The sequence below is a fragment of the Lutjanus erythropterus genome, chromosome 12 (assembly GCF_056507025.1).
Source record: "Lutjanus erythropterus isolate fLutEry1 chromosome 12, fLutEry1.hap2, whole genome shotgun sequence".
NCBI lineage: Eukaryota > Metazoa > Chordata > Actinopteri > Lutjaniformes > Lutjanidae > Lutjanus > Lutjanus erythropterus.
Window position 1 is genome coordinate 1,564,660 of NC_139328.1, and position 60,948 is coordinate 1,625,607.

The following is a 60,948-nucleotide window of genomic DNA, read 5'->3' on the forward strand; positions in this document are numbered from 1 at the left end:
CCAGCAGCCTGAGACAACAAGGTATCTGCACATCCAGTAAATCTGATAAGGTCGATGATTCCTCTTTACAAAAAGTGTCAACTGCAGGACACTGCCAGTACATCTGTAAAAATGAAGCCATGAAACCAAGGAAACATCAGCGACAAATCTGAGAGAGTACAAGTTTCATGAGGTAACGTTTTCCAGGAGTGAGGTAGAGTCTATGTATAAAATTAAAATGAATACATTTGTGATCAGGATTTTTGGATGTACAGTCCAAGTTGTCCAAGACAGCAAATCAATCCACATTACCAAGGTCTCTTTCACACAGCTGATGGACAGATTTTGAAGATTTACGATGGAGATGCATCCGTTCACCTTCACTCTCTGTGTTGAGTTTGTTCTAAAATCCAGGATCCAGTCGACTAAATTCAAATCTAAACCAAAGTTATTGATAAGCTTGTCTATGAAGATGTGGGGTTGGATGGTGTTGAAAGCAGAACAGAAATCCACAAATAGCAGCTTGGCCTGAGTTTTGTTCCCTTCAGGATGTTTAAAAACGAGCTTTAACAGGGCGGCAGCAGCATCTTCTACTCCACCACCAGCCCTGTACGCCAACTGAAGCGGATCAAGCAGCTGCTCAGTCTGATTACAAGTTCTCTTTTTATCAGTTTGTCAAAGGACTTCATGACAAGACAAGTCAGAGCAACAGGTCTGAAATCATTCAAAACCTTGGCCTGATTGTTTTTGGCCACAGGGATTACTATGGACTGCTCCCAGCTCATCGGCTCCCTCTGTTGGTGAAGTGACAACTGAAAGGTATGGTGGGAAATGGAGGCTAATTGTTGTGCACAGGAGGAGAGCAGGTGACCACTTATTTTGTCAGGACCAGGACCTTTCTGAGCTTTAGACTGTTTCAAAGATTTGACCACAGAGCGTTTCATCAAAGCAGCTGAATCCAGAGCAAGATAGTTTGTTTTTCACATCTAAAATGTCATTACTGAAATCAAAGGTGTCAAATCTAAGATCAAACTTATTGAACTCCTGAGTCTGTTGTTTCTCAGAATTAAAACCATCGAGAGAAACTTTTTTGTTGCTTTTGTTTTTTTAAATCCAACAATAGTTTTTAAATCATCCCAAGACGACCACAAATTATTTTTGGCGTCTTCTCTTTCCAACTTCTCCTTGTAATTTTGTTTGTGTCTCCTGATTTCACTCTTTATCTCCTTTTGAAGCAGCTTCTTCTCTGTGAGGTTACCCTCTCCACATCTCACTTCTCTTCACAGCTGTTAAACAACAGATAACAGTCTGTGTTACTAAATTCACCACCAACCTCAATGTGTTTGTGCTAACATGAATGTTTTTTTCTATTTCTGCATCATGGTGACCCAGATTTTTCATCTGCTGTCAGATTCAAATCAAGACCAACAAACTTCAGCAGCAGCAGCAGCAGCCTTATCTGTGGGCAGCAGGGGCTGATGGGAGGTCTGAGGACCTGTTAGAAAGCACGTGGCCCTCGTCTGATCTCACAGCTCGTCCTTGTTTGGCCTCAGCTGCATCAGAGCGCCACTTCTCCCCAGGTTCACCAGAGGAAACACCACTGCACAAAATGCTTTTCCTCCCAGCTGCTGCTCTGTGCTGTCTGTGTTCAGGTGAGTGTTTCCAGCCAATCAGGAGCCAACAAAGTCAACCTTTAACAAACACTGTCACACTAACCTTCATCTACCTGTCTGTTTCTCTACAGCGCTGGTTGCCATGGCAGCAGAGCTGATTCAGGAGGATTTAACATTGACCAGGAGAGTTGGTGGAAAAGTCTCCTTCAGCTGTGGAAACACTAACCAGTGTAGCGATAATTATATATTCTGGTACCAGAAGAAAAAAACATTCAGAGTGATTCTGTATATTCGTAGCAGTAATGGTGATGTTTATCGTTACAGTCATCCTCAGAAAAATGATTTCTCAGCTGTGAGTAAACAGAACGGCTATGAGTTGCAGATCCAGACAGTTAAACTCGGTCATTCAGCCACCTACTACTGTAGCTGTCGGAAATCAGCTTCCCACAGTGAGAAATGATGCCTGCAGCCTGTACAAAAACCTCCAGATGAACAGATGTCAAACAGTGTTTGTGACAGGAAGAGAGCAGTAAACCACAGCCCAGGTTCACATATTTCACCTCCATCTCAGCCAGAGTCACAAACACACTGAACTGAGGGACTGATTTTCTTTCCTGCTGTCAGGATTGATTTCATATGATATTGATTGATATTTTGATCAGATATTCCAGCAGCTTTATTGTTGTTCCACACAGTGAGGACAAACTAACAACACAGAAGCACAATGAGGAAACAACAACAACTAAATAGAAAGAGAATCCAGATGAAAGGATCAAATAACAAACATATGTCATGTTTGAAAGTCATTTTGTTGAATCAAAGAAGAAATTGCAAAGAAAATCTTTGAGATAAAGATGAAACTGGTCTCTTTGTTGTGCTGCTGGAATAAAGTCCATTCCTCCCTCACAATACTAATCTGCTCTGAATGAAAACTCTTCCAGCAGCACTTGTTGTTTAACACCTTTCAGTAGATTTCAGCAGATCATTTCACTTGATGACATTTTCAAAGACAAATCTTGGACACATGTCAGCTCAGGATTTTGTCCTTCTAGCAGCGGCTTATTAGGACGCTGATTTTGTTGGACACATTTCCATCAGTTTCCTGTGGATGTTTGTGGTTCCCAGAGGATGAATCCTAACATTTATGGTGACCTCCTGACCTTTCCTCTAGCGCCACCATCAGGACAAAAGTGTCTGTAGACCAACACTTCAGCATCTAGAAAGTTAATGCTTTGATTTTTAATAAAGTGACTGAAAACTTTCAAGAATTCAAGACTTTGTAACATTTAAAGCTGCACAAATCAATATTTTGATCTGAACAAAGGGTGAAATGACTTTGTGTAATCGAGGGTGGACTGGTCATTGGGAGGACCAGGAGGTTTCCCAGTGGCTGTTACACAAACTGATGCAACAAACAAACAAACAAACAAACAAACATGTCCACAAAGGTAACATGTTAATACAGGTATAGTGTTAACCATGTTGAACATCTTAATTTGCCTAAGATGTTAGTAGTTAGCCTGTTAACAAGCTAATGTTACCCACTCACTCTGTGCTAAGGATTAATATTTTTCCTGTAAATGATATATTTTGGGGGATTTGGGAAACAAAGTTGTTTTTAATGTATTAATTCAGCTACTGAATAGGTCAGAACAACTTAGAGCCTATCACTGGTGGACAGGCTTACCAGACCTTCAAGCTGCAGTCTGTGGAAAGCCAAAAAACGGTTGATTGTTATGTCACATCTGAGTTAGGTTTTGTTTCCTCCATCCTCAGACCCTTCTATCAGACGAGCCGCACATAGTTCATGCATGCACGCATCAGTTTACCGAGGCAATTGTGAGCGAGCACAAACCAACAGACATCAACTGTGTGTAATAAAGCAGATATCTGAGAGTACAAACAACACCAGAGGAGAGAAACTACATTTCAAAACACAGACGTTTAGTTAGAAGCTACAGCAGAACTGAGAGCTGAACATGAAGAGACTTTCAGCCCAGTTGAGGCTGGTCAGACTGGCTTTATCCACACTCCAGAGCCAGTCCATCTCAGGCATGGCTCGGAGCAATTAAAGTGGTAATGGAAATACAAATCAGCGCAACACAGTTTGACTCAGTGTTGCCAAAAATGCCAGTGGAAAATCCTTGTGTGTGTTTTATGTCAGTACAGACAGTACTCACCAGAGAAGTCAATTATTTCCTTTAACACTACATCCCTCCTGTCTTTACTCTCACTCATTGACTTTCAAATACATTTCTCCTCTGGTCAGCAGTCAACATGGACAGACAGAGATTATCTTACTATAAACAGCGCGGTCAGCTCCTCTGTGGTCTCTGCTGCACACAGGTTTACAAGCAAACGTGAAGATAAATCCACTTTTTAATTCCAAAAGTTTAAAAAACAAACACTGTGTTCTCATTTGGCTGGTCTGCTGATTTGTGATTTTGAGACAGAATAGTGAAAATAAATCTGCTTTTTAATCCCAAAACATTCGCTCTGAGACAATAAAGTGGCTGGCATCAGACTATTAGTGTTTCTTCCTCCAGAAGCTCCAGTCTGCCACCGACCCTCTCCTGCAGAGCACCAGAGTCTATGTCTCAGCTCCACCCAGTCCTCTCAGCCCTCAGCAAAGCGTCACGCCAAATGTGAATGAATTCAACTGAAGGTGAAGATAAAAAGTAACTGACAAACTCCTGGGTTGAGCATGTTGCTCATTAGCCGGACTCTTTCTAAGATTCTCAGTCTGATAATTCAGTTTTATGGCACCTTTTCCTGTAGGAGGTTCCTCCACTGATTCAAGGTCTCACCAAAGGAACGTGCACGCTTAGCTGCACTTTTAGAACAGCCAGTAGGAGCCCCAGACCTGTGGATGGTTTAAGTCTACCATCATGGGCCAGATTCTCTAAATGCTGAAAACAGCCAAAGTTACGGCCATTATCCTGAAAACAAAAGCCCACTGTTCTGAAAATACACATTCTGGAGTTGGAGTTCAGTGGTTGCCAAACTCCATTTACATTTTGTTCAATTTAACCATTACAAACATCTACATCTTATACAAGATTTATTAATGATTCTTATGACTCATAAACAGACACTCATTCTGTGGACATTCAGCATTAATTTGAATTCTAATTACCATGAAACAGGCAAATAAATACAGCATAGAAATAGAAATTTGTAAGAAGGACACCATGGCCATAGTGATGTTATTGGAGAAGCAAGTATGTCAAATTAGCATGTTTCCTTGTTTTCTGGTGACATGCCATGTTCATTTTATAATTTATTACAGTATATATATTACAGATTACTCCTTTAACTTAAGGATGATTTCATTTGAAATGAACAAATTAAATCAATTTTATTTTAAAGGTGCCTAACCAAATTTTAAAAATGTGTATTTCAAAAAAGAATTATTATTATTATTTACAAATGACCAATATTTATTCAAACTTTTGGGTCAAAAGTTCATACACACTTAACCCTGGACTAGTCAGAGTCAATGGACCTGTCTGAAGATGGACACTGACCATCTGCCTTTTTAATAACTCTGCAGTCTTTGCTGTTACATAAATGATTTTATCATCAGCATACATTTGGTACTAAACATTTGCAGCTGTCAGGCAGCTCATGAATGTATAATCAAAAGAGCCATGGCCCCAGTATGGACTCTTGGGGTCCTTCCTTTTTGAAGATACGGAAGTTGCTTTTGTTTAAGTGCTGCGTGACTCCTAACAGCCTTGTGTCTCCTATGATGAAAGTCAGCACTGACATGTTGCTGCATGTCTTAGATGGTATCCATAGGAGATAAATTCCTGTTATCCATCTTTTTCTGCTAAGTTGGTAATTGTTTCTGACTCCTTGGGTGGACCAAGGTGAAGCTGTTTTACAGTCCTGATCACGGTTTCCATCTCCGTTGTCAAGAGTGGATAACTGACAGTCTGTCCATTCGATGTTTGACTTATGAGATCTGGGACTGGATCTGATCTCCTCTCAGCAGAAGTAAAATATTAGCATGTTAGAGAAGTGACATGAGTCTTTTCCTTTATGATGTCAGATTTTACGTGTTGCATCATGCTGCAAGATTACAACAGGTTGAGTAAGTCACAAAGTATCCATGGACGGAAGAGTTCAGTCTTGCTCTGTCCACTAAGACTGCAGTTGTGACGCAGGTGTTTCCTCTCCTGTGCTGATACTTCATCCAAGTGGAAAAATCAAAAACCAAACACAAAATAGCCAAAAGCAGGCAGTCTCCTTTTCTCTGTGCCTCTAACTCTTTCCAAGATTATTGAGTGGGTTGTTTGGGTTTTACTTCGGATCAGGATGAGGTGTTTGAAAAACACTCCCGACAAGACACATCCAGGTACATGAAGTGGACAAAAATGACAAGAAAATGTGGAGCCTAACAAAGCAGCCCTGCTGCTGGGAGCCATCTTGATCTTGAGTGAATGAGTATCCAGTCATTCTGTTGAGACAGGATCATGTTTCCCACCATGATACATCGCTTTTTCTTTGAACAACACCTTGTCAGTGTTTGTGAACTGAGGACATTAATTGTTGAAGTTTTAAAGTGAAATTCTTTTTCATTCTTGCTTGATATTTGACTTCAGCTGCTCAACAGTCCAGGTTTCTAGTTGTTGTATTTTGTGCTTCATAATGCACCACATGTTTTCAATGGGAGACAGGTCTGGACTGCAGGCAGGTCAGTTTAGTACCTGAACTCTTTTACTACAAAGACACGCTGTTGGAACATGTGGACAGTGTGTCTTGGCATCGACTCATTGAAATAAGCAGGGACATCTCTGATGATGCTGTCTCCACAGCCCTTCACACTGCTCTGTTCCACCTGGAACACCCAGGGTCCTCTAAGGATTCTCTTCGTGGACTACAGTTCCACTTTCACTACCATCATTCCCAACATCCTTGTGGACAAGATAACTGCCCTGGACTTCCCCCCTGCCACCTGTGGCTGGATTACAGACTTTTTAACAAACCGTCCACAGACTGTTAATTTAGGCCCCTGCAGCTCCTCCACCCTCACGCTCAGCTCTGGCTCTCCACAAGGCTGCATGCTGGGCCCACTCCTGTATACCATCTACATGCATTACTGCTCTCCCACCCACCCCACCAATACCATGATCAAGTATGCGGACGACACCACCATGGTGGGCCTCATAACCATCAGGGACGAGTGGGCGTACAATGACGAGGTGCAGCAGCTGGCAGAGTGGTGTGCCAGGAACAACCTGACCCTCAACACCATGAAAACCAAGGAGGTGGTCATAGACTTCAGGAGGCACAGAGCTGATCCTGCCCCTCTCCACATCAACAGTGACAGTGTGGTGAGGGTCCCCACCTTCAAAGTCCTGGGGTCACATATATCAGAAAACCTCTCATGGTCAGCCAACACAACATCGCTGATGAGGAAGGCCCAGCAACAAATCCACTTCTTCAGAGTCCTAAGAAGGAATAGACTTGAGAAAAGGCTACTAACTTCATAGAGAGTGTGTGACATACTCCATCACGGTGTGGTACGTTGTCTGCACAGCAGCAAAAAAAGACTACAGAGGGTGATCAAGACTGCAGAAAGAACCATCAGCTGCCTCCTGCCCTCCCTGGACGATATTGTCGGCTCTCGTTGCCTCTCCAGAACAAAAAAGATCATCTATGACCACCTCCATCCTGCTCACCTGCTCAGCCTGATGCTCTCTGAGAAGCGGTACAGGAGCATAAAGAGCAGGACAAACAGACTGAGAAACAGTTTCTTTCCATGGGCTGTCAGGACATTCAATATCCACATGATCTCAACTCTGAACTGACAATACTGTGCAATACTCACCGTTACATGAGCTAATTATAACAAGTGCAATATCTCACTTTCTGTATTATTTATTTCAAATCTAAATTATTTTATTTTTTATACATGCTCTGACTGAATGGTGTGTGTATGTGTGCTCTCCTTGTTTTTATATGTTTCATGTTATTTTTTGTTTTTACTCCAATGCCCCTTACTGATGTAGCAAGAACAATTTGGTTGTGTAGGTGTCTGTACAATGATAATAAAGACTATCTTATCTTATCTTGAAAAGACGTCGTCTGGATGGCAGCATATGTCTCTCCAAAACCTGTATGTACCTTTCAGCATTAATGAGGCCTCCACAGATGTGACAGTTACCCATGATGCCATGGGCACTAATACACCTCCATACCATCACAGCTGCTGTCTGTTGAAGTCAGTGCTGGGAACAATCTGGATGGTCCTTTTCCTCTTTAGCCCGGAGGACACGACGTCCATGATTAGTGAAAACAGTCTGAAATGTGGACTCGTCAGACCACAGGACACTTTTCCTCTTTGCGTCCGTCCATCTCAGATGAGCTCTGGTCCAGAGAAGTCTGCAGTGTTTCTGGATGTTGTTGATATCTGTCTTTGTCTTTGCATGGTAGAGTCTGAACTTACATTTGTAGATGCAGAGACAAACTGTGTTTACTGACAACGGTTTTCCAAAGTGTTCCTGAGTCCATGTAGTGTCCTTTATACAATGATGAGGGTTTTTAATGCAGTTTGTAATGCAGTGCTGCCTGAGGGGTCAAAGGTCACAGACATTCAGTGTTGGTTTTCAGTCTTGCTCCTTACATGCAGAGATTTCTCTGGATTCTCTGAATCTTTTCATGATATTATGGATTGTAGATGGTGAAATCTAATTGTATGGAAGTAATATTTGCAGTATTTCCAGGTATTTCAGTTGATATTTGCAGTAATGCAGTAAGTGAATGATTTGAAATGTGTAAAAATGTCATTAGTGTTCATTGGTAATGGTTGGGATCAGGTAAGTGTTTGTTGCTTCCTAGTAAGTGCAGCCCTCTAATGTCATGAAGTGATGCTCCTGTGAGGAGGGAGTTTTGGGGTTAACCTCAGATCAGTTAGTCAGGCGAGCAGAGAGTGGAGCCACACGCTTTGTTGACTTCTCCCTCTTTTCCTCTCATCAACGTTTCTCTCTTGGATTTAATGGCATCATTTGATTCTTTTGGACACTTTGGACACTTTTGGAGACTTTTTGTCAAGCATCTTTTTTTGTGCTGAAGTAAAGAGTTGAAGTTTACAGAGTGGTCCTGTGGATGTTTTCCATGTGGATTAGGGCGAGGGGAATCATCAGAGCATCAAGCTAAGGCTTCATTCAGTGGAAAGATACACTATTTGTTCATTTGAATTCATTTCCTCTTGGTAATGATGACATGTTGTGAGCTTTTGAAGCAGAAAAGCCTCAGCAGGGACAGGAGTCACAAAAAGTGCAGCGACAGACATTAGCATCCATAGAGCAACACTGCTAGTGTGTCTAAAAAGACAATAAAAGAAGAGACAGTCATGTTGATATGAACATTAGAGAAACACATCATGGAGCTGAAATATGATCCTGCTTCATTATTTGGACTCGTTCACCTCAGCTGACACATTCAGCAGCACACAGGTTTTTGTATCACCACTTTTCACTGTGGGAGGATACGGGTTCTACATCTTTGGTTCAGGAACTAAACTGTTTGTAACAGGTAAGAATAAAGCTTCATTTTCCTTCAGTTGTTTTCTTGAACAAGTTGAAAATGTGTTTTTAATGAGTTTCTGCTGCTTCAGTCTTTACATGTTAGTTTTTTCATCATTAGTAGAGAATTCTTGCAGCCGTGCAGCTTGTTACATCAAAAAGCTTCATAATTCCTGAAAAGATGTTTAAATCTCACTGCACAACTGAAGTTATTCTTTATTTCTGCATCACATCAAACTGATTTATATAGAAAAAGTCTGATATTGTCAAAGTTACAAATATACAGTATTTGATCATGTCAGTAATTCAGCACCATCTCTGGTTTTTATCAAACAAAATAATATATGATATTAAACATCAGTTAATATCTGTCAGTGAATGGAGCTGAAATGTCCATAACTTTAATAAATGAATATGTTGTATAGGATAATTCATCATTTTTGAAAAGGTCAAATTTACTTCATGACAATAGTATTATATATGATGGTACGTGTGTCTTTTAGTGGAATATATATTTATACATGAAGACAAAAAGATATTGAATATGACAGTAAAATAAATGTATATAATAAATGTAAATGTCTGTACATGATACAGGATGATATATAACACATACACACATATATTTATTGATTTAACTTCATACACTGAATATAAAAGATATATTACACTGAACATAACTGCAAATATATGACAGTAAACATGTTGCTGAAAGTATGTAAATACAATAATATAATATAATATAATATAATATAGTATAATATAATATAATATAATACAGGGTGTCCATAAAGTCTCTTTACAATTTAACAAATTTATTACAAAAGCAAATGAACAGACAAATGTGTGGAAATTATTAGAAAATTAAAGGTAGATGCTGAAGTTTTTTGTCTCATTTAATCCTCCTCTATATGGACACCATTAGTTGCATGAAGCTCATCAAGACGATACTCGATTTCTTGCCGTGTTCTTGGTCGTCCACTCCTCCCTTTATCCAACACTGTCCCTGTCTCCATAAATGTCTTGTTTCATGCACAAATTGACGGACGTGACGGTGGACGTCTTCCACACTTAATCCTGTAGTTTCACTGAGTCTGCGTATCCGATTTTGTTTCAATAAACCACGATACACGTTGTGCCTTTTCTTGAGGAGCAGACAATTTTAAAGGTTTATTTAACAGAAACTATTTCATCAACAGGTACCTGAAATACATAAATGCAATGTGATTAAAAACTTTGATAACCTCTGAGTACATAGAACAAATCTGATTAACAGATCTCATCAATTGATTTTGTCATAAATTTTTTAAATTGTAAAGACACTTTGTGGACACCCTGAATAATATAATATAATATAATATAATATAATATAATATAATATAATATAATATAATATAAATTATTGAACAGTAGTCGAGTGTCAATAGTTAATTTCCTGTACTGCATTATGTATCAGTCTTTATTCATTTTTTAAATACCTAAACATAACATCTGAATTGCGAATAAAAAATTAAATTATTGTGAAAAAAGTTCTGAAACCATTTATGTATTGATTTGTTTCTTTATTGATTACAGGAATGTTTCAGCTGATAAATCAATAATTATGTTATAGATATTGGAAATTATTAAAATGGCAGCGATATTTAATGTGACAGTAAACATCCTTTATCATAAAATGAATATTACCATAATACAGAAAAATGATTTTCTATCATTATATCATAATATTAACATTTTAATCATATCACAGTAACTGTATTAATTGTGTATAAGTTTAAAATTGTTATGATGAATTTTATTTATATTGATAATAATAAAATTATGTGATTAAACTGACAGGACAGATTTTAAGGTTATATTATATTATATTATATTATATTATATTATATTATATTATATTTATCCGACATCCAAATATATTATTTTCACAGATGCACTAAATATAAACGGGATATGATGCAACATAAATTCTAATATATGACAGTAAATATATTGTTTAAAGTGTTTGCATCTTTACATTTTAAAATATGTTATATTATATTAATAAATAGTTGTCTTGTGTCAACAGTGAATTTCTGTCACAGATCAATAATGTTTTGTCTTTATTCACATTTTAAATACCTGAACATCATCAATCATCTTAATAATGGATCAATATTTAAATTATAGTAAAAAAAAAACAGTTTTGAAATCACTGATGAATTGATTTGTTTATTTATTGATTATATTGGTAAATTAATCATATTTTATATATTTTGTTATCAATAAAATGGCAAGAGAAACATGTTCTTTATTGTAATATGTATGTTAGAATATATCCTTTAATACCAAACATCAGGGTTATATTATATTATATTATATTATATTATATTATATTATATTATATTATATTATATTATATTATATTATATTATATTGTTTAATAAGATAAGATAAGCTGGCTGTAGTAAAACTTGTTCTGGACTCGTCCTGCAGATTCACAGAAGATTAAATCAAAGTGAATTATACTTAATGGATGTTGTACATTGAAATAATAATAATAATAATAATAATAATAATAATAATAATAATAATAATAATAATAATAAAACTTTATTTATATAGCACTTTTCTTAACAAGGTTACAAAGTGCTGTACAGAAAAAATAAAAAAATATGAGCAGGCAAAACAAAGAAACAAAGAGAGAAACAGCAAGTAAAACACACCATAAAAGCAAAAGGAGGAAAAAACGCATAAGTTAAAAGTCACCAAATAGAGAAATCACAAGTACAGAGATAAAAATTGACTTTGATTAGTAGTTTGTAAAAGCCTTTCTATAACGGAAGGTTTTCAGCGAAGATTTAAAAGAAGCTAATGAAGTAGCCTGTCTAATTTCAATAGGGATGCTGTTCCAAAGCCGAGGGGCTCTGACAGCAAATGCCCGGTCATCTTTGGACACAAACCAGGATCTGGGGACAACTAGAGCAGCATCCATAGATCTCAGTCCCCGCTGAGGCACATAAGGGATCAAAAGGTCCTTTAAATAATTTGGAGCAAGGCCGTTTAAAGCTTTAAATATTAACAGAAGAATTTTAAAATCAATACAAAATAAAACTGTGTAGGTTGGCTAGCACCGGAGTAATGTGTCCAAAATTGTTGTTAAAATTCCAAATTAAATTGTGTTAAAATTCCAGCAGCTGTGTTTTGAATTAGTTGGAGACGATGGATGGAGCTCAGGTTGATCCCAGCATAAAGTGCATTGCAGTAATCTAATCTAGAAAAAATAAAAGTGTGAATAATTTTGTGCAAATCAATAGAGGACAAGAAAGACCGTATCTTTGAGATTTTTTTAAGCTGATAAAAGCAAGACTGGACCTCACTTTTAACTGGTTTAAAGAAAGAGTTGTCAAATGTCTACTTGTCTTTATTTTCCATCTATCATGTGGTGCCATGAGGTGCTGAGTGTGTTTGATGTGAAGGTGAATCCAGTATATGTAGTGAACTTTGTGCTGTATTGATGAGTAGTTTAGTGATCAGAGTCCATGTAGTTTCCAGGATCAGACTGAATGCAGTGCAGTGCTGTAAGCTGCTGTTGACTGTGTGAATGTGTGTCTGTGCTGCTTGTTGCTGCTGTCAAACTTCAGATGAGCAGGTAGTGAAGCCCGTGGTGAGCGTGTACCCAGCAGCATCCAGAGCCCACCTGGAGGGGAAGAGCTCCCTGCTGTGTCTGGCCTCACACATGTTTCCTCCTCTGGTCCGCTTCTCCTGGAAAAGACGAAAGGAGGACGGTTCTCTGGAGGAGCTGCCCCCTGCTGAGGGAGAGCAGCTGGGGTTCAGAGAGTTGGGATGTACAGCCGCCATCAGAGTGATCGATCAGGACGCTTTCAACACGTATAAATACGTCTGCTCCGTCCAGCACGAGGGGGACACAGTGGAAACAGAACAAGGTAATGAAGGCTTGGTGACTGTGTTCAGCAGTGATTCAGCTTCATGTGGAGTCCAGAGTTCTAGACTTTTTCACCACTGTCCCAGAACTGTTCTAAAAAAACAGTTTGAACCGTCCCAAACTAAATGTAAACTATCCCGATGTCAACATGTTTATTTACTTTATTATCATCTATATTTGTTAGTTGTTAGTGTCATAATAAAAACAGCAGACAGAACGGGGCGGTCCTCTGTCTGTACTGAGTTTACTACATCGATTCAGATTTTAACATCTGAACCAAAACATCACAGAATCAGAGTAGAGTCTGGATAAAGTTGTTGAGTTAGTAGCAAGCAGCTCCATAGACTGTTTCAATCTAATTACTAATAAAAAATACATCCATTTAAATTCAACAATCTTCATATTTTTTGTTGGTCTCACGCTGAGGAGCCGCCCAGTGACAGTAACTATAGTAACAGCATGAGAAGACACACTCTGTTGTAGTGAGCGCTCAGTTCAGTTTGACATTTATTAAGTGATAGTTATAAATACATAAATAATATTAAACACAGACTTTTGAGCTCTGAGCTCCTCCCTGGTGGAGACGCTGTCAAGGAGAACAGACGAGAACTGACATTTGTGTTTGACTCTTTTTCTGTTTCAGAGGTTTCTGCTCTTCTAACATCACCTTCACCATCACCTTCACCATCACCTTCACCATCACCTTCACCATCACCTTCACCTTCACCATCACCTTCATCATCACCATCACCTTCATCACCAACTTCATCATCACCTTCATCTTCACCTCCAGCATCCCCTTCCTTCCAGTCTGAGTGCAGGGTGAAGCTGCTCTGTGTTCTGTACACAGTGCTGATAGTGAAGAGTCTGGTGTTCTGCTGTGGACTCTCTCTGCTGAAGATCCTCAGAAACAAGGGACCGTCCACCAACTGCACACATGCTGACTGACTGTTTTCTGATGGCCTTTTCTCACCATCAGATCTCATCAATTCATCTCATTGATCACTTTGATCAGCAGTCACAAATGTCCATTTTCATGTTTTCTTCTTGCTTGTAAAATGTCTCTTTTTATGCACAGCTTAGATACAGTCATCCTAACAATATAAATACATATATACACATATATATTTGCAGTTACTGAGTGTAAATTCTGTGCTCTAGTCTTATTTTCATCCTCCACTTTATTTGCACTTTGAATTGTGACTGGTATAATCATAGAAAATGAAGCTGAATCATTAGCTGTCTGCTAGATATTTGATTGTTTCTAGTATTTTTCTCTTCTTGTCTTTCTTTTTAATACATTATGCAGAGTGTGGCAGCTTTGTCAAATTCTTTCAGTGGAACATTCTCAATAAAGTGAAAAATCACAGTGTGTGTGTTTTACAAACATCCTTGTTTTGATGGATTTCACTTTGGCTTCAGAGCAAATCATCACAAACACAATCCACTTCATTGGCCGTGTATGTTGACGCCTACAAGTCATGTGACTCTGCTTGTAAGTAGCTCTCAATATACTTTGACACAGCAGCAAGAAGAAATGTACAGGAAGATCTGAATATAAGCATACAGCTAAACAAGGACAACAAAGCTAAAGAAAGAGAAGCAAACACAAACATATAGCTGTTATATACAAGTCAGTAGGTGTGTCTGTGCCAGCAGGTTCAGTGCTGAGCCCCTTTTATAATTGTGTCACTTCATGACATTAATAATGACATGAAATCACATGAATAACACAGATGAAAGCTGAGACAGTGAGTACTGAGCGCTGAAATCAAACTGAAGTTCCTGCAATGATTCTTGAAGCAGAGTCGACGCTTGTAACTGTCATTGTGTTATTAATGTGAAAAAGAGCAGCTAACGGTGAGGAGGCTGCAGAGCAGAAACCCACACAGCCCGTCTGCTGCAGGAAAGGAAGTGTTGATTGGCTGTCAACAGTTTTTTATGAGTCCTAATAACCACTGAGAACAGATTCATATCTGCTGCTGTACACACTCATCAACTCCTCTCCCCAATGGTGCCGGAAGTAGGGGGACCAAGGCGCCATCGGCCCCTCCGCTTTACTTTACGTTCACACCTTGTTTTTTGAAGCCACAACCATAAATGTGTGAACAGTGAACGGATGCAGCTGCACCCCCACTATTATATTTGGGGGAGCAAACGTGTGCTTTTGCATCTCCACTTTTTCATCATAGACACACCTCACTTTGTACAGAAACACAGTTTATCTTTATTGATTATATTGATGCTGAATTGACAAGAAGACTGTGGACATTTGATGCTGTTTAGAGTTTAGTGTCTTTATGGACACATGAGAAATTCCTCTTCCTCTCTGTAGCTGTTTGTCTTTTCTCTTGTTGTCTGGGAGCCTTTTTTTCCTCTGAACCCTCCACCCACACAGAGTTGAACTGAGCCCAGAGAGCAACAATGACGACCCACCATCTCCAGATACAGTTTTTTAGTTGCTTTTCCTTCTTTGAATTCACAATATAAAGACAAACAGCAGCGTATTTGCTTATTTAATGCTCAGTGAAAATGTTTTCCTCACATCTCCTTTAAATGGAATAACTCTGTCAAACCAAAGCAGACAAATGTCAGTCCGATCCTTTAAGAAGCTTCAGGAACAGTTATAACACATTTCATATTATTTGAAGGGATGTGTGACACATGTGAAACTAAAGTTTATCAGATGCTGGATTTCTGTTTGCTGCTGCTGCTGACATTAAACATCAAAAAGAAATGCCACCATCTTGTGGTTAGTCACAGGAAGTGCAAGGATATCCAGAGGATGCTGATGATGGTCGCCATGACAACATGATGATGCTCTTATCTCTTATTTAGGAGGGCCCCGCCCGAGGATCTAAGGCTGCATACTGGCTCATAAGGGCTGAACAGTTCAATTCTGTAAGTTGGGGCCAGACCCAGACAGGCTTTCAAAGTGATCAGTAAAATCAAGAGGGACCTGACTGCAGATCTCCAACCGCCACGGTTGATAGGAAACCTGTGACCTCCGCAGGTGACAGGAAATCACGTGACCTCAGTAGTGGAAGTTGGTCCTTATTGTTTCTTGAATAAGTGTGTGTGTTGATTTTATTGTGAAAAACAAAAGACAAACTGCTGCTTTTGCCACAACTGTTTGCAATAAAATTATCCTAATATAAAGTGTAAGACATTTTAAGACACTGACACACAAGATGACGGCGCATGATGTTACATCTCATCATGTAGTTGTTTTATTCTATTATCTGTAGATCTCTATACATAACATTACAAAATTAGCATACCACTTCAGGTATTTTCCCTGATTAATCCATAAAAAGTTGTGTATACTGTATACTGTATAATGTGTGTATACTTTCACATTATCTAGGACAGCAAAAGGAACAATTTAATCATTTTCTATCTGATTTTCAGATTACCAACAAAGTACTGGAGGCCCAAGGACTAAGCCGGTACTATGCAGAGATCGCCATGGGCAGAGGGAAAAAGTTTTGATTTGTTTGTTAAAATAAATAATAAAAATGACAGTGAACTGTAGTGATGTGTCTTGTTTCTTTCTCTTTGTTTTGGCAGATAACAGGGACATGTCCCATCCAATTTTTGATCTTTTTTTTTTATTATTACTTTTTGAAAGACATACAAGAACACAGGGCACAATTGTTCATAATCTGGAGGTGGACTCCAATACATAAATAAAAATTAACAAATAAGTCTTGAAGGAAAAAGAAAACAAACAAGCAAGCAAAGAAAAAATATGTCACACATATATCCTCATACATCAGTACACAGGGTCACATAATCACAGCAATTTTTGATTAAAGAAAATTTCTGTGATGTGCTGTCAAAACTTGTTTTTTTTTTTTTTCATAGGTCAATTGATCCTAAACAAAAGATGTGTGTTTATTTTAACATTATTAACATTTTAAGAACCAAACCTGTCACCTGTGGAGGCTGGAGGTCTACAGTCAGGTTCTCTTGGTAAAATCTTCAAATCAATTCTAAAACACACAGGGAGCCAATGGAGGGAAACCAGGACTGGAGTGATGTGAAGTGGTCTGTTAAAACCAGTAAGAAGCCTCGCTGCTGTGTTTTGAACCAGTTGGAGGAGGGAGAGTGATTTTTGATTAAGGCCACAGAGGAGTGAATTACAATAGTGGAGTCTGAAGAATATGAATGTGTTGATGACTGTTTCCAGGTCAGAGTGTGGGAGCAGTGGTTTGATTCTAGAAATGGTTCACAGATGGAGAAAACAGGACTGGACTAATTTTTTGATGTGTGTTTGGAAGCTGAGATCTCAGTTGAATAATACTCCTAGATTTCTGGAGGTGGACGTGACATTTGTGGACAGGGGACCAAGACTTTTTGATGGGATTAATGGAATTTGGTGGAGTGAAGAGGATGATTTCTGATGATGAGTTGTTGAGTTGGAGAAAGTTCTGGGCCGTCCAACAGTTACACATCGTGAGGACAGTCTGACACAGCAGCGAGGCTTCTTGTCTCATCTGGTCTCAGTGGCAGGTACATCTGTGTGTCGTCTGCAGAGCAATGGAAGGACACATTGTGGTGCTGGATAATCTGGCTGAGCAGAAGCATAAGAATAGAAAATAAACTTGATGGGCTTGTAGATTGTCAGAAGAAGTACAGTATTATGGTAGGATACTCCAAAGTAGTTTGTAGTTTTGTATTTTCATCACAGCTGTTAAACAACAGATAACAGTCTGTGTTACTAAATTCACCACCGACCTGAATGTGTTTGTGCTAACATGAATGTTTTTTTCTATTTCTGCATCATGGTGACCCAGATTTTTCATCTGCTGTCAGATTCAAATCAACACCAACAAACTTCAGCAGCAGCAGCAGCAGCAGCAGCAGCAGCAGCAGCCTTATCTGTCCACCACAGGGGCTGATGGGAGGTCTGAGGACCTGTTAGAAAGCACGTGTCCCTCGTCTGATCTCACAGCTCGTCCTTGTTTGGCCTCAGCTGCATCAGAGTGCCACTTCTCCCCAGGTTCACCAGAGGAAACACCACTGCACAAAATGCTTTTCCTCCCAGCTGCTGCTCTGTGCTGTCTGTGTTCAGGTGAGTGTTTCCAGCCAATCAGGAGCCAACAAAGTCAACCTTTAACAAACACTGTCACACTAACCTTCATCTACCTGTCTGTTTCTCTACAGCGCTGGTTGCCACGGCAGCACAGCTGATTCAGGATCAGTTATCTTTGACCAGGAGAGTTGGTGGAAACGTCTCCTTCAGCTGTGGAAACACTGACCAGTGTGACTACAACTGGGTATACTGGTTCCAGAAGAAAGACACAGAAATATTCAGAGTGATTCTTGATATTGATGTGAGTAATGGTCAATTAGATTACAGATACAATCATCCTCAGAAAGATGATTTCTCAGCTGTGAGAAAACAGAACAGCTGTGAGTTGCAGATCCAGACAGTTAAACTCAATCATTCAGCCACTTACTACTGCCTCTGTTCGAAGAAAGTTCCCCACAGTGAGAAATGATGCCTGCAGCCTGTACAAAAACCTCCAGATGAACAGATGTCAAACAGTGTTTGTGACAGGAAGAGAGCAGTAAACCACAGCCCAGGTTCACATATTTCACCTCCATCTCAGCCAGAGTCACAAACACACTGAACTGAGGGATTGATTTTCTTTCCTGCTGTCAGGATTGATTTCATATGATATTGATTGATATTTTGATCAGATATTCCAGCAGCTTTATTGTTGTTCCACACAGTGAGGACAAACTAACAACACAGAAGCACAATGAGGAAACAACAACAACTAAATAGAAAGAGAATCCAGATGAAAGGATCAAATAACAAACATATGTCATGTTTGAAAGTCATTTTGTTGAATCAAAGAAGAAATTGCAAAGAAAATCTTTGAGATAAAGATGAAACTGGTCTCTTTGTTGTGCTGCTGGAATAAAGTCCATTCCTCCCTCACAATACTAATCTGCTCTGAATGAAAACTCTTCCAGCAGCACTTGTTGTTTAACACCTTTCAGTAGATTTCAGCAGATCATTTCACTTGATGACATTTTCAAAGACAAATCTTGGACACATGTCAGCTCAGGATTTTGTCCTTCTAGCAGCGGCTTATTAGGACGCTGATTTTGTTGGACACATTTCCATCAGTTTCCTGTGGATGTTTGTGGTTCCCAGAGGATGAATCCTAACATTTATGGTGACCTCCTGACCTTTCCTCTAGCGCCACCATCAGGACAAAAGTGTCTGTAGACCAACACTTCAGCATCTTGAAAGTTAATGCTTTGATTTTTAATAAAGTGACTGAAAACTTTCAAGAATTCAAGACTTTGTAACATTTAAAGCTGCACAAATCAATATTTTGATCTGAACAAAGGGTGAAATGACTTTGTGTAATCGAGGGTGGACTGGTCATTGGGAGGACCAGGAGGTTTCCCAGTGGCTGTTACACAAACTGATGCCATCAACAAACAAACAAACAAACAAACAAACAAACAAACAAACAAACAAACAAACAAACATAAAACAAAGGTAAGTATACCTTCCTATCACTGGTGGACCAGCAGCGACAGACTGACCAGACCTTAACTACATTACGTAAGGAAACGTAAAACTGTTGCAGTTTGGTTCAGTTTATGTACAAAAACTACTTGGTGAGGTTTAGGAAACCATCATGGTTTGGGTTAAAATACAGGCTCAAAATAAATGAGTAATGGGTAAAAATAAAGTTCAAACTTTAAATAAGTCAAAGTTGACTTCTGGTTTCAGAATGGATGGTTCAAACAAACACAGGACTTTCACCCAGGAGACCAGGGTTCAACACCTGTGTTTGTTTGAGCCGTCCATCCACCACACCTCCTCCATACATGGACTTTGTGGCTCTTTTTACTTCACCTTTCATAATTACTACGCCCACAAGAGTTTACCACCTCACAATAAATATAAATATGGATTTAGAAAAGGAGGTTGCACTTCAACTATGTGGTTCTCAGTGGAGCGTTAGACTCAAAATTTAGTGAGCGTATTCCAGAAAATTGAAAAGGCAGCACATGTCAAGTCTTCAAGTCAAAGAGGACAAAATATTGATTTGGGTCATATCAATAAACAAACACTTACATGTTTCAACACAAAACCTTCATCAGAGCGGTTGCAGCGCTGCACAGGTTCAATTTAGTGATGGACACAAAGGCAGAGAAAACACACAGCTGAGGGACCCAAATATTTAGGAACCAATCACTTTTTCCCCCTCGCTTCAAGATACAGGAACTAATCACAGAAAAGCCCATTACATACAACATGAAGCTTCATAAAACACAATTACTGGCCATCATTCACTATTGAGACCAAATACTACATGAAAATAAAGATACACAAATGATAATCCTGACCCAAAAAGCATTTTAAGATGAAATCATCATTAAGTCCAAGGATATTGACACATTGTGTGGCTTTCTGAAGAGAGCTGGAGGTCTAACCTCTTTCCATGAACCATTTAAAGCCACGTCACCATCTGACCCCAGCAGACCGACGCCATCAGGCTATGAAAGCTTTGTATATTTATTAATTATTGTTAAGACTCTTATTGGACCTTATTAGAGGGTAATTATATTATTTTGTTTTGTCTAATATGATACAAAGTACAGCTTGTTACATCTTATTAGTGTAAAGTAAAGTGTGACCAGGATGAGAGTGAATCTGTCACCATGTTTGTCGCAGCACTACATTAGTCAGCTGAGCACAGTGAATTTAAGGATGCTTTATATGACACTTTGAGAGACAGGCCTGTGTGTGGATTACAGAATGAAGCAGCACAGAAGAAATTACTCACAGAAAGTGACTTGACTCTTGAAAAAGACATTAATATCAGTGTAACAATAAAACTGGTATCAAACGTCCATCAGACACAGTTGTTAGGATGTACACAGGACATCCAGTACACATGAAGAGGATGACTGATGTGACTGTTCAGTCTAAGGCTCAAACTGCAAGGCTTCCAGTGTTTGTTACCAAAGGAAATGATCCTGCCATCCAGCTCAACTGGCAAACTGTAAGGAAGCTGTCACATGGTGCCGCTCACCTGAAGGCAATATTGGAGAAACATGAAGAGGTTTTCCATAATGAACGAGGCAGAATGAAAGATATTACAGTGAAGCTGCTTGTCAAACCTGGTAGCAAACCTGTGTTTATGAAAGCTAGACCAGTTCTCTACACTATCAGCCCCAAAGTGGAGGCTGACCTGGACACTTTGGTCAAGACTGGAGTTTTGGAACCGATGATGATCAGTGAGGATCATGCCCAGTGTTCCAGTACCCAAGAAGGATGGAGGAACCTGGACCTGTTGAGACTTTAAGGTGACACTGAACCCTGAGCTCAATCAATCTCTGTCAGGTTTACCTACAAATGCATGTGGATGAAAAGTCACTGCTGACCATCAAAACACACAAAAGACTTTTCAGATACTGTAGGCTGCGTTTTGGCATCACTTCAGCCCCAGAACTGTTTCAGAGAGCTATGGATCAAATCTTAAGCGGGCTGTCACAGCTCCAGTCTTCCAGTTTCCCTCCTGTTCCTCTGACTCAGTAATTTTCCACTCTCCCTGCCTCTGCTCCACTCTACCTGCCAGCCACTCCCACCTCATCAGCCCAACTCCACTCACCTGCAAGTTCACCTGCAGCTCATTCTCAATCAGTCCTGCATATAAGACTCTTCAGGACTCTCAGTCCTTGACAGATTGTTCTTCAGCATACATGTGAGACTTTCCAGCACTCCTTACCTGCCTGATCTCCTGTTGCTGACCCTGCCTGCCTCTGACCTGCCTGCATCACCTGTCTCCTGGTAAACTCACCAGCCTTCTGTCCCTGACCAAGAGTTCTGCCTCAGCGTCTGGTTTCTGTCTGCTCACCTGGTCCCGACTTCTCCACCTGATCCTGACTTCCCTGCTGCTTCTTCAGCCTACTCTTTTGGTTCTGGACTCAGCGCCTCGTTGACCTCGCCTCCTGTAAGCCCCTCTGTCACGGGAGTGAATAGAACTCTGCGGGTCCGAGGGCTCACGTCCTCACCCTGGGTCCCGCTTCCAGGTTTGTCTCAACCCATTCCTCGAGCCTGACACCCAGAGACTGTGTGGGTTCTGAGCCTGAAGAACAAACTGTTACCTCTTTTTTCATCTGGTCAAGTTCCTCTTTTGCCTGTTTATTATAAAAGGTCATTACCAACTGTCACAGATTTCCAGAGTGCTGCATTTGGTTCCTAAACACACCCATCACAGAGGCCATCACAGTGCTATCTGGATTATATCCGGTGCACTGGAGCAAGTGACAAAGAACATATCCCAAACTTCTGCAGCAGTCCTCGTGCCACCACACCATCTCTTCCAGCCTAATGCTGAATAGAGACCTGTGCAACAGCATTGATTTCTTAAAGCCCTTGGCGGCGAAGGACATTGTTCAGTATCAACAGGGGAAATGGATTATGCACAGAGAACAGGCCAAGACAGAGTTTTCACCTCAGGAGAATCTGTGCTGACAAGGAACTAACATGGCGTCCGTGCCACTGTTGTTGCCCAAACTGGATCTGCGTCCTATTCAGTCCAAATTGTGGACAGTGGCTGGAGAAGACATGCAGACCAACTCCTCGACTCTCCTGCTGTGTCTGCAGAGCTGTCTCTGGAAGAGTCTTAAGATGCACACACACCAAAACACCAACCTGTTGGAGTGCAGAACTCCACATCCAAGGTTAACGTTCCAGCTGCAGATCTGCCTACAAAAGGGACAGAGACACGTCCCTGCACATCAGCACCTGTAACAAGTTCACCATTTTAAGGTCACTAACGTTACCTCAGATCACAGATATCCTGGGAGAGAGCAGCTGCCTCCAGCCCACCTGAACTTATAGACTGAACTGCACTGACCCACGTCAGAGAATTACTCATAATATTGTTCAGGATGTTTCAGGGTCTTTTTTCCTTCTGTTCTTTCTTTATACAGAGCTGATTGTAAACATGAGTTTCTGCAGTTATGATTATTACTGCTGTATGTTGTCATGCCTGGGAGATAAAAGGGGAAAACCTACAAATCCCAGAATGCCAGTGACTCAGGTGTCCAGGTGAGAGGTCACATCCTGCCATTTGTTTGGCAGTGTGGTTGGTTTAATAATTGAACGCAGCCGGTCAGGACCCTGAGTGTTTTTTTAAAGACTACAGAACACACACTCCGAGGAAGGAACAGTGTTTTCTCTTTACATTGTACTGATGCTGTTCTTGATGAAACCGCAGCCGTTGGACTCCAGCTGACCTCAAACAACGGACATTCAAATGCACCTCTGTCCACCACAGACATCACCTGAACGCCACCTTCAACGGCTGGGTTTGCCGCTCATCGAAGCCAGGATTGGACCCTTTGTACCACCAAGAGACGACAGCGTCACAGGGAACTTGAACTGGCTCACCACAGCAGTAACCATCAGCACAGCTGCCAGCTCACCTGCCTTTGAAAAAAGAAAGACAGAAAGAGAGAAACCTAAACCACATAATCAATAATCTATGAAAGAGTTACAGACACAGAAAAGGAGACTGTCTGCTTATGGCTGTTTTGTGTTTGTCTGTTGATTTTTCCAGTTGGACAATGTTATGTTTTAATTATTACTGTTACTTATATAACATAAATGACTTGGATTACAAAGTCAGATAAACTCTTTATTCTCCAACAGCAGTGTCAGCAGATTACACATAATACCTTTGTGTTCCTCCTGCAGGAACATGCAGGAACATGACAGCAGGAACATCTTGATCTTGAGTGAATGAGTATCCAGTCATTGTGTTGTTTCAGGATCATGTTTCTCTCTGTGATCCATCATCTTTTCTTCTAACACTCAGTCAGTGTTTGTGAACTGAGACACTAACTGTTAAAGTTTTAAGGTAAATTCTGTCTCATTCTTTCTTGATATTCTTCAGCTGCTCAACAGTCCACAGTCTGTTGTCGTATTTTGTGCTTCATAATGCACCACACATTTTCAGTGGGAGACACGTCTGGACTGCAGGTCCAGGTCAGTCTAGTACCTGAACTCTTTTACTACGAAGACACTGTGTTGGAACACGTCCACAATGTGTCTCTGCATCGTCTCTCTGAAATAATCAGGGATGTCTCTGAAAAGACGTCGTCTGGATGGCAGCATATGTCTCTCCAAAACCTGTATGTTCCTTTCAGCATTAATGTGGCCTTTACAGATGTGACAGTTACCCATGATGCCATGGGCACTAACACACCTCCATACCATCACAGCTGCTGTCTGTTGAAGTCAGTGCTGGGAACAATCTGGATGGTCCTTTTCCTCTTTAGCCCGGAGGACACGACGTCCATGATTAGTGAAAACAGTCTGAAATGTGGACTCGTCAGACCACAGGACACTTTTCCTCTTTGCGTCCGTCCATCTCAGATGAGCTCTGGTCCAGAGAAGTCTGCAGTGTTTCTGGATGTTGTTGATATATGTCTTTGTCTTTGCATGGTAGAGTCTGAACTTACATTTGTAGATGCAGAGACAAACTGTGTTTACTGACAACGGTTTTCCAAAGTGTTCCTGAGTCCATGTAGTGTCCTTTATACAATGATGAGGGTTTTTAATGCAGTTTGTAATGCAGTGCTGCCTGAGGGGTCAAAGGTCACAGACATTCAGTGTTGGTTTTCAGTCTTGCTCCTTACATGCAGAGATTTCTCTGGATTCTCTGAATCTTTTCATGATATTATGGATTGTAGATGGTGAAATCTAATTGTATGGAAGTAATATTTGCAGTATTTCCAGGTATTTCAGTTGATATTTGCAGTAATGCAGTAAGTGAATGATTTGAAATGTGTAAAAATGTCATTAGTGTTCATTGGTAATGGTTGGGATCAGGTAAGTGTTTGTTGCTTCCTAGTAAGTGCAGCCCTCTAATGTCATGAAGTGATGCTCCTGTGAGGAGGGAGTTTTGGGGTTAACCTCAGATCAGTTAGTCAGGCGAGCAGAGAGTGGAGCCACACGCTTTGTTGACTTCTCCCTCTTTTCCTCTCATCAACGTTTCTCTCTTGGATTTAATGGCATCATTTGATTCTTTTGGACACTTTGGACACTTTTGGAGACTTTTTGTCAAGCATCTTTTTTTGTGCTGAAGTAAAGAGTTGAAGTTTACAGAGTGGTCCTGTGGATGTTTTCCATGTGGATTAGGACGAGGGGAATCATTAGAGCATCAAGCTAAGGCTTCATTCAGTGGAAAGATGCACTATTTGTTCATTTGAATTCATTTCCTCTTGGTAATGATGACATGTTGTGAGCTTTTGAAGCAGAAAAGCCTCAGCAGGGACAGGAGTCACAAAAAGTGCAGCGACAGACATTAGCATCCATAGAGCAACACTGCTAGTGTGTCTAAAAAGACAATAAAAGAAGAGACAGTCATGTTGATATGAACATTAGAGAAACACATCATGGAGCTGAAATATGATCCTGCTTCATTATTTGGACTCGTTCACCTCAGCTGACACATTCGGCAGCACACAGGTTTTTGTATCACCACTTTTCACTGTGTCACACTGAGGAAGAACTCTGGTACGACATCGTTGGTTTAGGAACTAAACTGTTTGTAACAGGTAAGAATAAAGCTTCATTTTCCTTCAGTTGTTTTCTTGAACAAGTTGAAAATGTGTTTTTAATGATTTTCTGCTGCTTCAGTCTTTACATGTTAGTTTTTTCATCATTAATAGAGAATTCTTGCAGCCGTGCAGCTTGTTACATCAAAAAGCTTCATAATTCCTGAAAAGATGTTTAAATCTCACTGCACAACTGAAGTTATTCTTTATTTCTGCATCACATCAAACTGATTTATATAGAAAAAGTCTGATATTGTCAAAGTTACAAATATACAGTATTTGATCATGTCAGTAATTCAGCACCATCTCTGGTTTTTATCAAACAAAATAATATATGATATTAAACATCAGTTAATATCTGTCAGTGAATGGAGCTGAAATGCCCATAACTTTAATAAATGAATATGTTGTATAGGATAATTCATCATTTTTGAAAAGGTCAAATTTACTTCATGACAATAGTATTATATATGATGGTACGTGTGTCTTTTAGTGGAATATATATTTATACATGAAGACAAAAAGATATTGAATATGACAGTAAAATAAATGTATATAATAAATGTAAATGTCTGTACATGATACAGGATGATATATAACACATACACACATATATTTATTTATTTAACTTCATACACTGAATATAAAAGATATATTACACTGAACATAACTGCAAATATATGACAGTAAACATGTTGCTGAAAGTATGTAAATACAATAATATAATATAATATAATATAATATAATACAGGGTGTCCATAAAGTCTCTTTACAATTTAACAAATTAATTACAAAAGCAAATGAACAGACAAATGTGTGGAAATTATTAGAAAATTAAAGGTAGATGCTGAAGTTTTTTGTCTCATTTAATCCTCCTCTATATGGACACCATTAGTTGCATGAAGCTCATCAAGACGATACTCGATTTCTTGCCGTGTTCTTGGTCGTCCACTCCTCCCTTTATCCAACACTGTCCCTGTCTCCATAAATGTCTTGTTTCATGCACAAATTGACGGACGTGACGGTGGACGTCTTCCACACTTAATCCTGTAGTTTCACTGAGTCTGCGTATCCGATTTTGTTTCAATAAACCACGATACACATTGTGCCTTTTCTTGAGGAGCAGACAATTTTAAAGGTTTATTTAACAGAAACTATTTCATCAACAGGTACCTGAAATACATAAATGCAATGTGATTAAAAACTTTGATAACCTCTGAGTACATAGAACAAATCTGATTAACAGATCTCATCAATTGATTTTGTCATAATTTTTTTAAATTGTAAAGACACTTTGTGGACACCTTGAATAATATAATATAATATAATATAATATAATATAATATAATATAATATAATATAATATAATATAATATAAATTATTGAACAGTAGTCGAGTGTCAATAGTTAATTTCCTGTACTGCATTATGTATCAGTCTTTATTCATTTTTTAAATACCTAAACATAACATCTGAATTGTGTATAAAAAAAAATTTAATTATTGTGAAAAAATTTCTGAAACCATTTATGTATTGATTTGTTTCTTTACTGATTACAGGAATGTTTCAGCTGATAAATCAATAATTATGTTATAGATATTGGAATCATCAAAATGGCAGCGATATTTAATGTGACAGTAAACATCCTTTATCATAAAATGAATATTACCATAATACAGAAAAATGATTTTCTATCATTATATCATAATATTCACATTTTAATCATATCACAGTAACTGTGTTAATTGTGTATAAGTTTAAAATTGTTATGAAAGAATTTATTTATATTGATAATAATAAAATTATGTGATTAAACTGACAGGACAGATTTGAGGTTCTATTTATTATATTATATTATATTATATTATATTATATTATATTATATTATATTATATTACATTATATTATATTATATTGTATTAGACAATATTTAGAGCTGCAACAATTAATCAATTAAGAAATGATTAAACACTTAATCAGTTGACAACTATTTTGATAATTGATTTATTACTTTGAGGAGTTTTTCATGAACAAAAAACTCTGTGATTTCAGCTTCTTAATGTGAATATTTTCTTGTTTCTTGACTCCTTTATGACAGTAAACTAAATATCTTCGGGTTGTTGGAGAAACATTTTAGGATGTTTGATTAATCAACAATTAATATAATAATTAATGGCATAGAAGTTAATATACAACTATTTTAAATTTGTGATTCATCGAGATTAATCACAGCCTGATACTGTGATTAACAGCACTAATTATATTATATTATATTATATTACATTATATTCACATTTTAAATATTGAACATATCACTGTAACTGTGTTACTTGTGTATGAAGTTAAATTAAAAAAATTAATTAAATTAAATTATATTATATAATTAATATAATTAAATCAAAGTGAATTATACTTAATGGACGTTGTACATTGAAAGAAAGAACAGTCAAATGTCTACTTGTCTTTATTTTCCATCTATCATGTGGTGCCATGAGGTGCTGAGTGTGTTTGATGTGAAGGTGAATCCAGTATATGTAGTGAACTTTGTGCTGTATTGATGAGTAGTTTAGTGATCAGAGTCCATGTAGTTTCCAGGATCAGACTGAATGCAGTGCAGTGCTGTAAGCTGCTGTTGACTGTGTGAATGTGTGTCTGTGCTGCTTGTTGCTGCTGTCAAACTTCAGATGAGCAGGTAGTGAAGCCCGTGGTGAGCGTGTACCCAGCAGCATCCACAGCCCACCTGGAGGGGAAGAGCTCCCTGCTGTGTCTGGCCTCACACATGTTTCCTCCTCTGGTCCGCTTCTCCTGGAAAAGACGAAAGGAGAACGGTTCTCTGGAGGAGCTGCCCCCTGCTGAGGGAGAGCAGCTGGAGCTCAGAGAGTCGGGACGCAGCGCCGCCATCTTGCTGATAGATAGAGACCCTCTCTACACATATAAATACGTCTGCTCCGTCCAGCACGAGGGGGACACAGTGGAGGCCCAAACAGAACAAGGTAATGAAGGCTTGGTGACTGTGTTCAGCAGTGATTCAGCTTCATGTGGAGACGCTGTCAAAGAGAGCAGAGGAGCAGAGGACTGACATTTCTCACTGCGACTCCAAACATTTGTCTCCTTTTGTGTTTCAGAGGTTCCTGCGTTTGCACCTTCCTTCCAGTCTGAGTGCAGGGTGAAGCTGCTCTGTGTTCTGTACACAGTGCTGATAGTGAAGAGTCTGGTGTTCTGCTGTGGACTCTCTCTGCTGAAGATCCTCAGAAACAAGGGACCGTCCACCAACTGCACACATGCTGACTGACTGTTTTCTGATGGCCTTTTCTCACCATCAGATCTCATCAATTCATCTCATTGATCACTTTGATCAGCAGTCACAAATGTCCATTTTCATGTTTTCTTCTTGCTTGTAAAATGTCTCTTTTTATGCACAGCTTAGATACAGTCATCCTAACAATATAAATACATATATACACATATATATTTGCAGTTACTGAGTGTAAATTCTGTGCTCTAGTCTTATTTTCATCCTCCACTTTATTTGCACTTTGAATTGTGACTGGTATAATCATAGAAAATGAAGCTGAATCATTAGCTGTCTGCTAGATATTTGATTGTTTCTAGTATTTTTCTCTTCTTGTCTTTCTTTTTAATACATTATGCAGAGTGTGGCAGCTTTGTCAAATTCTTTCAGTGGAACATTCTCAATAAAGTGAAAAATCACAGTGTGTGTGTTTTACAAACATCCTTGTTTTGATGGATTTCACTTTGGCTTCAGAGCAAATCATCACAAACACAATCCACTTCATTGGCCGTGTATGTTGACGCCTACAAGTCATGTGACTCTGCTTGTAAGTAGCTCTCAATATACTTTGACACAGCAGCAAGAAGAAATGTACAGGAAGATCTGAATATAAGCATACAGCTAAACAAGGACAACAAAGCTAAAGAAAGAGAAGCAAACACAAACATATAGCTGTTATATACAAGTCAGTAGGTGTGTCTGTGCCAGCAGGTTCAGTGCTGAGCCCCTTTTATAATTGTGTCACTTCATGACATTAATAATGACATGAAATCACATGAATAACACAGATGAAAGCTGAGACAGTGAGTACTGAGCGCTGAAATCAAACTGAAGTTCCTGCAATGATTCTTGAAGCAGAGTCGACGCTTGTAACTGTCATTGTGTTATTAATGTGAAAAAGAGCAGCTAACGGTGAGGAGGCTGCAGAGCAGAAACCCACACAGCCCGTCTGCTGCAGGAAAGGAAGTGTTGATTGGCTGTCAACAGTTTTTTATGAGTCCTAATAACCACTGAGAACAGATTCATATCTGCTGCTGTACACACTCATCAACTCCTCTCCCCAATGGTGCCGGAAGTAGGGGGACCAAGGCGCCATCGGCCCCTCTGCTTTACTTTACGTTCACACCTTGTTTTTTGAAGCCACAACCATAAATGTGTGAACAGTGAACGGATGCAGCTGCACCCCCACTATTATATTTGGAGGAGCAAACGTGTGCTTTTGCATCTGCACTTTTTCATCATAGACACACCTCACTTTGTACAGAAACACAGTTTATCTTTATTGATTATATTGATGCTGAATTGACAAGAAGACTGTGGACATTTGATGCTGTTTAGAGTTTAGTGTCTTTATGGACACATGAGAAATTCCTCTTCCTCTCTGTAGCTCTTTGTCTTTTCTCTTGTTGTCTGGGAGCCTTTTTTTCCTCTGAACCCTCCACCCACACAGAGTTGAACTGAGCCCGGAGAGCAACAATGACGACCCACCATCTCCAGATACAGTTTTTTAGTTGCTTTTCCTTCTTTGAATTCACAATATAAAGACAAACAGCAGCGTATTTGCTTATTTAATGCTGAGTGAAAATGTTTTCCTCACATCTCCTTTAAATGGAATAACTCTGTCAAACCAAAGCAGACAAATGTCAGTCTGTTCCTTTAAGAAGCTTCAGGAACAGTTATGACACATTTCATATTATTTGAAGGGATGTGTGACACATGTGAAACTAAAGTTTATCAGATGCTGGATTTCTGTTTGCTGCTGCTGCTGACATTAAACATGAAAAAGAAATGCCACCACCTTGTGGTTAGTCACAGGAAGTGCAAGGATATCCAGAGGATGCTGATGATGGTCGCCATGACAACATGATGATGCTCTTATCTCTTATTTAGGAGGGCCCCGCCCGAGGATCTAAGGCTGCATACTGGCTCATAAGGGCTGAACAGTTCAATTCTGTAAGTTGGGGCCAGACCCAGACAGGCTTTCAAAGTGATCAGTAAAATCAAGAGGGACCTGACTGCAGATCTCCAACCGCCACGGTTGATAGGAAACCTGTGACCTCCGCAGGTGACAGGAAATCACGTGACCTCAGTAGTGGAAGTTGGTCCTTATTGATACTTGAATAAGTGTGTGTGTTGATTTTATTGTGAAAAACAAAAGACAAACTGCTGCTTTTGCCACAACTGTTTGCAATAAAATTATCCTAATATAAAGTGTAAGACATTTTAAGACACTGACACACAAGATGACGGCGCATGATGTTACATCTCATCATGTAGTTGTTTTATTATATTATCTGTAGATCTCTATACATAACATTACAAAATTAGCATACCACTTCAGGTATTTTCCCTGATTAATCCATAAAAAGTTGTGTATACTGTATACTGTATACTGTATAATGTGTGTATACTTTCACATTATCTAGGACAGCAAAAAGAACAATTTAATCATTTTCTATCTGTTTTTCAGATTACCATCAAAGTACTGGAGGCCCAAGGACTAAGCCGGTACTATGCAGAGATCAGCATGGGCAGAGGGAAAAAGTTTTGATTTGTTTGTTAAAATAAACTAATAAAAATGACAGTGAACTGTAGTGATGTGTCTTGTTTCTTTCTCTTTGTTTTGGCAGATAACAGGGACATGTCCCATCCAATTTTTGATCTTTTTTTTTTATTATTACTTTTTGAAAGACATACAAGAACACAGGGCACAATTGTTCATAATCTGGAGGTGGACTCCAATACATAAATAAAAATTAACAAATAAGTCTTGAAGGAAAAAGAAAACAAACAAGCAAGCAAAGAAAAAATATGTCACACATATATCCTCATACATCAGTACACAGGGTCACATAATCACAGCAATTTTTGATTAAAGAAAATTTCTGTGATGTGCTGTCAAAACTTGTTTTGTTTTTTTCATAGGTCAATTGATCCTAAACAAAAGATGTGTGTTTATTTTAACATTATTAACATTTTAAGAACCAAACCTGTCACCTGTGGAGGCTGGAGGTCTACAGTCAGGTTCTCTTGGTAAAATCTTCAAATCAATTCTAAAACACACAGGGAGCCAATGGAGGGAAACCAGGACTGGAGTGATGTGAAGTGGTCTGTTAAAACCAGTAAGAAGCCTCGCTGCTGTGTTTTGAACCAGTTGGAGGAGGGAGAGTGATTTTTGATTAAGGCCAGAGAGGAGTGAATTACAATAGTGGAGTCTGAAGAATATGAATGTGTTGATGACTGTTTCCAGGTCAGAGTGTGGGAGCAGTGGTTTGATTCTAGAAATGGTTCACAGATGGAGAAAACAGGACTGGACAACTTTTTTGATGTGTGTTTGGAAGCTGAGATCTCAGTTGAATAATACTCCTAGATTTCTGGAGGTGGACGTGACATTTGTGGACAGGGGACCGAGACTATTTTTGATGGGATTAATGGAATTTGGTGGAGTGAAGAGGATGATTTCTGATGATGAGTTGTTGAGTTGGAGAAAGTTCTGGGCCGTCCAACAGTTACACATCGTGAGGACAGTCTGACACAGCAGCGAGGCTTCTTGTCTCATCTGGTCTCAGTGGCAGGTACATCTGTGTGTCGTCTGCAGAGCAATGGAAGGACACATTGTGGTGCTGGATAATCTGGCTGAGCAGAAGCATAAGAATAGAAAATAAACTTGATGGGCTTGTAGATTGTCAGAAGAAGTACGCTATTGTTGTGGAATTTGCCTCACTTGCCTCACTAGCCCTTAGATTGTTCCCTGAGTCTCTCTTTATATGGGTGACAATGCAGTCGTGAAGGGTCCAGTCATAGGTCATCTAACCTGAACAGGCACACTAGTAGTTGGTCACTCTGCACAACTACAGTCCACAGCTGCACAAGTAGGAGAGTAGTGCATCCCCCAGATACTTTCTCCTGAGGTCCCAAGGTTATGGCTTATCGGGCAGACAGACTGTCTCCACATTCTCTATCAGGGCACAATACATGAGCAAGGCCGACAGATACAGTGATTTAGAGCAAAGAGGTGCATAGCTTCTTGTTTTGCACTTATGCCCAATAGAATTTGTGTACACATAGATAGACACATCAGGCCCATACATGGTGGCGTGTGAGATTCCAGCGAATGTCAGGGGACAGTTAAATACCTTCACTCGAGAAGTAACCTTCAGAATTGGGTTGGCAGTCACAATGTTCTCAGTGTATTGCTAATCTGAATACTCCTCGATCGAGCTTCATTAAATACTCCTGTGTAAGTCATCTGGGACTCCCGAACTCTTCTTCAGTGTCTGAGTGAACCATTCTTCAGAATTTCCACTACAACTATTATGGTAGGATACTCCAAAGTAGTTTGTAGTTTTGTATTTTCATCACAGCTGTTAAACAACAGATAACAGTCTGTGTTACTAAATTCACCACCAACCTCAATGTGTTTGTGCTAACATGAATGTTTTTTTCTATTTCTGCATCATGGTGACCCAGATTTTTCATCTGCTGTCAGATTCAAATCAACACCAACAAACTTCAGCAGCGGCAGCAGCAGCAGCCTTATCTGTGGGCCGCAGGGGCTGATGGGAGGTCTGAGGACCTGTTAGAAAGCACGTGTCCCTCGTCTGATCTCACAGCTCGTCCTTGTTTGGCCTCAGCTGCATCAGAGCGCCACTTCTCCCCAGGTTCACCAGAGGAAACACCACTGCACAAAATGCTTTTCCTCCCAGCTGCTGCTCTGTGCTGTCTGTGTTCAGGTGAGTGTTTCCAGCCAATCAGGAGCCAACAAAGTCAACCTTTAACAAACACTGTCACACTAACCTTCATCTACCTGTCTGTTTCTCTACAGTGCTGGTTGCCATGGCAGCAGAGCTGATTCAGGAGGATTTAACATTGACCAGGAGAGTTGGTGAAGAAGTCTCCTTCAGCTGTGGAAACACTGACCAGTGTTACTACAACTGGGTATACTGGTACCAGAAGAAAGACACAGAAACATTCAGACTGATTCTTGATATTGATAGGAGTAATGGTCAGTTAGATTACAGATCCAATCATCCTCAGAAAGATGATTTCTCAGCTGTGAATAAAGAGAACGGCTGTGAGCTGAAGATCCAGACAGTTAAACTCGATCATTCAGCCACCTACTACTGTAGCTGTGTGAAATTAGCTCCCCACAGTGAGAAATGATGCCTGCAGCCTGTACAAAAACCTCCAGATGAACAGATGTCAAACAGTGTTTGTGACAGGAAGAGAGCAGTAAACCACAGCCCAGGTTCACATATTTCACCTCCATCTCAGCCAGAGTCACAAACACACTGAACTGAGGGATTGATTTTCTTTCCTGCTGTCAGGATTGATTTCATATGATATTGATTGATATTTTGATCAGATATTCCAGCAGCTTTATTGTTGTTCCACACAGTGAGGACAAACTAACAACACAGAAGCACAATGAGGAAACAACAACAACTAAATAGAAAGAGAATCCAGATGAAAGGATCAAATAACAAACATATGTCATGTTTGAAAGTCATTTTGTTGAATCAAAGAAGAAATTGCAAAGAAAAATCAAATAAAGATGAAAATGGTCTCTTTGTTGTGCTGCTGGAATAAAGTCCATTCCTCCCTCACAATACTAATCTGCTCTGAATGAAAACTCTTCCAGCAGCACTTGTTGTTTAACACCTTTCAGTAGATTTCAGCAGATCATTTCACTTGATGACATTTTCAAAGACAAATCTTGGACACATGTCAGCTCAGGATTTTGTCCTTCTAGCAGCGGCTTATTAGGACGCTGATTTTGTTGGACACATTTCCATCAGTTTCCTGTGGATGTTTGTGGTTCCCAGAGGATGAATCCTAACATTTATGGTGACCTCCTGACCTTTCCTCTAGCGCCACCATCAGGACAAAAGTGTCTGTAGACCAACACTTCAGCATCTTGAAAGTTAATGCTTTGATTTTTAATAAAGTGACTGAAAACTTTCAAGAATTCAAGACTTTGTAACATTTAAAGCTGCACAAATCAATATTTTGATCTGAACAAAGGGTGAAATGACTTTGTGTAATCGAGGGTGGACTGGTCATTGGGAGGACCAGGAGGTTTCCCAGTGGCTGTTACACAAACTGATGCCATCAACAAACAAACAAACAAACAAACAAACATGTCCACAAAGGTAAGTATACCTTCCTATCACTGGTGGACCAGCAGCGACAGACTGACCAGACCTTAACTACGTTACGTAAGGAAACGTAAAACTGTTGCAGTTTGGTTCAGTTTATGTACAAAAACTACTTGGTGAGGTTTAGGAAACCATCATGGTTTGGGTTAAAATACGGGCTCAAAATAAATGAGTAATGGGTAAAAATAAAGTTCAAACTTTAAATAAGTCAAAGTTGACTTCTGGTTTCAGAATGGATGGTTCAAACAAACACAGGACTTTCACCCAGGAGACCAGGGTTCAACACCTGTGTTTGTTTGAGCCGTCCAGCCACCACACCTCCTCCATACATGGACTTTGTGGCTCTTTTTACTTCACCTTTCATAATTACTACGTCCACAAGAGTTCACCACCTCACAATAAATATAAATATGGATTTAAAAAAGGAGGTTGCACTTCAACTATGTGGTTCTCAGTGGAGCGTTAGACTCAAAATTTAGTGAGCGTATTCCAGAAAATTGAAAAGGCAGCACATGTCAAATCTTCAAGTCAAAGAGGACAAAATATTGATTTGGGTCATATCAATAAACAAACACTTACATGTTTCAACACAAAACCTTCATCAGAGCGGTTGCAGCGCTGCACAGGTTCAATTTAGTGATGGACACAAAGGCAGAGAAAACACACAGCTGATGGACCCAAATATTCAGGAACCAATCACTTGGTGGCAAAACATACAAAGAAACTGTGGATGAACTGACAGCACATTTTTCACCAAAACTTCTGCAGATCACTGAAAGATTCAGATTTCTCAAACACAATCAGGATGAGAGTGAATCTGTCACCATGTTTGTCGCAGCACTACATTAGTCAGCTGAACACAGTGAATTTAAGGATGCTTTATATGACACTTTGAGAGACAGGCCTGTGTGTGGATTACAGAATGAAGCAGCACAGAAGAAATTACTCACAGAAAGTGACTTGACTCTTGAAAAAGACATTAATATCAGTGTAACAATAAAACTGGTATCAAACGTCCATCAGACACAGTTGTTAGGATGTACACAGGACATCCAGTACACATGAAGAGGATGACTGATGTGACTGTTCAGTCTAAGGCTCAAACTGCAAGGCTTCCAGTGTTTGTTACCAAAGGAAATGATCCTGCCATCCAGCTCAACTGGCAAACTGTAAGGAAGCTGTCACATGGTGCCGCTCACCTGAAGGCAATATTGGAGAAACATGAAGAGGTTTTCCATAATGAACGAGGCAGAATGAAAGATATTACAGTGAAGCTGCTTGTCAAACCTGGTAGCAAACCTGTGTTTATGAAAGCTAGACCAGTTCTCTACACTATCAGCCCCAAAGTGGAGGCTGACCTGGACACTTTGGTCAAGACTGGAGTTTTGGAACCGGTGATGATCAGTGAGGATCATGCCCAGTGTTCCAGTACCCAAGAAGGATGGAGGAACCTGGACCTGTTGAGACTTTAAGGTGACACTGAACCCTGAGCTCAATCAATCTCTGTCAGGTTTACCTACAAATGCATGTGGATGAAAAGTCACTGCTGACCATCAAAACACACAAAAGACTTTTCAGATACTGTAGGCTGCGTTTTGGCATCACTTCAGCCCCAGAACTGTTTCAGAGAGCTATGGATCAAATCTTAAGCGGGCTGTCACAGCTTCATTCTTCCAGTTTCCCTCCTGTTCCTCTGACTCACTAATTTTCCACTCTCCCTGCCTCTGCTCCACTCTACCTGCCAGCCACTCCCACCTCATCAGCCCAACTCCACTCACCTGCAAGTTCACCTGCAGCTCATTCTCAATCAGTCCTGCATATAAGACTCTTCAGGACTCTCAGTCCTTGACAGATTGTTCTTCAGCATACATGTGAGACTTTCCAGCACTCCTTACCTGCCTGATCTCCTGTTGCTGACCCTGCCTGCCTCTGACCTGCCTGCATCACCTGTCTCCTGGTAAACTCACCAGCCTTCTGTCCCTGACCAAGAGTTCTGCCTCAGCATCTCTGGTTCCTGTCTGCTCACCTGGTCCCGACTTCTCCACCTGATCCTGACTTCCCTGCTGCTTCTTCAGCCTACTCTTTTGGTTCTGGACTCAGCGCCTCGTTGACCTCGCCTCCTGTAAGCCCCTCTGTCACGGGAGTGAATGGAACCATGCGGGTCCGAGGGCTCACGTCCTCACCCTGGGTCCCGCTTCCAGGTTTGTCTCAACCCATTCCTCGAGCCTGACACCCAGAGACTGTGTGGGCTCTGAGCCTGAAGAACAAACTGTCCAGAGTGCTGCATTTGGTTCCTAAACACACCCATCACAGAGGCCATCACAGTGCTATCTGGATTATATCCGGTGCACTGGAGCAAGTGACAAAGAACATATCCCAAACTTCTGCAGCAGTCCTCGTGCCACCACACCATCTCTTCCAGCCTAATGCTGAATAGAGACCTGTGCAACAGCATTGATTTCTTAAAGCCCTTTGCGGCGAAGGACATTGTTCAGTATCAACAGGGGAAATGGATTATGCACAGAGAACAGGCCAAGACAGAGTTTTCACCTCAGGAGAATCTGTGTTGACAAGGAACTAACATGGCGTCTCTGCCACTGTTGTTGCCCAAACTGGATCTGCGTCCTATTCAGTCCAAATTGTGGACAGTGGCTGGAGAAGACATGCAGACCAACTCCTCGACTCTCCTGCTGTGTCTGCAGAGCTGTCTCTGGAAGAGTCTTAAGATGCACACACACCAAAACACCAACCTGTTGGAGTGCAGAACTCCACATCCAAGGTTAACGTTCCAGCTGCAGATCTGCCTACAAAAGGGACAGAGACACGTCCCTGCACATCAGCACCTGTAACAAGTTCACCATTTTAAGGTCACTAACGTTACCTCAGATCACAGATATCCTGGGAGAGAGCAGCTGCCTCCAGCCCACCTGAACTTATAGACTGAACTGCACTGACCCACGTCAGAGAATTACTCATAATATTGTTCAGGATGTTTCAGGGTCTTTTTTCCTTCTGTTCTTTCTTTATACAGAGCTGATTGTAAACATGAGTTTCTGCAGTTATGATTATTACTGCTGTATGTTGTCATGCCTGGGAGATAAAAGGGGAAAACCTACAAATCCCAGAATGCCAGTGCCTCAGGTGTCCAGGTGAGATGTCACATCCTGCCATTTGTTTGGCAGTGTGGTTGGTTTAATAATTGAACGCAGCCGGTCAGGACCCTGAGTGTTTTTTTTAAAGACTACAGAACACACACTCCGAGGAAGGAACAGTGTTTTCTCTTTACATTGTACTGATGCTGTCGTTGATGAAACTGCAGCCGTTGGGCTCCAGCTGACCTCAAACAACGGACATTCAAATGCACCTCTGTCCACCACAGACATCACCTGAACGCCACCTTCAACGGCTGGGTTTGCCGCTCATCGAAGCCAGGATTGGACCCTTTGTACCACCAAGAGACGACAGCGTCACAGGGAACTTGAACTGGCTCACCACAGCAGTAACCATCAGCACAGCTGCCAGCTCACCTGCCTCTGAAAAAAGAAAGACAGAAAGAGAGAAACCTAAACCACATAATCAATAATCTATGAAAGAGTTACAGACACAGAAAAGGAGACTGTCTGCTTATGGCTGTTTTGTGTTTGTCTGTTGATTTTTCCAGTTGGACAATGTTATGTTTTAATTATTACTGTTACTTATATAACATAAATGACTTGGATTACAAAGTCAGATAAACTCTTTATTCTCCAACAGCAGTGTCAGCAGATTACACATAATACCTTTGTGTTCCTCCTACAGGAACATGCAGGAACATGCAGAACCATGACAGCAGGAACATCTTGATCTTGAGTGAATGAGTATCCAGTCATTGTGTTGTTTCAGGATCATGTTTCTCTCTGTGATCCATCATCTTTTCTTTTAACACTCAGTCAGTGTTTGTGAACTGAGACACTAACTGTTGAAGTTTTAAAGGTAAATTCTTTCTCATTCTTTCTTGATATTCTTCAGCTGCTCAACAGTCCACAGTCTCTGTTGTCGTATTTTGTGCTTCATAATGCACCACACATTTTCAATGGGAGACAGGTCTGGACTGCAGGTCCAGCTCAGTCTAGTACCTGAACTCTTTTACTATGAAGACACGCTGTTGGAACACGTCCACAATGTGTCTCTGCATCGTCTCTCTGAAATAATCAGGGACGTCTCTGAAAAGACGTCATCTGGATGGCAGCATATGTCTCTCCAAAACCTGTATGTTCCTTTCAGCATTAATGTGGCCTTTACAGATGTGACAGTTACCCATGATGCCATGGGCACTAACACACCTCCATACCATCACAGCTGCTGTCTGTTGAAGTCAGTGCTGGGAACAATCTAGATGGTCCTTTTCCTCTTTAGCCCGGAGGACACGACGTCCATGATTAGTGAAAACAGTCTGAAATGTGGACTCGTCAGACCACAGGACACTTTTCCTCTTTGCGTCCGTCCATCTCAGATGAGCTCTGGTCCAGAGACGTCTGCAGTGTTTCTGGATGTTGTTGATATCTGTCTTTCTCTTTGCATGGTAGAGTCTGAACTTACATTTGTAGATGCAGAGACAAACTGTGTTTACTGACAACGGTTTTCCAAAGTGTTCCTGAGTCCATGTAGTGTCCTTTATACAATGATGAGGGTTTTTAATGCAGTTTTTAATGCAGTGCTGCCTGAGGGGTCAAAGGTCACAGATATTCAGTGTTGGTTTTCAGTCTTGCTCCTTACATGCAGAGATTTCTCTGGATTCTCTGAATCTTTTCATGATATTATGGATTGTAGATGGTGAAATCTAATTGTATGGAAGTAATATTTGCAGTATTTCCAGGTATTTCAGTTGATATTTGCAGTAATGCAGTAAGTGAATGATTTGAAATGTGTAAAAATGTCATTAGTGTTCATTGGTAATGGTTGGGATCAGGTAAGTGTTTGTTGCTTCCTAGTAAGTGCAGCCCTCTAATGTCATGAAGTGATGCTCCTGTGAGGAGGGAGTTTTGGGGTTAACCTCAGATCAGTTAGTCAGGCGAGCAGAGAGTGGAGCCACACGCTTTGTTGACTTCTCCCTCTTTTCCTCTCATCAACGTTTCTCTCTTGGATTTAATGGCATCATTTGATTCTTTTGGACACTTTGGACACTTTTGGAGACTTTTTGTCAAGCATCTTTTTTTGTGCTGAAATAAAGAGTTGAAGTTTACAGAGTGGTCCTGTGGATGTTTTCCATGTGGATTAGGACGAGGGGAATCATCAGAGCATCAAGCTAAGGCTTCATTCAGTGGAAAGATACACTATTTGTTCATTTGAATTCATTTCCTCTTGGTAATGATGACATGTTGTGAGCTTTTGAAGCAGAAAAGCCTCAGCAGGGACAGGAGTCACAAAAAGTGCAGCGACAGACATTAGCATCCATAGAGCAACACTGCTAGTGTGTCTAAAAAGACAATAAAAGAAGAGACAGTCATGTTGATATGAACATTAGAGAAACACATCATGGAGCTGAAATATGATCCTGCTTCATTATTTGGACTCGTTCACCTCAGCTGACACATTCAGCAGCACACAGGTTTTTGTATCACCAATTTTCACTGTGGGACACTGAGGAAGAACTCTGGTACCCCATCGTTGGTTCAGGAACTAAACTGTTTGTAACAGGTAAGAATAAAGCTTCATTTTCCTTCAGTTGTTTTCTTGAACAAGTTGAAAATGTGTTTTTAATGAGTTTCTGCTGCTTCAGTCTTTACATGTTAGTTTTTTCATCATTAGTAGAGAATTCTTGCAGCCGTGCAGCTTGTTACATCAAAAAGCTTCATAATTCCTGAAAAGATGTTTAAATCTCACTGCACAACTGAAGTTATTCTTTATTTCTGCATCACATCAAACTGATTTATATAGAAAAAGTCTGATATTGTCAAAGTTACAAATATACAGTATTTGATCATGTCAGTAATTCAGCACCATCTCTGGTTTTTATCAAACAAAATAATATATGATATTAAACATCAGTTAATATCTGTCAGTGAATGGAGCTGAAATGCCCATAACTTTAATAAATGAATATGTTGTATAGGATAATTCATCATTTTTGAAAAGGTCAAATTTACTTCATGACAATAGTATTATATATGATGGTACGTGTGTCTTTTAGTGGAATATATATTTATACATGAAGACAAAAAGATATTTAATATGATAGTAAAATAAATGTATATAATAAATGTAAATGTCTGTACATGATACAGGATGATATATAACACATACACACATATATTTATTTATTTAACTTCATACACTGAATATAAAAGATATATTACACTGAACATAACTGCAAATATATGACAGTAAACATGTTGCTGAAAGTATGTAAATACAATAATATAATATAATATAATATAATATAATATAATATAATATAATATAAATTATTGAACAGTAGTTGAGTGTCAATAGTTAATTTCCTGTACTGCATTATGTATCAGTCTTTATTCATTTTTTAAATACCTAAACATAACATCTGAATTTTGTATAAAAAATTAAATTATTGTGAAAAAAGTTCTGAAACCATTTATGTATTGATTTGTTTCTTTACTGATTACAGGAATGTTTCAGCTGATAAATCAATAATTATGTTATAGATATTGGAATCATTAAAATGGCAGCGATATTTAATGTGACAGTAAACATCCTTTATCATAAAATGAATATTACCATAATACAGAAAAATGATTTTCTATCATTATATCATAATATTCACATTTTAATCATATCACAGTAACTGTGTTAATTGTGTACAAGTTTAAAATTGTTATGATGAATTTTATTTATATTGATAATAATAAAATTATGTTATTAAACTGGCAGGACAGATTTTGAGGTTCTATTATATTATATTATATTATATTATATTATATTATATTATATTATATTTATCCGACATCCAAATATATTATTTTCACAGATGCACTAAATATAAATGGGATATGATGCAACATAAATTCTAATATATGACAGTAAATTTATTGTTTAAAGTGTTTGCATCTTTACATTTTAAAATATGTTATATTATATTAATAAATAGTCGTCTTGTGTCAACAGTGAATTTCTGTCACAGATCAATAATGTTTTGTCTTTATTCACATTTTAAATACCTGAACATCATCAATCATCTTAATAATGGATCAATATTTAAATTATAGTAAAAAAAAACAAAAACAGTTTTGAAATCACTGATGAATTGATTTGTTTATTTATTGATTATATTGGTAAATTAATCATATTTTATATATTTTGTTATCAATAAAATGGCAGCGAGATTTAATGTAACGGGAAACATGTTCTTTATTATAATATGTATGTTATAATATATACTTTAATACCAAACATCAGGATTATATTATATTATATTATATTATATTATATTATATTATATTATATTATATTATATTATTTAAAAGGAAATTTTAACTCAAAGATTATTAGTCATGTATGTATTTTTTAGTTTCTTTCTTCTGTCTCTTCACACATTCAACATACTAAAACATTTTAATTTGTTATTTTAATTGTGTATAAAAGTTGGACTTCTTATGAGAAAAGTTATGAAATTATTGATGGATTATTTTGGATTTTAAGGGATTTGATTTTTGTATCTGACAGTAAATATATGTTGGTGTATTGCAGCCGCTGAAATATTTGTGTTTTATTTGAAGATGTTCTTTGTTATACAGTATACTTTAACACTAACACAGAAAAAATATCTATTTTATTACAGCAAATTTTATTATTATATTATATTATATTATATTATATTATATTGTTTAATAAGATAAGATAAGCTGGCTGTAGTAAAACTTGTTCTGGACTCGTCCTGCAGATTCACAGAAGATTAAATCAAAGTGAATTATACTTAATGGACGTTGTACATTGAAAGAAAGAACAGTCAAATGTCTACTTGTCTTTATTTTCCATCTATCATGTGGTGCCATGAGGTGCTGAGTGTGTTTGATGTGAAGGTGAATCCAGTATATGTAGTGAACTTTGTGCTGTATTGATGAGTAGTTTAGTGATCAGAGTCCATGTAGTTTCCAGGATCAGACTGAATGCAGTGCAGTGCTGTAAGCTGCTGTTGACTGTGTGAATGTGTGTCTGTGCTGCTTGTTGCTGCTGTCAAACTTCAGATGAGCAGGTAGTGAAGCCCGTGGTGAGCGTGTACCCAGCAGCATCCAGAGCCCACCTGGAGGGGAAGAGCTCCCTGCTGTGTCTGGCCTCGCACATGTTTCCTCCTCTGGTCCGCTTCTCCTGGAAAAGACGAAAGGAGGACGGTCCTCTGGAGGAGCTGCCCCCTGCTGAGGGAGAGCAGCTGGAGCTCAGAGAGTCGGGACGCAGCGCCGCCATCTTGCTGATAGATAGAGACCCTCTCTACACATATAAATACGTCTGCTCCGTCCAGCACGAGGGGGACACAGTGGAGGCCCAAACAGAACAAGGTAATGAAGGCTTGGTGACTGTGTTCAGCAGTGATTCAGCTTCATGTGGAGACGCTGTCAAAGAGAGCAGAGGAGCAGAGGACTGACATTTCTCACTGCGACTCCAAACATTTGTCTCCTTTTGTGTTTCAGAGGTTCCTGCGTTTGCACCTTCCTTCCAGTCTGAGTGCAGGGTGAAGCTGCTCTGTGTTCTGTACACAGTGCTGATAGTGAAGAGTCTGGTGTTCTGCTGTGGACTCTCTCTGCTGAAGATCCTCAGAAACAAGGGACCGTCCACCAACTGCACACATGCTGACTGACTGTTTTCTGATGGCCTTTTCTCACCATCAGATCTCATCAATTCATCTCATTGATCACTTTGATCAGCAGTCACAAATGTCCATTTTCATGTTGTCTTCTTGCTTGTAAAATGTCTCTTTTTATGCACAGCTTAGATACAGTCATCCTAACAATATAAATACATATATACACATATATATTTGCAGTTACTGAGTGTAAATTCTGTGCTCTAGTCTTACTTTCATCCTCCACTTTATTTGCACTTTGAATTGTGACTGGTATAATCATAGAAAATGAAGCTGAATCATTAGCTGTCTGCTAGATATTTGATTGTTTCTAGTATTTTTCTCTTCTTGTCTTTCTTTTTAATACATTATGCAGAGTGTGGCAGCTTTGTCAAATTCTTTCAGTGGAACATTCTCAATAAAGTGAAAAATCACAGTGTGTGTGTTTTACAAACATCCTTGTTTTGATGGATTTCACTTTGGCTTCAGAGCAAATCATCACAAACACAATCCACTTCATTGGCCGTGTATGTTGACGCCTACAAGTCATGTGACTCTGCTTGTAAGTAGCTCTCAATATACTTTGACACAGCAGCAAGAAGAAATGTACAGGAAGATCTGAATATAAGCATACAGCTAAACAAGGACAACAAAGCTAAAGAAAGAGAAGCAAACACAAACATATAGCTGTTATATACAAGTCAGTAGGTGTGTCTGTGCCAGCAGGTTCAGTGCTGAGCCCCTTTTATAATTGTGTCACTTCATGACATTAATAATGACATGAAATCACATGAATAACACAGATGAAAGCTGAGACAGTGAGTACTGAGCGCTGAAATCAAACTGAAGTTCCTGCAATGATTCTTGAAGCAGAGTCGACGCTTGTAACTGTCATTGTGTTATTAATGTGAAAAAGAGCAGCTAACGGTGAGGAGGCTGCAGAGCAGAAACCCACACAGCCCGTCTGCTGCAGGAAAGGAAGTGTTGATTGGCTGTCAACAGTTTTTTATGAGTCCTAATAACCACTGAGAACAGATTCATATCTGCTGCTGTACACACTCATCAACTCCTCTCCCCAATGGTGCCGGAAGTAGGGGGACCAAGGCGCCATCGGCCCCTCCGCTTTACTTTACATTCACACCTTGTTTTTTGAAGCCACAACCATAAATGTGTGAACAGTGAACGGATGCAGCTGCACCCCCACTATTATATTTGGGGGAGCAAACGTGTGCTTTTGCATCTCCACTTTTTCATCACACAACTTTGATATTTGAAAACATTTGAGCAACGCTGAGACAAAATCTTTACTGCCGGGACAAAAAAGAAGAAGAAAATGTGATCAAATCAAAGAAAACGTTCCACAGTTAGGTGGTCATCAAACTCAGTCCCAGCTGTCTTCAGTCTTTTTCTTGTCTTGACGTTGTGATAAAATCAAACATGTTTAATATTATCTGAAGGTCGCTGCACTCTCTCTCCCTCTCTCTCTCTCTCTCTCTCTCTCTCTCTCTCTCTCTCTCTCTCTCTCTCTCTCTCCAGCACCAAACAAGCAACAAAGCGGGTAGTTACTTTGGCGACGGCTGAAAAAACTCCTCAAACAGCTTCACACACATGATGGACGGTGAATTTACAGTGTTATGAGTGTGTGTTTAATTCAGTGTGTATCTGATCCACCAATCAGCACTTATTTTACTGAGAAATCTTCATTTTTCTTTTCTTTCTTTTTCTTTTCTTCATTTTTTCTTATTTAATGCTGAGTGAAAATGTTTTCCTCACATCTCCTTTAAATGGAATAACTCTGTCAAACCAAAGCAGACAAATGTCAGTCTGTTCCTTTAAGAAGCTTCAGGAACAGTTATAACACATTTCATATTATTTGAAGGGATGTGTGACACATGTGAAACTAAAGTTTATCAGATGCTGGATTTCTGTTTGCTGCTGCTGCTGACATTAAACATCAAAAAGAAATGCCACCACCTTGTGGTTAGTCACAGGAAGTGCAAGGATATCCAGAGGATGCTGATGATGGTCGCCATGACAACATGATGATGCTCTTACCTCTTATTTAACTGGAAAAAATCACACTGACATCTAGTGGATAAAAAACAGTGAATGACAAATATTACTGTCATTATTATTGTTCCTACTTCTAAAAATAATTCAAAAACAATTTCTACTGTTACTAATTCAATACAGTAAATTCTACAGTTACAAATACAGCTACTGCTACAACAAATATTCAGGGTACTTTTACTGTCTCTGATAGAAAGCTGAGCTTCTCACAGGCTTTGTCTCATTCGTGTTGGATTCATGTGTTTTATTTTGCCCTTTAAAGAATTCTTAATATACAGTTAAATTGGCTTGGCTACTAATAACATTATAAACACTGTTGCACCTGCTAGAATACTTCAATATGTCAACAACATAATAGGCCACCAGGTCAACATATAACAGAATAACAGTGAGAACCTGCTAATACAACTACACTGCAGGAACATTAGTTGGCTGCAACACTGGTTCTCAAATTCTGCTCTGGGCTCCATGATTCAGATTCATTTATCTAAATTATCATCTTATTTACTAATTTATTCATTTCACAAACAGCTTCTTAGTTCTAGTAATCATTTATTGACTTTTGGGCATTATAATAACATTAAAAATATATTTATTCATATAGCACCTTTATAAACAGAGTTTACAAAGTACTTTGACAGACAAAGCACAAGACCAGGATACTCATAGAGGCAAAATAACAACAAAAGGCCAAGAAAGAGCAAGACAAACATCCAGCTAAATCTGAAGTGAAACTGTGTCCAGGGGATGAAAAAGCACCATTTCTTCTAAATGGTCCCTGCACTGTTTATTCATGGTGTAAATCAATAAACCAGGGGCAAAAGAAACTTTATTTTGACACCATCAGATGTTCAGAGACCTCCTGGAAATGACTGCTAATATTACTGCTTGTAGTGCAGTAAATTAATATCCAACACAAATACTCCCACTTTCAGTTTTACGTATTAAGTATAAGAATAAGTCAATCTTTATGATAAATGGGTCGAAAACAATATTTTACTTTTTTCACATTTGGTTAATGAGAAAAGTCACTTACATACACAGACTTATTAAATATATTTAATATTCCAATACCTGCAAGAGAATATAACAATAGTATTTGCAGTCCCTACATGTTTTGTGAGACTTTTGCAGGACAGTAATGTGTCCAAGGAATAGTCAATATTTAGAGCAAATGTTTTATTAAATGGCATCAACATAAAGTACAGGAAAGGAAAAGAAGGATACAGATTTTTTAGACATTTGATTAGACATTGCTCCTTTTTCTTGTCAGTAATAAAGTGAAAATGTATATACATAATGTTATAATTGATCTTGGTCTTCTTTGTTTTAATTGCATTCCTCATGTTTGTTTGTTTGTTTGTTCTGTAACTGTCTTCTCACTGATTAATAAAACGAAACATCAACAACAAAAAGAGTTTCAGTTTAGCAGCACTCTCTATCCAACAGGCTACAAGCTAAGCTAACAAACAAACTCCAGTTGGAAGTGTCGTTGACCCCAAAGTCAGTGAGTTTCATACAAACCGCACTGCATCACTAAACTGTGTGAACACCCGGAGCCAAGAAAAGTCTTTTTAAATACATTCTGGGGACCAAATTTCCGAAAAACCTTTTGAAATAATCCATCCAGCCTACTCAATCTGCCATTATTTTGGTTTTGTCTAGAAGGGAACTCTAGACCCGCAAAAGATCTCGCGAGAGGGGCCGTTTTGACCAAAAACATGATCTTTCCCTGACCGTAAGCAACTGTGTTTTGTTCGTAAACCTAGCCAGATTTTCACCACGGCGTTGTCACATTATAAAACGTATCTAGTTCGTATAACATGAACAATAAAGAAACAACGCATACAACTCTCGCGAGAGATACGGAAATTAAGGGTTCTCTTCTAGACACAACATGAATCTGCCTTATTACTTCCTGACACAACGAACCGTCATTGCGGCGCGTTGCATGCTGGTAGATGCAGTCATCTGAGAGACAACGTTGCCAATTTTCGTTGTTTAACAATAGGCATTTATTAAAATAAATAGATATTCTCTCGTATTATAGTCAAATTAGCTCGGGGTAAAAGTGAAAAGGTGGTAATTCTGATTTTTACATATAAATATTCAAGAGTAATTTCTCAGTAGAACTACAACTCCCACAACCTCACGTCATTACGTAGTTACGTTTAGCAACGGTCAGTTGCTAAAGAAAAAAACAGCCGCTTCCGTGTTGTTCTTGTGTTATTCTGGCAGATAAGTGTCGTTAGCGGAGTGAAGCTCGTCTGACAGCCTCTCCGCGGTGAGACTATCATGATTCTGTGAAGCTGACACACACTTTCAGCTTGTTTCACCGACATGTCGCTGCTGCAGAGCTCCAAGAAGAAAGACAAGCGTATTCTGTCTGGTACCTGCCCAGACCCGAAATGTCAGGCGAGGCTCTTCTTCCCCGCTTACGGCTCCATTAGCATCGAGTGCACGGAGTGTGGTCAACGCCACGAGCAGAAGAACCTGTTAAATGTCGAGGAAGTGACGGATCCAGATGTTGTGCTCCACAATCTGCTCAGAAACGCCCTGCTCGGCGTCACCGGGGCCCCGAAGAAAGGCACGGAGCTGGTGAAAGTGATGGGGCTGTCTAATTACCACTGCAAGCTGCTGTCCCCGGTCCTCACTAGGTACGGCATGGATAAACAAACCGGCAAAGCCAAGCTGCTGAGGGACATGAACCAAGGTGAGATGTTTGACTGCTCGCTCCTTGGGGACAGAGCTTTCCTGATTGAGCCGGACCATGTGTCCACCATGGGCTATGGTAAGGACAGGTCAGGGAGCCTCATATACCTCCATGACACTCTGGAGGAGATCAAGAAGGCCAATGGCAACAGAGAATGTCTCATCCCGGTCCATGTGGATGGAGATGGACATTGCCTGGTCCACGCTGTGTCCAGAGCGCTGGTGGGCAGAGAACTGTTCTGGCACGCGTTGAGAGAGAACCTGAAACAGAACTTCAAGCAGAACCTGGACCGCTACAAGGCCCTCTTTCAGGATTTTATTGACGCTGCAGAATGGGAGGACATCATCAATGAGTGTGACCCCCTGTTTATCCCCCCTGAAGGCGTGCCGCTGGGATTACGCAACATCCACATTTTTGGCTTAGCCAACGTTCTCCACCGACCCATCATCCTGCTGGACTCCCTGAGTGGGATGAGGAGCTCTGGGGATTACTCGGCCACCTTTCTGCCCGGGCTCGTGCCCGAGGAGCAGTGCAGGGGCAAAGACGGGAAGCTCAACAAACCCATCTGCATCGCCTGGAGCAGCTCTGGCAGGAACCACTACATCCCTCTGGTGGGGATCAAGAACACGGTGCTGCCCAAACTGCCAGCCCGCCTGCTGCCCAAGGCGTGGGGCGTGCCTCAGGAGCTCATCAGGAAGTACATCAAGCTGGAGCCAGACGGGAGCTGCGTGATCGGCGGCGACCGCAGCTTGCAGGATAAATATCTGATGAGGCTGGTCAACGCCATGGAGGAAGTGTTCATGGAGAAGCACAGCATCCATCCGTCGCTGGTGGCTGATGTGCATCAGTATGTCTACAGGCGGACTGGCGTGATCGGCATCCAGCCTGAGGAGGTGACGGAGGCAGCAAAGAAGTCAGTGATGGAGAACAGGCTGCACCGGTGCCTGATCTGCAGCGCCCTATCAGAGCTCCATGTACCACAAGAGTGGCTGGTTCCTGGTGGGAAGCTCTACAATCTTGCCAAATCCACTCACGGTCAGCTGCGACCAGACAAAAACTACAGCTTCCCCCTCAACAACGTGGTCTGCTCCTACGACCCCCAGAGAGACGTCCTCGTCCCAGATTATAAACTGAGCTCCCTCAACACCTGCAACTGGTGTCACGGCACATCAGTCCGCCACATCCACGGCAGCGGGTCGGTGGTTTACCTTGACGGGGACAGAACCAACACTCGCTCCCAGGGGGGGAAGTGTGGTTGTGGCTTCAAGCATTTTTGGGAGGGGAAGGAGTACGACAACCTCCCTGAAGCCTTCCCTATCACGCTGGAGTGGGGGGGTCGGGTGGTCAGAGAGACTGTGTACTGGTTCCAGTATGAGACAGACCCGGCGTTGAACAGCAACGTGTACGACGTGGCCATGAAGCTGGTCACCAAGCACTTCCCAGGTGAGTTTGGCAGCGAGATCCTGGTGCAGAAAGTTGTTAACACCATCCTGCACCACACCGCCAAGAAGAATCCAGATGAGTACAATCCAGTGTCCATCGATGGGGCTCATGCCCAGCGTCTCACAGACACGGCGGAGACGCAGCAGGTGGTGGACCCGCAGCCACCCACTAAGATCATCCTGACTGGTCAGAAAGCAAAGACGCTCCACAAAGAGGAGCTGACGATGAGCCGGGCAGAGCGCAGCATCCAACAGAGCATCAGCGAGCAGGCCTTCGTCACTCAGAAGCGACGGACTGACAAGCTGAAGCAGGAGCAGAAGGGACACGGCCGGACGTCTTCCCCTGGTGGATCTCCGGAAACCTCCTCCTCATCAGCTCCGGCCACGCCCACCAAATCCTCCTCTTCCCCCTCCGCGTCCAATAAGGAGAAGAAGATCCGAGTGACCACCAGTGATGGTAGGCAGGCCATGCTGACCCTGCAGGCCCATACCACCTTCTCAGAGCTGCAGAGGAGCATCGCCAACCAGTTCAGCGTGCCGCCGGCGCAGCAGTTCATCCGCTACGGCTTCCCACCCAAAGAGCTGGCCCCCCCGAAAGACGGCGAGGAGAACGAGCCGGTGGCGCTGCAGCACGGCGACAGGGTGACAGTGGAGATACTGAGGGGCCCCGAGGATCAGAGCCCCGCAGCCTCCATACCCCGAGCCTCCAGCTCACACTCCGCCCTGCACTCGGTGAAGAGCGAGGACGCCATGACGTCCAGCAGGATGAGCAGTCGGGAACTCCAGGACAGCATCGACCTTGAGATGTCCTCCCTGTGTCTCCTAGCAACCTTGATGGGTAAGCATCAAAGAGTGTGACATGTAGGCCACCTCCCCTGAGATGTCCCCCCTCATACTGATGAAAGTTCCCGAGTTTAGTTCTGAGAGTTGACTAAAAGAGATAAACTGAGTGAAGTTATCCAGGTAGCGTGTGGCAAATCACTTTATCAGCTGAACTAAGTCTGCAACTAATGATTATTTACAGTATTGATTTTTTTAACTAATCAGTGAAACAAACGGTCAGCTGGTATGAAAAAATAAGAAAGCTGACACTATTTGAACATTGGCTCAAATATTTTAAATTAAATTTTTTAACTTGATTATGTTCGTTCATGCTGTGGTTAAAAAAGTCATGTTGTGATTATTTTGACTGAAACTGTGATTATGATATGCAATACAATTAGTGGAAATGATCATCTATGCATAACAATTTTAATTTTCACTGATGATGTGACATTTTTTGGGGTCTGCACCAAACAAACCTGTTTTCTTTCATCTGGAGGATTTGTAGGTCAGGACGTCCCAGCAGCATTCATTATAATGCTGTTCTCTCAAACATTTGACCTTTATCAAAAAATTGCAGGGTTCTGTGATTTAGATTTTACACTTGGCCATATTGTGATTTTGATAATGATACTGATTCCATGGCCTTTTTCCCTCCCTGAAACAACTAACTTGTTAATAAAACATTTGTATGGATGCACCAACATAACCATCTAAAAAACATGACGGTCAAACTGAGAAACAAGTATTCTACTGGCATGAAGGAAGAAATACACAACCTGCAACATGACTCAGTTATTCAGTACTGCTGCTTCTTTTAATTTAAATGTTTTCACACACAACTTTTAGCAGCATCTTAAATGGTCAGCAACACTTAAACAGTCAAAATTAAATTTATTCAATGCGATAAATTACATAAATGTCACTCAGCTGTTTTGCTTTTTCCTCCTTGATCTTAAAATAATTCAACACAGCTGACATGATGACAGCACTGCTGACAGGTCTCGCTCACGTTTAGCGACTGTTCATGTGACACACGCTGCTCATCTGTGTTAATGTGACACGTCTTTCTTTGCAGCATGACGCTCAAAGTTTAGTCAAGCATTTCTGTGATAGTTCAGGCTGATGGATGCATTGCATAGTAGTGGACAGATACTGAGTATCAGATCAGTGCATCCTCCTGTGTTCTGCAAAGAAAAAATACTGCTTTTACTACAGGAGTCTGGTGGCTTTGGGCAGAGTGGTATTTCTAGTTTATTGTTTATTTATGTAACAGCAGCCTCATGTCAGAAAAGGCTGTCAGACAGAAAGGTAAAGTGGTAAAAATATTCCAAATACAGCAAACACTTGAAGTTGAACTGATCTTGATCTCATTAGGTGGCTGAAATATGTTTTGCTGCTGACCCTGTCCACAGCAGTACATTGCTTAGCTTCCTACACCGGGGGGGGACTTTGAACAAAATGATCACAAAGTTGAGGATGACTTTAAAAGCTGAGTTTATTGCATAATAATAAGCCGTGTAACCTACGACCTGTGCAAAACATTAGCAGACCATGGACACAGTGTGCAGGATTCATTGCTGCACTTTAATCTTTCTTGGCTCGGAGAGAAATTTCACCATGGCATCATGATATGGATTTGTTTTAAAATGATGTCAGATCAACAAATTGGAACTTAACCATGGGTAGTCAGGCGCAGCCACAGGCTGTATATGGGATTCTTCAACTGTTCTGCATCCCAACCAGATTTTCTGTTTGCCATCATTTTTTTGCAAGTGGTTTAGCTTCAGTTGGACCCTCACAAGTCTGCCCATCTTACTTCTCTCTCATCTACCCTTCTCACTTCTTCCCTGTCTGTATTTTTGTTGGGCTCTGGAGTTTTGGTCAAAAACATTTGAATTTTTCTTGGCATTAAAAAGTTTTTTCAGGCCTTGTGGCTCACCAGATCTGTACAAATATCGGGGAAACGTTGTTTCAGTTTTCATATGGACTACTGTCTGTTGTTTTAAAACAGACATGGAAAAAGTGTGACTGTATCCTTTAAGGATGTAATATAATGTGATATAACAGCAATTTGTTTTGCAAGTTCAAACATCTCAACTCCAGCAGACGTGTCTTCGTTTCATTTTGCACATCTGGAGTCAAACTACATCCGTTTGACATTTTTTTTGCCTCTAAATTTCACCTCACGTTGATTATATTTACATGCACAAACTATTCAGTTTGTCACACTTAATATGAACTAATATTCCTGCATGCAGCCTTGCAGCATGCTCCCATCATAGAAGAGTGGAGCTGCTTGAGCCATTCTGCTTCTTTGCTGCAAACAGTATTTTGTCATCATTTTCCACTCGTCCTAGACTTTGACTGTGCAAACACAGCCTCTTTCTTTCAGCCATCTTCTTGCAAAGGTCGCCTTTGTGATATTTGTGCAAATCCAAGATCCTGCTGACATCCAAGTCTTTCATCATGTTTAAAAGTAGGTGTATTTCTCCTGCTAGCTAGAAATCTGGGCTTTTCTTTTGTCTGCATCTCTCCCCCAGCCTTACAAACTATTTGATTTGTTTATAGCACAGAGCTGACCATAAACAGGCAGGAGGCTGTAAAAACCCCAACCGAGACACATATTCTGAATATACGCTGCATATTTGTGCAAAGAAATAACCCTAACCTGAATAATACCCACATATCCCACATGACTTAATCAGAAAATGCTCCAGTCAGAATAAGGTGAGAATATCCAAATGGAATATACTATTTACATGACCTGCATCAAATTCAGAATATGATAATATTCTGAGTAAAAGTGGAAAATTAGCGTGGATGCAAACGTCACTGTTTAATGCAGCTGAGTGGTCACTGTCACTGTATGTATGGAGTGACACGCAGGCAGTGAGAAACTGTTGCTCTTCCACTCTGCTCACACAGTCTTGTCCAGGTGTTCAGCACACATGCATGCTGCTTCCTGATTGGTCACAGCAGGCAGGTGAATAACAAACTGCAGGTTATCAGCTGAGCGGCTCATGGAGCTCGCAGGTTGCAGGTGACGCCCATCACAGCGTCTGTTTCTGATCAGCTGCCCTGAACGCTACCAGAAAATCTGTGTGTGTGTGTGTGTGTGCGTGTGTGTGTACCACTATCTGTGTGTGCGTGCACTCTCATTGTGCTGACTCAGGCATCTCGACCCCTCCCCGTCTCACCTGCCAACAGGGTCAAAGGTCGCGGCTGCATTCTGATAAACAGGTCGGCCGGCCAACAGTCAGCGTCTGTCGATATTCAGGAAGGTTTCAGCTGCTCTCTGAACGCTCCGCAGGCCTGACGCTGCACTTCCTGTTAGCAGGAGCCCATATTCAATAATCCTCCAGTCTGGTTCAAAAACAAAACCTCTGCTCAGCAGACGGAGCGATGTGTCTTCACACTGAGAGTTTCTACAGTATCAGAACCTAATATCCTGTCTAGTTAGGTTCTCATACAGAGGCACTATTTCTGATACTATACTGTTTTTTTTACTTTGCCATAAAACACAACCAATTTTTGGAGCTGTTGCCAAAATTAGGGAGTAAAAATATATATACCAGCTGATATTCTGTATACAGAGTATATATATATATATATATATATATATATATATATATATATATCTTTATACAGGTTACCAGGGGAACCCCAGAAGTGTTTTTTTGAAGGTCTCCAGATGAAGGCACTATTGATTATTTATTATTGTGTGTACAGAGTTTTTAATTTTAAGGAAAAAAGTGCCAAACATTTGCAGCTGAAGATGCTGCTTCTCTTTGTCTTGTATGACAGTTAACTGAATATCTGATGGTCAAAACAAAACATCTGTGGACACCTTGTAATAGACATTGTTCACTCTCCAGTGTAGTTACAATATTCACTTTATAATAATATTGAAGAATTATTGATCGACTAATCACTCAGTCAGCGCACCTCGCAGGTGACGTCAGCTGAAGTCTGTGAGCGTTCAGGGCTTAAGGCTTTAAATTGTGCCAGTTCAAAAAAAATGAGTATGACATGCACAGTCATGCATTTCATACCAACCATCTCAAGTAAAACTTTGGTATCACAATTAGTGGTGAACAGATTAAATCAGCTGGTTGATATTCTGGCACTGTGGGATAATCAGTATCAGCTGATGTGTGCACTCACAGGGCTGAGAAACAAATTGTGTGCAGACTAGTTAGTTTGTTAGAATTTATTGTAAAGAAAGAAAAACAGTAAAAGTTGTTTTGAGTGACTTTTGCTTTATTAAAATAAAGTAATATATTATTAATCCCTGAAAAGACACTAAATAATTAGTTAAAGTTTGTGTCACATCAGATGTAATTGAATTGTGGTCATTCTAAACACTGAGGCAGCTGTTTTACCGTCACACTATTTTTACTGCTGGGTCGTATTTTTGATCGCGAGCCGTGTTGTTTTACTCAGCAGCTTCATTAGAGACACTCAGAGATGTGGTGACACCAGCAGACACACATTAACAAGAGGATGTATGACAGGAGGAAGAGACACGAGCAGCTGGACGGCTTCAGAAAACACACGTTTAACTCTAAAACTGAGATCACTGAGGAGACAAGAGGAGCGTAAAGGTGAAGCAGGGTTGCAACTAAAGGTTATTTTGACTTAGAACTGAAACAGTGTGTTGATGATAAATAACTAATTGATCATCAGAATATTAATCACCAACTATTGTTATCATTAAATGATTATTTAACTTCATTTTTCAAAGTATGAGTTCCAGACATTTGCAGCTGGAGATGATGCTTGTAATGAAGATCTTTTACTGTTCAATATAGTTAAGATATTCAGTTTATAATAATATAAAACAGAAAATGAGAAATCATCACATTGGAGAAGGTGGCAGCTATTGATCACCTAATCATTTAGTCAACACATTGTTTCAGTAAGAATCACCATTAGTTGCAGCCCCGTTTCATTTTTTCCTTCATTTACAATTTTATGATATGAATGTTTGAAATAGACATTTTTATGTGTATTTTCTTTTTCACTTCCGGTGGTTGAACTGTGTCAGAGGTGTGTTTTAAACTTGTCTGCCTGTTTGACTGCTCCTGGAGAAAAATACTGTCTCTATAACTGACAAACCAAACTACAGAAACTCTGTAGTCTTTTGTGTGATCAGTTTCTTTCTGTCTCTTCCAGGTGAGGATGTTTGGTCGTACGCAAAGAAGCTGCCGCACTTATTCCAGCAAGGTGGCGTCTTCTACAACATAGTCAAGAAAGACATGGGTATGTTTGTTTTCACTTGACTCGGTGTGTTTACAGGCACCTCAGTGACAGGTCACAGTCAGCTTGGGATGGGGAGGAATCTGATTACTCACCTGATCCATGTGTTCACAAAATGCTGAAAAAAGTTAGTATCTTACATCAGTAGATGCCCAATAGAAACGGGCTTAGAAGGCAGATGGTTAGTTTGTGTGCAAACCCTGATTTCCAAAAAAATGATGCTGTTCAAAACTTAAATAAAATCAGAATGTAATGATGTACAGATCCTTCTATTTAACTGAAGACAGTACAAAGGTAAGATATTTAATAATCAAACAAATTAACGTTATTGTTTTTTGTAAATATTCAGAATTTGATGCTTGTAACACGTTCCAAAAAAGTTGTGACAGGAGCAACAAAAGACGTTCCAAAAACACCTGAATGTTCCACAGGTAAACAGGTAACACACTAATCATGGACGTCGTGTCCTCCGGGCTAAAGAGGAAAAGGACCATCTAGATTGTTCCCAGCACTGACTTCAACAGACAGCAGCTGTGATGGTATGGAGGTGTGTTAGTGCCCATGGCATCATGGGTAACTGTCACATCTGTGAAGGCCACATTAATGCTGAAAGGAACATACAGGTTTTGGAGCGACATATGCTGCCATCCAGACGACGTCTTTTCAGAGACGTCCCTGATTATTTCAGCGAGACGATGCAGAGACACATTGTGGACGTGTTCCAACAGCGTGTCTTTGTAGTAACAGAGTTCAGGTACTAGACTGAGCTGCCTGCAGTCCAGACCTGTCTCCCATTGAAAATGTGTGGTGCATTATGAAGCACAACATAAGATGATGCATCACAGTGATAAACATCCTCCCCTCACAACTTTTTTGGAAGGTTGTTGCAGACATTGAATTCAGAGTTGATGCCTGTTACTCAGTTTAAATACACAAACAGACAAATTATATGAAACATGATTAGTATATTGTGTATGTTGAAACTGATCTCATATGGAGCACAGACTAAGATGGTCATGTACGTAGTCTGTCTGTAACTGTTGTCATAGTAACAAGTCCCTCCAAATCTGGAAAAGTGCATCTTATTGTCAGTTAACTGCATCATGAACCGGACGTTTCATGGTGAACCAAAAAGCTTCTCTGAATTATAATGAAATTGTTGATATAATTATGATTTTAGATGAGAGCTGTCTTGATATCTGTCTGTGATCTTTGTTTCTTTCAGGCCTGATGGACGGGAAACACTGCACGCTGCCTCACCTGACCGGCAAAACGTTTGTTTATAACGCAGCAGAGGAGCGTCTGGAGCTCTGTGTGGACGCTGCCGGTCACTTCCCCGTCGGCCCTGATGTGGAGGAGCTGGTGAAGGAGGCTCTGGTGCAGCTGCGCTCAGAGGCGGCCAACAGGGGCAGCAGAGAAGGGAGTCCATCACACGGTGTTCTGCGGCTGGGCAGCGGCGGCGTGGTTCGTAAGAAGGAGCAGCTGCAGAGTGTCACCGCCTTTCAGGGTAAAGGTCACTCTCTGGGCAGCGCCGGGAGCTCCTCCCCTCCAGAACACCGGCCCATCACACGCCAGCACAGCAGCGGTGTGGATCTGAGCGCCAGCGTGTCCCGAGGACCCCCAGACCTGTCGGACATCCCCGAGGACGCCACCAGGGAGTTGGTCCGCATGGCTCCGGGCTTCGTCACCATGAAGGATGGGCGCGGTCTGGACCCCAGCCTGATGGAGCAGCAGCGAAGGAAGCTGCAGGAGATGGTCTCCTCCATCCAGGCCTCCATGGAGCGCCACCTCAGAGAGCAGCAGAGCGCCGCTGCAGGGGGCGGGGCCAGCCAGGAGCGGACAGACGGGACTAAGGCGGGTGCAGGCCAACCAGCGTCCACGGTCGACCATGAAGCTCCAGCCGCAGCGGGCGTGACAGCGGCCGACAAACCAGACGGGAAGACGGAGGAACTGGAGGATATGGAGAGTCAGGACGCCGAGCAGAGCAACGCCACCGAACCCATGGATCACTCCTGATCACTCCTGAGCCCCAGCACCGCCACGCCCCCCGCCCCGCCTCGCCGGCACCTTTGGGTCATAACGCCTCAGGTCGGATCCTAAAGCTTTGGTCTTCATCGTGTTTCGTTGTCTTTACTGCATGACTAAAGAGCGAGCCGACCGTCCTCACCCGTCTGCAGACTCGGGGTGGGACGATATATTGTGACACACTCTCTGCGATACATCATCGACCCTCTCACACCAACACTGAGGCTGCTGCTGTGTGTGTGTTTAAACTCAATGCACTTTGGTACACACTCTCTCATCTGAACTGTTCACACACTCTGTCAAACCTCACAATGCAGTAAATAATAAACACAACGTGATTGATTCCTGCTTTTGAGAGAAATTATTTTGCCTTTTTAGGATAAGTTTTTCTCCCGAGTTGATGATGTATCGTCGACGACTGTCTTGCAATATATCGCAGTGTCGCCTGCGTGATTCCCACTTGCAGACGTCTAACACTCGCTAGAAGCGCACCGAAGCCCGGGGGTGAAAACCCGCTCGGGTTCATGTGTGAGACGCATTCCTGTAGATAGAAGAATCCTCTGAGTCTTAATCTGCCGCCAGGAGCAGAGCTGCTGCTCGCCGGCGGCTTTAACGTCCTGCAGACATGCTTCCGTCAGAGTGCACGCTCTGAGAAGTGCACCAACGCCTTCATCGCCGAAACCTGCTTGTCCACCGTCCGTCCGTCTGTCTGAGGATGGGAAGAACTCTGATCTGTGTTTGCTTGACTGCCTGAAATTTTACAAGTCCTCCCTCCTTCTAAAACAGTCACCACTTAAAGTTGAGACGTTTAACATTCTTGTTGAGGCGAAGCACCTGAATCCAGCTGCAGAACAACCTGTGCAGGTGAGGAGAGCAACAGCTGCCGTCACTTTGACACTTGTGCCTTCTGCAGGTAAAGAGAGTGACCGTTTGTAAAAGAGGTTTTTTTTTTACATTTTAAACCTCTAAAATGTTTGTTTTGCTTAAAGCTACTACAAGAAGATCTTAAGTCTTTATGAAACGGTCTCAGTTTAATACTGGTGCCCCTGTATGACCTACAGAAGTTAACAGATTCATCTGCAAGAAGATCAGCTGTTTCTTTATAGTTATTATTTAACTATCCACCATCCAACGACTCAGATTCTCCTTGAAATCAGCTGAAACAAGCATTTTCACAGACAGGGTTACAGTGAGCAGTACGTCAGCCAGTTAAAAAGAAGCAAATTGAGATTTTTATTCATATAGATTTATTTTTTTCCATTATATTTTGTAGTTATTATCATAAAAACCCAACCAGTTTTGTCCACAGGCGCCTCCAAAACCGACAAAATGTAGAAGTTCCTTGTAGAAGCTTTAATACAGTGAAACAACTTTTATTCTTCTTTGAGTTGTTATTAAATTCCTTTAAATTAAATTGTATCGCTAGAACAGGTTAGGCCAGTTCTACGAATAATTAATAGTCCTGAGCAGAGGGGTGGACAACTAGACTTGGACTTTAACACCAGTGACTCGTGACTTGTCTTGGACTTGAGCCTTTTTACTTGAAAATACTTGATAACTTCCATCAAGCCCAAAGATTTTTAAAAGTCTGTTATTTAAAAAGAATCGGTTCATTTCCCTTCATTTCCAGGATCAGCTGGCGTTAAGGCTGCGTTCACACTGCGGACAAAAACTGGGTCAATCTGTTTTTCTTCTTCTTTTTCCTCATATGTGACTCAGATCTATTTTGTTTTGTTTTTTCCTGACAGTGTGAGCAACACAAATCACATGAAAGTTCTGATTCAGTTCTGATTTGGACTTCAACGTTACCAACTGCCCATTTACAAATTGTCTTTTTATCAGCAGATTTTCAAATAACAGCGAGGACTAAAGTTAAGTGTCATGATTTATCTAGGGCTGCAACATCTGTAAAATGTCAGAAAAGTCCAACGTGATGTCTTAAAACATCTGAAGATATTCAGTTTAGTGTGATAATAAACAAAGGAAAGCAGGAAAATCTCCATACTTGAGAGCCTGAAAACAGTATTGTCTATAAAATCTCAGAAAACAGTGAAAAATGTGAGTCCAAGATTCTCAGTATCCAAGGTAGTGTCTTAAATGTCTTGTGTTGTCCTTCCAAAACCAAAGACATCCAGTTTGATATAATAATAAATGGAGAAAAATGTAGAACCTCCATATTTGAGAGGCTGAAAAAAGATTAACTTCCCTGACATGACATTTTACTTGTCCCGGGCAAGTGGACAGTCCTTACTGATGAGTCCTGACTTTTTTTTTTTTGGCGGTGTGACCTCAGTGTGAGCAGTCTTATCAGCAACTCTTACGTCACTCGCTCGCCCTTTAGTGTCTCGCTGCGAGACTGTTGTGTAGAGGAGCTGACAGATGTTCAGGACTGTGACCGGTTCACACTGGAATCTGATTGGCCAATTTTAAAGGGTGATGTGAACAGCCTTAATTCCCCCAAACCACTTTGTTTGAACCAGATTGACGGCGTCCAACGAGGCTGCAGTGGGACAACATGAGACCAAAGATAATTTTGTTAATGTAGAAAAACTACATGTGATTAAAACTTCGTTCGACATTTAAAGTTCCACAGAGAAAGTAAGTCGAGGCGCTGTCATTAAAATGGTGTTACGTTTGGTGAAGAGTACATCATGACTTGTTTTTGACTTGAAACTCCAGGACTTAGGACTTGAGACTTACTTGTGACCTGCAGAACAAT

The 60,948-nt window shown here is 40.5% G+C and overlaps 4 protein-coding genes across 6 annotated transcripts in view; all 4 read left to right on the forward strand.

Moving 5' to 3' along the window:
• LOC146317270 (immunoglobulin lambda-1 light chain-like) overlaps positions 1-14,438 on the forward strand; it is a 19,015-nt gene extending 4,577 nt beyond the window's left edge. Inside the window, exons 1-5 of one of the 2 annotated variants that reach the window (XM_084732948.1) lie at positions 1,485-1,631; positions 1,724-2,041; positions 9,087-9,134; positions 12,748-13,050; positions 13,693-14,438. In XM_084732948.1, the coding sequence (XP_084589074.1) occupies positions 1,589-1,631; positions 1,724-2,041; positions 9,087-9,134; positions 12,748-13,050; positions 13,693-13,997 (1,017 nt within the window). In that variant the 5' untranslated portion in view covers positions 1,485-1,588 and the 3' untranslated portion in view covers positions 13,998-14,438. Of the gene's footprint in view, positions 1-1,484; positions 1,632-1,723; positions 2,042-9,086; positions 9,135-12,747; positions 13,051-13,692 lie in introns of those variants that run through there. The other variant, XM_084732947.1, reaches the window with a different exon arrangement.
• Positions 14,439-18,083: 3,645 nt separating this feature from the next.
• On the forward strand, positions 18,084-29,390 carry LOC146317271 (immunoglobulin lambda-1 light chain-like). 2 transcript variants are annotated; one of them, XM_084732517.1, is made up of 6 exons: positions 18,084-18,126; positions 18,219-18,535; positions 22,089-22,095; positions 25,611-25,658; positions 28,342-28,650; positions 28,783-29,390. In XM_084732517.1, exons 1-6 carry the CDS (start codon positions 18,084-18,086, stop codon positions 28,947-28,949), a joined length of 891 nt encoding a protein of 296 aa, XP_084588643.1. In that variant the 3' UTR covers positions 28,950-29,390. The 2 variants fall into 2 exon arrangements, with proteins under 2 accessions (XP_084588643.1, XP_084588642.1); XM_084732516.1 differs by lacking the exon at positions 22,089-22,095 and having other exon boundaries at positions 25,607-25,658.
• Positions 29,391-33,480: 4,090 nt separating this feature from the next.
• Positions 33,481-44,351, forward strand: LOC146317272 (uncharacterized). The gene is made up of 5 exons (XM_084733005.1): positions 33,481-33,682; positions 33,775-34,101; positions 40,736-40,783; positions 43,303-43,611; positions 43,744-44,351. The coding sequence occupies exons 1-5, from the start codon at positions 33,640-33,642 to the stop codon at positions 43,908-43,910; spliced, it is 894 nt and encodes a 297-aa protein (XP_084589131.1). The 5' UTR covers positions 33,481-33,639; the 3' UTR covers positions 43,911-44,351.
• Positions 44,352-48,086: 3,735 nt separating this feature from the next.
• Positions 48,087-60,681, forward strand: vcpip1 (valosin containing protein (p97)/p47 complex interacting protein 1). Its single transcript, XM_084731906.1, has 3 exons — positions 48,087-50,958; positions 56,121-56,207; positions 57,430-60,681. The coding sequence occupies exons 1-3, from the start codon at positions 48,306-48,308 to the stop codon at positions 58,218-58,220; spliced, it is 3,531 nt and encodes a 1,176-aa protein (XP_084588032.1). The 5' UTR covers positions 48,087-48,305; the 3' UTR covers positions 58,221-60,681.
• The last annotated feature ends 267 nt before the right edge of the window (positions 60,682-60,948 follow it).

Coding starts and splice junctions, on each gene's coding strand:
- LOC146317271 (XM_084732517.1), top strand. CDS start 18,084: ATGCTTTTCCTCCCAGCTGCTGCTCTGTGCTGTCTGTGTTCAG. Junction 18,127..18,218: donor TCTGTGCTGTCTGTGTTCAG/GTGAGTGTTTCC, acceptor GTTTCTCTACAG/CGCTGGTTGCCACGGCAGCA. Junction 25,659..28,341: donor AACTAAACTGTTTGTAACAG/GTAAGAATAAAG, acceptor GTCAAACTTCAG/ATGAGCAGGTAGTGAAGCCC.
- LOC146317272 (XM_084733005.1), top strand. CDS start 33,640: ATGCTTTTCCTCCCAGCTGCTGCTCTGTGCTGTCTGTGTTCAG. Junction 34,102..40,735: donor TGTGAAATTAGCTCCCCACA/GTGAGAAATGAT, acceptor ACACTGAGGAAG/AACTCTGGTACCCCATCGTT. Junction 43,612..43,743: donor GGAGGCCCAAACAGAACAAG/GTAATGAAGGCT, acceptor TTTGTGTTTCAG/AGGTTCCTGCGTTTGCACCT.
- vcpip1 (XM_084731906.1), top strand. CDS start 48,306: ATGTCGCTGCTGCAGAGCTCCAAGAAGAAAGACAAGCGTATTCTGTCT. Junction 50,959..56,120: donor TCTCCTAGCAACCTTGATGG/GTAAGCATCAAA, acceptor TGTCTCTTCCAG/GTGAGGATGTTTGGTCGTAC. Junction 56,208..57,429: donor CATAGTCAAGAAAGACATGG/GTATGTTTGTTT, acceptor TGTTTCTTTCAG/GCCTGATGGACGGGAAACAC.